At 46.1% G+C, this 71,558-nt stretch overlaps 2 protein-coding genes across 2 annotated transcripts; one reads left to right on the top strand and one right to left on the bottom strand.

Moving 5' to 3' along the window:
• Positions 1–29,276: 29,276 nt before the first annotated feature.
• IL2RA (interleukin 2 receptor subunit alpha) lies at positions 29,277–52,806 on the top strand. Its single transcript, XM_077935609.1, has 6 exons — positions 29,277–29,331; positions 41,376–41,570; positions 44,614–44,706; positions 46,522–46,752; positions 48,370–48,436; positions 51,989–52,806. The coding sequence occupies exons 1-6, from the start codon at positions 29,277–29,279 to the stop codon at positions 52,008–52,010; spliced, it is 663 nt and encodes a 220-aa protein (XP_077791735.1). The 3' UTR covers positions 52,011–52,806.
• Positions 52,807–55,063: 2,257 nt separating this feature from the next.
• Positions 55,064–62,727, bottom strand: LOC114605294 (endonuclease domain-containing 1 protein-like). Its single transcript, XM_028746352.2, has 3 exons — positions 62,590–62,727; positions 59,300–59,610; positions 55,064–56,005 (listed from the first exon to the last, which is right to left on the bottom strand). Exons 2-3 carry the CDS (start codon positions 59,582–59,584, stop codon positions 55,460–55,462), a joined length of 831 nt encoding a protein of 276 aa, XP_028602185.2. The 5' UTR covers positions 59,585–59,610; positions 62,590–62,727; the 3' UTR covers positions 55,064–55,459.
• Between the last annotated feature and the right edge of the window lie 8,831 nt (positions 62,728–71,558).

Genomic DNA, 71,558 nt, shown 5'->3' with positions numbered 1-71,558 from the left:
GCCCACCAAACTCTTTTGGAAAAGGGGTCCGCCCCTGTTCAAGGTCCTACTCCTAGTAGATCGAGTGGCCAAGCTCAACAGTCAGATGACCTTGTAAATCCCACTCAGCCTTTACGAGAGGTTTTTCATCAGAGGAAGATAACTGATTTCTTTATTGGCTCCCCTCTTCCCGTATTAAAGTTGAGCCAATTTTCCGAATGACAGTCAATTGGAGGTACGGGGGAACCCCAGCCTTCAATATTAAGTTGGAACATTGCTGGATGGAAAAGTAAAAAATTAGATCCAGAATTCCAAAAATATATTAATTCCTTTCTTATTATACTATTACAAGAAACTTGGGTGGAGGAGGAAATTGAGTTAAATGGCTTTGAGTTTATATGTCTGCCTGCTAGCCCGTCAATGAACGGTGGCCGCCCTAAAGGTGGCCTTACAATTGGTATCTCCCTTAAACTTCGGGCTAAACTTTCACTAGTGCATGCATTTCCGCCTTATGCTATCACCGGACTGATCTCTGGTGGTAACTTCTCTTTATTGGTTACAAATGTCTATTTCCCTCCGGGAGGGTTAGCAGCGGATCTTACTTCTAGATGGGAATCCCTAGAGGATTTTTTACTTTCTTGCTTTCTTAAATATCCCAATGTCCCCTCCATTACTGGAGGCGATTTTAACGCTCGGATAGCCTCAAATTGGGAGGCTCTTAAAAAGTCTAAGTGGTGGACTGACCCTGGCGCTCAAACTTACGATCTAGCATACACCCCCACTAGAATATCAAAGGATGTAAAAGTCAACAAGGCGGGAGTGATGCTTTATCAGATGACTCTACGCCTCAATTTAATAATATTAAACGGCAGGTGTCCTCCAGACATACCAGGAGAGTTCACCCACCTGGGGTTAAAATCCAACAGTGTTCTCGACTATGTTTTGGTTTCCCGGGATCTATTTTTGAATGTCACCTCCTTTAAAATTGATAATGCCCAATTTAGTGACCATCTTCCCCTGACAACCAAGTTATGTGTTGACTGGCAGTTGCTCGACCGCTTCCACCCAATCCCGGTGACTGTGGAGTCATCCACTAAAGTAAAGGGGACTAGATGGTCCCCTGCCCTCGCTCATAGATATATGGATTTTATCAGAGAAAAGTTTTCTGGTGATCAGCCGGACGTAGGAATAGTCCCACGTGATCCTATTACCTGTTTGAACTCTTTTTCTTGCCTGATAGAAGTTTTAACTCGCTTTTTTACTTCTCCTACCTATGGACTTAAAAAAGACTATTTTAAATTTGGCGCCCCTTGGTTCAACTCGGCTTGCAAACTAGCCAGACTCCATCTTCACACAATATACAATGACTATAAACTTTCCGGTGCTCCGGCTTTACCTCCATCTTATTCCCTGGCTAAAAAAGCATACAAACAGGCCCAGAAATCGGCCAAACGGGAATGGCATTCAAATCGTTGGCAGACTATAATTTCTGCCTCGAAATCTCATAACTCCCGGAAATTTTGGTCCTTAATAAAGGGAAGAAACACGAAATATCCCTTAACGGTGATCCCGGCCCCAACATGGGAGCAGTTCCTGAGAAAATATTTCTCAGTGGCAGAAGCTCCGGCCACTCATTGGAGACCTTCTAATCCCCTTCCCGTCTGGCCCAATACCGACCCTGCTGAAATCCTAGAATTGATAGCTGAGCTGAAAACTGGTAAGGCCCCTGGGCCAGATTTGGTCCCAGTTGAGGCCATAAAGCTTCATTCTGCATGGTGGGCAGGGATCTTAGCTAAAACGTTTGACGCAATAAATGCCACGGGCTTAATACCAGGAACGTGGAAGGAGGCCATTATAATTCCTATCTACAAAAAAGGCCCTCCCGGTGACCCAGGGAATTATCGGAATATCAGTCTGCTATCGTCCATTGGGAAAATATATGCCCGTTTCTTGCTGAAAAGGCTGATGAAGTGGTCAGTTGAGGCTGACCTGATTGGACATGAGCAAGCTGGATTTAGATCAAACCGATCCACAACAGACCAGGCAATTATTCTTTATCACTTAGCCCGGAAATACTCGACACCTCGACGGGGCCAACTTTGCGCAGCTTTCATAGATTTGAAAGCTGCATTTGATAGTATTCCGAGGAAATTGCTATGGGATAAACTTGCCTGCTGGGGAATAGATAGAAGGCTCCTGTGGCTTATCTCCCAACTTCATGCCGGGTCCGTGGCCAGGGTGAGATTATCCCCTGCTGGAGACCTGACTAACCCAGTGCCAGTAAATAAGGGTGTACGCCAGGGTTGTATTTTAGCGCCGCTTCTTTTAACTAAACCAATCTATCAACAACTCGCTTCCGTGAAAATAGAGGGGATTTGCTCTGCTACGTCACTCACTAGCGTGGGTGAAGGAAAGGTACTTAAACAATATTTCCTTACCTATTATCCCAAACATCCCCACACGTTAAGTGAAGAACTCAGTGACACAAAGCCTCAAGCAATAACCAAATCCAACCCCCAGATAGCTACATTGTACAGTGACACCAAGATCAGAGAAAGTCAGTGAGCAGGCAGGCTTCCATCTCTTGGAGAGGCATCAAGGGTCCTCGCAGGCAGTTATCCCACCCTGACAGGAGCCCCATTCTTGTGTTTGGCCTACATCTGTTCCTGCCTTGCTCAGAGAATAGCCCAGCCTTGGCACAGCAACAGGAAGCAAAACAAAATGGCTGGCAGGAAGAATGGTTAAGAGCTTGGTTTTCTTTCTCTTTTCCCCTTTGACTTTTGGAAGTTGTGTTCTTTGGAGCAAATATTTAAAAACCACACAAATTTATTGGGAAGGACATCTCCCACCCCAGCTACTGTGTTATGGGTGGGAACAGAGAAGCGCCCCCCCCCATCAGACGTGTGGATTCGTGGGCTGCATACAGGCTCAATGCTCAGGGAGCAGGGCTAGCAGGCAGGAGACCCTTTCCTCCAAGTAAGGACCGATGGGCCTGAAGGAACCAGCACCACCTGAACTGATGAGAGGCCCATTAGACTGCAGAAGCCCACACTTGGAAGCAGAGAGCAGGGGGGCACCTCTGATGCAATGGAGGAACTAAAAGGACATGTTTTCAGAAGCCCCAACCATCAAGACAATGCAATGCATGTTGAAGTAATGTGCTGATTGTCCAATCAAAACGACCGGGAGGAAAAGGATCTAGTGGACAGAAGCACCCAAGCTTTGCTGGCACAGGGATTAAGGTTCAACAACATGGGTTGGAATTGCAGGTGGAAAAGCTCCAGAATAAAAATGCTACTGGTTTTGCACAGGATCTGAGGGACCAAGTACGCAAGAAAGCAAAAGCCAGCACCAAGCCCTTATCTGGCAAAATCATGCAGAAGGCAAGGTTCTATGAAACAGGGAAACCAAGTCAAGAGATAGATACGCCTTATACCAAAAAGGTGAAGGAGTTCACAGCCCTGCTAAAGAGGAGCAACCAGGACAAACATGCCCAAAGCTGAACTGGACTGCTGGAACAAGGAAGGAGCGCTTCTTTTAAACTCTCTAGTGCCCCCGCGGCACCGGGCAAAGTGAGCCAAGGCCATGGCACAGAGCAGGCACTGGGAGCGCCGTACAGATTCCATAGAAGATAATGTAAAAGGCCAATAAATGGCCGGGAGACTGCTTAGGAAAGAGATTTGGCGGCCAGCAGCATCAAGACCTTGCTGACACACGCATCAAGATACAACAACATGGGTACGAATTGCAGGTGGAAGATCTGGATGAATCCACAATTAAAACTCTTCGAGATTTGCAGAGGAGCTGGGGGAACCAAGTACGCAAGAAAGCAAAGGCCAGCGCCAAGCCCTATTGCTGAAGCTCTACTCCTACCACACCTGCACTTGCAACTGAATCTGCCTCAACGTCTGATACTCCCCCGGAAGTGACAATTCATGAAGATGTAGTGGATAGTCCTTCTTTGTGACCTCCAATAGTTCCAGAGAAGATTGTTTTTAATAGATCACGGGCCACTTCAAATGAAAAAAATCAGCTTATCCTACAACTGGTAGTAATAGGGCATTTTCAGATACTCATTAGACAAGAAAGTTACAAAACAACGAAACTATTAAGAGACTGGCTCTTGTACTCCAAATCAAGCGATTCAGTATTCTGGAAGCAGAGAGCAGGGGGGCACCTCTGATGAAACGGAGGAACTAAAAGGACACGTTTTCAGAAGCCCCAACCATCAAGACAATGCAATGCATGTTGAAGTAATGTGCTGATTGTCCAATCAAAACGACCGGGAGGAAAAGGATCTAGTGGACAGAAGCATCCAAGCTTTGCTGGCACAGGGATTAAGGTTCAACAACATGGGTAGGAATTGCAGGTGGAAGACCTGAAGGAATCCAGAATAAAAATGCTACTGGATTTGCAAAGGATCTGAGGGACCAAGTACGCAAGAAAGCAAAAGCCAGAACCAAGGCCTTATTTGGTAAAATCATGCAGAAGGCAAGGTTCTATGAAAGAAGGAAACCAAGTCAAGAGATAGATACGCCTTAACAAGTCGCATACCAAAAAGGTGAAGGGGTTCACAGCCCTACTAAAGTGGAGCAACCAGGACAAACATGCCCAAGGCCATGGCACAGAGCAGGCACTGGGAGCGCCATAGATTCCATATAAGATAATGCAAAAGGCCAATAAATGGCCAGGAGACTGTTTAGGAAAGAGATTTGGCGGCCAGCAGTATCAAGACCTTGCTGACACATGAATTAAGATACAACATGGATACGAATTGCAGGTGGAAGATCTGGATGAATCCACAATTAAAACTCTTCGAGATTTGCAGAGGAGCTGGGGGAACCAAGTACGCAAGAAAGCAAAGGCCAGCGCCAAGCCCTATTGCAGAAACTCTACTCCTACCACACCTGCACTTGCAACTGAATCTGCCTCAACGTCTGATACTCCCCCGGAAGCGACAATTCATGAAGATGTAGTGGATAGTCCTTCTTTGTGGCCTCAAATAGTTCCAGAGAAGTTAAGATTGTTTTTACTAGATCACGGGCAACTTCAAATTAAAAAAAATCAGCATATCCTACAAATGGTAATAATAGGACATTTTCAGATACTCATTACACAAAAAAGTTACAAAACAACGTAACTATTAAGAGACTGGCTCTTGTACTCCAAATGAAGCGATTCAGTATTCTGCTTTTATTGTAAACTTTTTGACGATAATGTCACTGCTTTTAATGACAAGACAGGTTTCAAAGACTGGAGGCATTTATCTAGTAAGTTTAATTTTTTTTATTCAAAGTTATAACAAGACATATTATCCAAAAACATATCTTTATTCCCCCCCTCCCCACTTTTCCTCCCTCCCCCCTCCCCTCCCACATGAAGATACTCTTCATGTATGTAAAGGAGATACCCTCAGGAAATTCCCATTTGTATCTGATGTCGGCTCTCCTAAGAGCCGTTGTCAAAAACCGGTATTTTGTTCTTCTTAATCTCAGTTTCAGAGGAATTTCTCTAAAAATGTCTACTTTCTATCCAGCGACCATGAGATCGTTTTCAAAGCTATTCTGAAAGATTGCGTCCTTCACTTTTTTTGTCACTAATGTTAACAAAATGTCTCCTGGACGGTTCTGTTCTCTGCTCTGAAACGATTTAATTCTAAAGCAGCTTTCAACTGAACCATCCAGCCAGTCTGTACTTTCCCCCATCCACTCCAAAATTATCTGTGTCACGTATGTCTCTAGGTCTGGCTCAGAGTCAGGTACACCTCTGATTCTGATCATAATATCCCGTTCTTGTAGCTGCAGAAGTAAAACCTGATCTTCTAAATCACTGTTTCTCTTGAACCCCTTGTAGCAATCCTAACATCCCTTTTTGTTCCTCCCTTATTTATTTAGAAAGTTTAGAAAGACATGAAGAGAATACAGGTCATCTATTGTCTATAAAAAAAAGCCTAGATCTTAAAAATGACATACTGAAAGGGAAAACTGTAGATTGAGCTAATTAAATTTTTGGCAGGTCAAAATTTAGCATTGGGAGGAAATAACTCCCAATAACAGATAATGGAAATTTTTTGAAGATAGTCGAAAGTATTTCTAGTTTTGGTAATATATTAGCAGAACATATTAATCGTATTCAAAATGCTCAACACTGCACGCCTCATCTAGGAGTCTTGGTTGACCACAAACTTGACATGAGCCAACAGTGTGACGCGGCAGCTAAAAAAGCCAAAGCAATTCTGGGCTGCATCAATAGGAGTATAGCATCTAGATCAAGGGAAGTAATAGTGCCACTGTATTCTGCTCTGGTCAGACCTCACCTGGAGTACTGTGTCCAGTTCTGGGCACCACAGTTCAAGAAGGACACTGACAAACTGGAACGTGTCCAGAGGAGGGCAACCAAAATGGTCAAAGGCCTGGAAACGATGCCTTATGAGGAACGGCTAAGGGAGCTGGGCATGTTTAGCCTGGAGAAGAGGAGGTTAAAGGGCGATATGATAGCCATGTTCAAATATATAAAAGGATGTCATATAGAGGGAGAAAGGTTGTTTTCTGCTGCTCCAGAGAAGCGGACACGGAGCAATGGATCCAAACTACAAGAAAGAAGGGAAACCCAGCCAGATGGGCGGGGTACAAATAATAAATTATTATTATTATTATTATTATTATTATTAGGAAGAACTTCCTGACAGTAAGAGCTGTTCGACAGTGGAATTTGCTGCCAAGGAGTGTGGTGGAGTCTCCTTCTTTGGAGGTCTTTAATCAGAGGCTTGACAACCATATGTCAGGAGTGCTCTGATGGTGTTTCCTGCTTGGCAGGGGGTTGGACTCGATGGCCCTTGTGGTCTCTTCCAACTCTATGATTCACCTGGGCCCTAACAATCAAAACGAATTTATCCACCTAATAGCTGAAGAAGAAAAAATGGACTATTGTTTATCTTTTGAAGCAATCCAAATACTATTCTGTTATTTTAGATTGCACTCCTGATGTCTCATACAAGGAAAAACTTACTGTTGTTAGGTTTGTACACATTAACTCATTATCAAAGACATTTTAAAGGCTTTTTTCCAGTTACTGGCACGACTCTACAAGAACAAGTGTTGTTTTGTTGGATTTATTCAAATATCGAACTAGACAACATGCAAGGTCAAGGATATGTTAACGGCGCAAATATGAGAGGCAAAAATACAGGCCTCAAAAAAATAAATAAATACTGGCTATAAATCCACGTGCTTTCTACATTCTTCATGTGGCTCACAGCCTCAACTTAGTAGTGAATGATGTCACTAAAAGCTCACTGAAAATGACTTTTTCCCTGTTCTTCAAGAAATGCATGTATTCTTTTCCGGGTCAACGTCACGTCACCAAATCCTCATGAACCAGGTGCCCACTTTCACCTTAAGACCATTATCAAACACGCAATGGGAAAGCAGAGGCGTTGAAAGCACTTGTTTTAATATGGAAAAGGTTTACAACACCTTATATTCTATTTATTCAGATAACAAGAGGTAGTGACACAAGGAACATAGCAAGTTCGTTGATGTTGAAATTGAAGTCTTTCAAATTCATTTGTTCTTTAGTGACGCGGTATAACTTTTTATTGAACATTATTGTTAGTAAAACCTTACAAAAGTCTGTTGTTCTTCCGGAAGCAGTTAAAATGAAAGAGCAGGCCAAAAATGACTTGGCTGACAGTACTGGAAGACTTTTCACTGCCTGCAGCCACCCAGTCTTAAACAACTCCTCACCCACAATAATACAGCACCCAGACTTAACATGGACACTGGTACCAGAACCTGCAATAAACCCAGATGCCAACTTTGCTGCCACATCCACCCAGACAACACCATCACTGGACCCAACATCCAACACACCATCTCAGGGCTGTTTAATTGCTCATCTTCGAACATTGTGTATGCCATCGAATGCGAGCAGTGCCCTTCAGCTCTCTGTATTGGACAAACAGGCCAAACCCTACGCCAAAGGATAAATGGGCATAAATCTGACATCAGGAATCACAAGACACGAACAGCCAGGAGAACACTTCAATCTCCCAGGACATTCAATACAGGATCTCAAAGCAGCCGTCTTAATACAAAAGAATTACAGAAATAGACTTGAAAGCGAAGTTGCTGAATTACAACTTATTACTAAACTGAAAACTATGGAGAGACCTGGTCTGAATAGAAATATTGGATTCTTGTCTCATTACGCATGCTAAAGCTGTTTTTGGTCATCTGCATACTATCCCCTGCTTCTTCCTGTAGGACTAATTGCAGTCAACAGGTTCACAAAATTAAATGAAAGATTTGAACTACTAAGTGAACACAATAACCATTTTTCATTTTTACAAAATATAGACAAATGGAAGAAATTTAGAGACATGCCAGAAAAGAGCAGTGTTTCAATTTGCAACAGAATTTGACTGCCGAAAGGGGGGCTGATATAGACGGAAAAGATTTATTTCACAAACTAGAACTATTAGCAATTGTTTTCAATAGAGACACAAATCCAGTGGATGTTTTCAATTATATATATTCAAATAATTTGACATCAATATTTTCTAACTTGTCCATATCACTACCGGTGACGGTAGCTGAAGGTGAAAGATCATTTTCGAAATTGAAATTAACAAAAATTATTCAAGGTCAACTATATGACTCAAGGATCTGTTCAAGAAAATTGGAGATATGAAAGGAACATTTTGTACAAAGATTACCATAATAAAGGACAAAAGTAGTAAGGACCTAACAGAAGCAGAAGACATCAAGAAGGGGTGGCAAGAATACAGAGGAATTATACCAGAAAGATATGGATGGCTCGTACACCCCAGGTAGGGTGGTTGCTGACCTTGAGCCAGACATCCTGGAGAGTGAAGTCAAATGGGCCTTAGAAAGCACTGCAAATAACAAGGCCAGTGGAAGTGATGGTATTCCAGCTGAACTACTTAAAATTTTAAAAGATGATGCTGTTAAAGTGCTACACTCAATATGCCAGCAAGTTTGGAAAACTCAGCAGTGGCCAGAGGACTGGAGAAGATCAGTCTACATCCCAATCCCAAAGAAGGGCAGTGCCAAAGAATGCTCCAACTACCGCACAATTGCACTCATTTCACACGCTAGCAAGGTTATGCTTAAAATTCTGCAAGGCAGGCTTAAGCAGTATGTGGACCAAGAACTCCCAGAAGTGCAAGCTGGATTTAGAAGAGGGAGAGGAACCAAAGACCAAATTGCAAACATGCGCTGGATTACGGAGAAAGCTAGAGAGTTCCAGAAAAACATCTACTTCTGCTTCATTGACTACGCAAAAGCATTTGACGGGGTCGACCACAGCAAACTATGGCAAGTTCTTAAAGTAATGGGAGTGCCTGATCACCTCATCTGTCTCCTGAGAAATCTCTATGTGGGACAAGAAGCTACAGTTAGAACTGGATATGGAACAACTGATTGGTTCAAAACTGGGAAAGGAGTACGACAAGGCTGTATATATTGTCCCCCTGCTTATTTAACTTGCATGCAGAATTCATCACGCAAAAGGCTTTCACCAATTGGGTAGTTAGTTGGAATTCGTTACTGTTACAAGTTATTGAGCATTATATAAGACAGCCAGCTTCACTATTTTTCAGAGACAGTGCTAACTGCTGTTAATGAAGAGCGATTTCTTAAAAGAGATGTCTTGTCACCCATCTTTCCCACTATACAACACTTACAACATCTGCAGGCACTTTCATTTTGTTTTAGTCTGGTCTGTCACCGTTCTCTACTCTCCACGTCTTAGATCACGGCTGTAAATTATTTAGAAATGGTTTTTCAGAATAAAAATTAAAAAATGGAAGCCCCTTTGAGGTTCTCTCTGCGAACAAGCAGTGTCTCAACCTTAGGAGACCCACTGGAAGGGAAAGATGATTTTGACACTGTATACTTGGGGCGTGGATTTGTGTGAAGTGACTAGTTCCTTGGTGACATCTTTCCAAACATTCATATGGTTTCTCCCCTGTATGGAATCTCTCATGTGGTTGGCTAGGAGGGATTCCCCCCCCCCCATTCACAAGTTAACACATGCTCCTGGGGGCCATCACAAGCAAGGCATGGCAATTCTCTTCAGCCTACGTTTCAGCCCAAAACTAACTCTTTCCAAGCATGGTGAGGAAAGAAGGAATTATCCATTCTACCTTCTTACTTTCAACAAGTATCTGCCTGCTGTGAATCCCTCATGCCCCAGCTCCCAAGAGGATGAGATCAATTCTCCAAGGTTATTTGTTGGGGAGATCGCGAATAGCCCCCATCCACTTTAAACAGTGCCGAAAATGTGGAGTTTACAGCCCTGTAAAAGCAGCAAGCAATCAGAGAAACACACCCAAGGCCAAAGTGCAGAATTAAGCAGCACTTCTTTGAAAATATCCAGTGCTCCCCCCCCCCTTGGCACCAGGTGGAGCCCACAGGACAGAATAGTCACTGGGTGCGTCGTAGAAATTAAGAAAATATTGTTTGTATGCAATGTCAATAAAAGGTTTAATGATGTTGATGAATTGAGAAAATAAAGTTGTAATATGTGGGGGTCCAGATTGCTGAGCAAGCAATGGTTGGAATGTGGAAATATGAGGGAGGGGAGTCTTACAAACAGATTGGAAACTTGGTGGCACAGGAAGTCAAAAGCCAGTGCTGGCGGAGAAAGAAGCCGAGACAAAGATTCTGCATTGCCTTAGAGGCAATAACATTCCTCTATTTTACTCAAAAGCACCAATAAAACTCATAGTACAAAAAAAAAACACCCCACAATTCTGCAACGTTAGCAATCATTCCACCTGCAATTTCCCCTCCCTAGTTCCCTTAAAATTTCAATTGATGCTGTATATTATAGTTTACCTTATACCGGGGTCCTCAAACTATGTGTCCGCGGGCCAGGTCCCTAACCCGGCCCGCCTGGCAATTCCCGAACCCGCCACTGTCTAACAGGTAAAAGGAAGTACGATGTCCCATGCGTGGCCTCTGCATCCAGCATCCGTTACTGCTGTGAGTGGTTAGTTGGTTGCGGGGAGGGCGAACGGTGTGTGCACAAGAGGGACGGACGATGCGATCCTGCGCACTCGCAGCAGGCGGGCTGGTCCTTTTGTGTTCTGTCTCTATATATGGTCCATGGCTGAGAGTTCCTTTGACTGCGCTGCACAAGGTGAGCAACTTGGGTGAGGCAGCCCCGGCAGAGGCCCTGCCTCAGGACTGAGACAGGCAGCTGCTGAGCAATCTCTCCTCCAGCCTCCTTGGTGGGGGTCAGCCATGACCAGGTTTCAAAATAGGCTCCCCCATATTTCATGTGCATCATCACTATTAAGTCACTGTTGCTGTTATATTGTTTTTGTAGTGTTGCAGAATTTATCCTCGTCAATAAAGACAGACAAGGGTCCTTTTTCCAAGGAAGGTCTGGTTTATTGTTTTAAGCTGCGTAGCAGCACCAACGAGATCATTCCTAAGGGCTGAGCCCCAGGTTCCTATTTCAGGGACCCTTTTATAATGACTGACAAAGCGTGTTCTCCCCAACAGAGAGCACGTGTTGCGGTTGGGGGAACAAGCCACCCTGCAGTGACTAGGCAAATTTGGTAGGGAACACAAGCCTTTAAGTGGTTAAATTTGGGTTGCTGGGGAGTTTTGATTGTTGCCAATTTGGAGGAGGGGTCAGAGTCTTTAAATACAGGGGCCAGACGTTGGACGTCCTCTTGGCTGTTTTGCATTGTCTTCTCATTGTCTGGTTACATTTCTTTATTTCCTCTTTCTTTTTAATCCTCTCTAGTCCCTTAAATAATTTAATTCCCCCCTTTTCCTGTTCGATTTCCCACCCCACCCCTTACCCTGCCCTGTGGGAAGATTCTCCCTGTATCTGTGGCTTGCCTTTCCCAATAGGGAGAGAGCCCCCATTAGAGGCTTTCTTTCGCAAAAAGGTTTCCCACATTTCTCTTGTTGAAATTGTGGGGCTAGTCAGGGCTGTTCCCAGATTAGCTGGTATCACTTTCGTTTATAGTATCCCCGAAGATTGGCTTTATTTTGAGTGTGTGCAGCGCTGTTGGCCAAATTTTAAGCTAGCCTTGGGTGGGAGCACTAATTTGAGTTCCTTTAATATTGCTATGACACTCTCGCTATAGGAATGTATCTGCTTGCAGGCCCAGTTGCTGCTAATGTATATCTGAGGCAGACAGAGGGCCCCAGAGGCTCCCTGTGCCTCCAAGGACTATGAGCACTCTGTATATGCTCTTGAACGATGCTGTTTCTGAACAAGTTTATTTTCTTTAAGTTTGTTTTGCCCCGATAGTGGCGACTGCCATTTTAGAGATGAGCCATTGTGGCTTAGTGGCTAAAGTGTAGGACTAGGACCTGGGAGACAGGGTTCATATCCCCCTCTTAGCCATTGTTATAACAAAACAAAGTAAACTGCTCCTTTTGGGCTATTCTGTTGCTGGGTAGTTTGGCCCATTTGTGATAAAAGAACTCTGGGTTTCTTGAAGGGGTGCTTCCCTCTAAAAGGGCAAGCAGGGGTACCTGGACAAGCTGTGGGCTACCTCAACTCTGCTATTTCACGGAAACATTTATGCGTGGCCTAGCAGGTGATCCTAGGGTTTTGCCCTAGAATTCGAGGGCCTGGAAGCATTTCCAGCCTGAATAGTGTCCCCATGTGGTCCATGAAGCTTTGGTTTCACTGGGTCAGCGCATAGTGCCGGTAATGCCTAGGTTGCAGGATTGGTCCCTGTATGGGACAGCTGCATGCTCCCCCATTGCTCTACCTGGACACTTAGGTCCTTTTGGTGGTTACCTCACTGCGAGGGATGTAACGGGCACCACGTTTGCAATATGCAACTGGGCGAAAGCACCTTTGCATGCCCGCATTGCAGTTTGCTCTGTGCGTTGCAGAGCACGGCGCTGCACGGGCTGCAATTGCATTGCCTTGCGTGAGATTTGCAGTTGCATTTCACGAAGGGTGTGCGCATTGCACGGAGGGTGTGTGTGCATTGCACGGAGTGTGTAGTTGCATTGCACAGTGTGTTGTTGTATTGCACAAAGTGTGTTGCTGCATTGCACGAAGTGTTGCTGCATTGCACGAAGTGGGTTGTTGCATTGTACGGAAGGTGTGGTTGCATTGTACGGAGGGTGTGGTTGCATTGTACGGAGGGTGTGTGCATTGCACGGAGGGTGTAGTTGCATTGCAGTGTTTTTTGCATTGAACGGAGGGTGTGTGCAATGCACGGAATGTGTAGTTGCATTGCATGGAATGTAGTTGCATTGCATGTATTGTGTTTTGCATTGCAGGGAGTGTGTAGTTGCATTGCAGGGAGTGTGTAGTTGCATTGCACGGAGGGTTTGTGCGTGCATTGCACAGAGCGTGTTTTTTGCATTGCACGGAGTGTGTAGTTGCATTGCATGGAGAGTGTGTGCACTGCACGGAGTGTGTTTTTGCATTGCACAGTGTGTGTCTGAAAAGGAAGCTGGCTCGGCGGCAGCTTTGTCGGGACTTCTTTAGGGGTTCTGGCCAGTGTCGGCCCTGTAAATTTACATATCATGATGGCAGCACAAGATGCCCCCTGCCCAAGCGGGGGCTGGAAGCTGGCAAGCAAATACCTTTTGCCCATATTCCCATTTTATTTAGGGATCCAGTTGGATATCGTTGCTAAAACATACCACTTGCCTATGGAGAAGCTGTCTGCCTTGAAGGAAGTTATTTTGTAATACTTCCTCTGTAGCAAGTGATGCTTCATCAGATACGATCTTGCTGGGTCACTTAATTAATCTTCCCACTAGGCCAGGCTTCCTGCGGCCTGAGGTCCCCTTACCTTTGTGTACGCCTACCAAGTATGGTGAAGGCAGATATCAGGCGATGGTAGCAATTCCTGAATGTATGCAATAGTAGTTCGCCATGGCAGGATACCTTGAACCCGCACAGGGATTTTCAGGTTCATGCTGGTGCTGCTGGATCTTTGCCCTTTGGTTTTTATTTCAAGGGCTGCTGGTGTGCAAAGCTATGGCCTCAAGCCCGGTGTGGTGAGGCAATCATGTGACCTAACTTTTGAGTTTTCCCCATTGTAGTAGCAGTTCACATGTGGCCCGAGGAGTTCAGTGACCATCGGATCTGCTTTCGGTCTGATAACCAGGTAGTGGTGAGCGTCTTGGCTAAACAGTCCTCACGCTCCAGCAGAGTCTCCGCCCCTCCGCTCTCGCTTTTGAGCTGCGCCGCTTAAGGTTTAATATTGTGCTTTCTGCTCTCCTGATTACGGGATCCTCTAATGATGTCACTGACACTCTATCCCATTTTCAGATGGAGCGCTTCGGATCCTGGGCTCCAGACACTCAGCTACTGCCAGACTTTTCCAGACCTGTGGCATTTTGACAACAATTAGTAATTACAGAGAGCAGCAGCTTCCATTTCCCCTCCTGCTTTTAGCTCTTATGGGAAGGCCTGGATGGATTTCTTAGCCTTAAGCTGGCAGTCCTTGGCCATTCAGTTGAACTGGCCCCCATCCTCTGAGCAGATCCTGCAGTATTTGGTCCACCTGCTGCAGATTGGGCATGCGGTTATAACTATCAGAATTCAGTCCGCTGCAATGTCTGTTACACTGAAGCTTTATTTTTCAGAGACCCTTGTGTAGACATGTTATTCTTATGTGCCAGTATAGTAAAACACTGGCTCTTTTTCCTCTTGCATTCTGGGAATTATTTCTAGCATCTTTCGCTTCTATACGGACTTAAAAGTCTGTTTATAATCAAACACGCTTCTCTCCCCTTCACGCACGGCGAAAGCCTGTCCCTGGCACACAGATCCCTACATTCCATTCCTTGCATACCACACCTTTTTCTATTTTAGTTCACTCAAGTTCACCTCAAGTTTACAAGATCTGCTATTCCTCAATGTATAATTAATTAGGTGACTTTATATTATGATCATAACATTAGTAATTGCTTTAGTCATATTATAATCAATCTTAGTTATAAGTGGATTAAGAGCTTATATACCTGTCTAAGTGCAGCTCTTGCATATTTTCTTTCATGTGCCAAAGATCTATGAAGCTGTGTAAGCCCGCCTTACATACAAATGAGCCAATAAGATTTCAGTTTCTTTGTCTTGTATTAAGCCATCAGCCACTAGCACCTCCGTGGCCATGTTTTGTAACTTTGAATAAAAGGAGATGCTGTGGGGCTAGAGAGACACGCTGACACTCTGACTCTCTCTCACTCTCACCACACGCAAGCTCTCTGAAACAAACATCTCTTTGTCTGTCGTTATTTATCAACGCAACACCCTTGTATAAAGTTTGTAGTGCGCAGGGCCTTGGAAGGTTGGAATAGGCTCCAACCTCATAGGACAGTGGGCAGGAAGTCGGTCAATTTTTACCTATGCAGTATCTGCAACAAGTAAAAACTTGTCTGCTGGTTAAAGATCAATGCAAGACTCCTTTCAGTAGTCCATTGCATTTTCGCACTGAGGGTTGGGAAAATGGTTGTTGGAGCCAGCACGGGGCTGAGAGTCTGGAGGCTTATTGCTTCAGGACTTTTCCTTATCCTTTGGAGCTTGTCATTAGAGTTGGGAACTCTAAAACAGACTTAGTGGGCAGGAGTGCCACAATCAGGCTTCCCGCCACAGGTGAGGAGGGCCCTTGCCCGGTTATGGATAACAGAATGTTTGGCTTTTTATTCCCTGGGGGCTGGCCCGCTCCTAGTGCATGAAAATGGGTTCCCGTTAGCCAGGCATCAATGTGCTTACGTCGTGCACCAGTTATTACGGCCTGCGGCTTGCTTACCGCTGAACACGCCTCATTCCTTACGATTAGGTGCTGCTGCAAAGGCTGCACACTGGGGGCCTGTCAGTAGACAGGATTGTGAATACGGGTCATTGGAAGTCTGACACTGACTAGGGTTATATCAGGAAGTGTCACAATGATGTCTGTGCTGATGCTTGTCTGTTATTTCCTTTTTTCATAGGAGCAGCTGTGCACATTTGGGCCACAGCATTGTACACTAGGCTGGCAAGCATGTTGACGAGTTTGGACTGGGGCGCCTATCTCAGTCTTCCTGCCCATGTGAACATATACTGGATGTCCAGATGGGGAATGCTTTGGGAGGAGATCCTTCCTTTGGTGTGGTCGAGTGTGACCTGTGCAGGTCCTCCCACAGTGCTGGTGGTACAGCTGGGCAAGAATGTTTGCTGTCTTCCTCCAGCATAAGTTTGCATTCCTGCATGCAAGAGGGCTTGAAAATAATTTAAGGCATTGGTTCAAGGTGGTCTGGAGGGGGGGTTGGAGCACCTGTCCCCTCCAATGTCCCCCATTAAGGGAATCCAAGGATTCGCCATGCTTTTGTCGACCCCTTTCGAGGGGTAGGGCCACGCAAGAGTCCCTGGGAGCATTTGGGGGGTGAGCTTGAGTCTGATCCTGGTTCATTGCTCCCCCACGCTGTTTATTTGTACTGACGATATGGTGGGGCCCAGTCATCAGTGCTGCCCTACTGAGGTCAGGTGCAGCTAGTTGGGAACCAATGCCTAGACAAACTACCACCGAGCAGGCCGGAAACAGTGTTAATAAGGCAGTGGAAATAAAATACAGGTCGTTGGAAATCGAATGCATTCAAAGGTTATGTTCGTTAACATTATTGGTGTCTGACAATTTTTGCTTGTTTTATCTTGGATCAAGGAGGGTAAGGGAGCCCTCATTCGTCTCCCTGCTACGGGGGATGCAGGCCCTTGCCCTGTAAAAGATGTCAGCAAGTACTTGGCGGTGCGCACCCCAGGGGATGGGCCTCTACTCAGGCATGAAAATGGGTCGCCCCTAGCAAGACACCAATTTGCAAAAGTGATGCGTAAAGCGATTCTGGCCTGTGGTGGCACGGCCGATGGTTTTGCCCCCCATTCCTTTAGGATAGGGGCTGCAACGACGGCAGCTCACTGGGGCTTGTCAGCTGCTAGAATAAAGGATTTGGGTCGCTGGAAATCAAATGCATTTAGAGGTTATGTCCCCTAACAATTTTGGTTTCTTACATTGTTTTGCTTTGTTTACCTCAGGTTTAGCGGCTGTACGTATCTGGATGGTGGGGCACAGCATCATCCATTGGGCTGGTGTCGCAGCGCAACAGTCCGGATTGGGCCCAGGTCTCGGCCTTCCTCCACATGTGCAGTTGTCGTGGCTGTCCAGACGGGGAATGTGCTGGTCAGAGCTCCTGCCGCGGATCCGGAGGCAGTTGCTACTGGAAGGGCCGCCCACGGCTATTGTGGTGCAGCTGGGTGAGAACGACCTGGTCTCTATGGACTGTTTTTCACTTCGTGCTACAATTTTGGGTGACCTGGAGACGCTGCAGGCAATGGTGCCAACAGCAAAAAAAATTTGATCTATGCTTTTGCAACGCCGCATTTGGAGGGGCAGTCATTGCCCAGCTGCCACAGAAAGGGCCAGAAAACGCATCAACTCTGCTGTGTCTAAAAGGATTTTGGAGCTGGGTGGTGATGTGATTTCCCATCCTGCGATTCTTTTTCAGGCTGCATCCTTTTTTAGAGCTGATGGCGTGCATCTTTCTGCCTCAGGGAATGAGGCCTGGCTGGGTGCAGTGGTGGCCAAGCTGAGGTCTTGGCTGGGTCTGTGAGTGGTTTGGCGGGGAGCTGTGGGCTCCATGGCGGTCAGGCATTGGTTAAATTGGTTCTTGGAGGGGTAAGTACCTATCCCTCCAAATGATGCGGAAAGGGAATTCCGTTAAAGGAATCCAGGGGCTTGCCATTCTTTTCGTCCTTGTCCGTGGCGTCGGACTTGGGCCGTGCAAGCCCCACAGGAACATGAGGGTGAGAAGTGAGGGACTGATGCCCAGCTTCATTTCTCACCCAATACTTGTTTCCCACGCTGGCTTCCGCTGGTGTCCAGAAGGGCCAGCTCTGTCCTTGAGGGCAAGGACAGATAGTCATAACCAATGCCCAAGCAACCACTCACATTTTTTGTATTTTGAATAAAGTTGTGGCCAAAATTATGCCAAAAACCTTAAACAAAAATTGATGTGTGAAGTGTGAATTTTTTGGGGGGTGGCATTGTGGGACTCAACACGCAAACGCATGTGCAGAGATTACAGTACATTATTTTGCAAATTAGCAGATTATAAAAGGAACAGTCTCCCTTATGCAGACATTATTACCCAAATTCTAAACCTCTACTTCCTCATTTCTTCCCAGACACACATTGCTAGCACAAGATTTCAAGACCCTTCCACTTCCCCAACTGCCGATTCCTGCACTATTTCCTCAGTCAGACATTTTCTGGTCATGTTTGGGGCAGGGGCTGCTGGGGGGGGGGGGGTGTTCATAAATTCTATTTCATCTATCAGTAGCTCTGCATTTATTGGGTTTTTACTAATAGATTGCTATGTCCAAAAAAAGAAAAGAAAAATTGACTAAAGAGTGCAGGGTATTCAAAGAACAGTGGACCTACGATTACTTTTCCATGCGGTACAAAGAAAGCGGTTTCTTCTGTACCCGTTTGAGTTTGTGAGACAGTTTCAAGAGCGAAGTACAATAGTCAAGCCAGGAGGTGACCATCGTATGGATCACTGTGGCCAGGTCGGGGCGGGAAAGGTAAGGGACCAACTGCTTGATGCGCGAAGGTGGAAAAATGTCACCTTGGCTGTTGCTGCAACCTGCGCCTCCATGGAAAGGGAGGCATCAAGGATTACACCCAAACTCTCTCACCTTCTTCTCTACTTCCCTTTACCTTCTCCAGCTCAGACTACTTCAACACCTTCTGCATAACATTTGGGACACAATTGTTCATCCCTTCTACAAATAAAAATACGTATTTCAAAAATATCAGAAGGTAGTGCAAAAATCAATTTTGGTATTCAATAGTGTGCTAATCCTTATTCTAAACTGAGCTGGGATTTATAATAAAATCCAACTTGCACACCCCTTTAAGTTTTAAAAGGTACAAATTATAATTAAAGCACATGTCTCGTGTTTCACGGGGGTCTTTGGAAACAGATTCATCATACAATCACAGTTAGCATGATGCAATCTTGAAAAGACTCGTGAAGCACGCAAACAGGTCTGCAAATATTGCAAATTCCCTTTGCTGCTACCTGCAAGGTGTGAAAGTATGTCAAATTTACAGGACCACCTCTATGATAACAGAAAGAGGTCATATGTTTAATGATACAGGTACTCTTGCTCCCGCTTACTCCTGTTTTAAGTGCAGGTAAAAATTAAAGCCTTCCATTTTTTACCTCAAAGCACAAGAGGGTAGGGATTATATATGCACAAGACTAATCTGTTTATTATGTATTCATCTTAATTTGTCTGCAGGGCGATTAAAAGGACACTGCCTGTTTAAAGAGCACTCATTCTGATTTCTTTTCATGGAAGTGGCACGTCAAAAGGTATCGTTATCCCCCTCTCCAGTGCATTTTCCTGGCATGTTCTCAGTTGGGGGGAAGTCTTATTTTGGGGGGACGTTAGGTGTGCTGTGCTAAACATCCCAGTCATAGCACAATGTAAATTTAGCATAACTGCATGTAATTGAATCCTACCTGAAAATAGCAACAATCTGGAAGCACGGTTAGTCTATTGACTACAAATATGCTGTGCCGCTCCTCTCCCAACATCAGTGCAGGAAAAGGGAGGCAATTGAGGCAGAATTGTGCAAAAGGACCGCACAGGCTGTTGGTGCATCCACACAACCCCAAATTTGCCCCTGCTGTGTTAGGTGGTGATGCAGCACCTCATCACACCAACAACTGGTTTTCAAATAAAAAAAACCATCTAAATACAGCAGAACTATCATGGAGAGGAACAAAAAAATCCCGACTGCCAACAAAACTGAAAATTCAGATTTAAAGTTCATTTTAACATGTATCCAACAATATCCTACAGTATTAGAGCCCAGAACAAATGCCACTGTTTTATCGAGGTTTACACAAAAGGGAGTTGGTCTTGGTTTCAGTGGGGTTATTGGGAGATTCAAGTGTGCACAGGATGCGATGCTTAAAAGTAACATTTGAACCTGTCCTGGGCCTCTAATTAACAACTGCCATGGATGTTCAGCCTGCAAGCCCCAGGTAAAGGCACCTGTATTGCTTCTCTCCTGTATGGCATCTGCCATGCAGACTGAAATTAACACCCTCCAAATGAATGTTTTCTAAAGGTCACAGAATGGATTAGAAAACCTTTGGGCTTGCTATTGAAAAGGCAGGGGGAACAACTTTGTGGGAGTTAAAAGAAAGCAAAGGGCCAAGCTTATTACAGCAAGCATGCATTGTTCTTGGCATTTTTTAAAGTAGTTTCATAATTAAACAAAATCACATTAAAACTAAATAAAAAAATGTAAGCACAAAATATGTGAATACAGATTGAAATCTTTTATTAAATCCACATTTTGGGATTACTCAAATCCCTCCACTTCTCTCCAACTCCCTCCCCTGGTTCCTTTATTTGATTTATGCATGTCAAACAACTTTTATCTTTTGATTTTCTCCAAATTTAAACATTGAGCCTACCAAGTGGCAATGGTGACTATAAAGAGGACCTCATTCGTCAACTTCTGCATCAGCAGAGGACAGGAAACCCTTTCAGGAGGTTTGTAGTCTAACAGAACCATCTTCGCCATTGGGGTCCAATAAAGACTCCCAAGATCTCCCGGTTTAGGGAGGCTTTTAATGTTTAATAGGTTATATTGTATTGTGTTTTGTTGGAAGCCGCCCAGAGTGGCTGGGGAAACCCAGGCAGATGGACGGGGCTATAAACAATGAATTATTATGATTACTGTAATGATTTTGTAAAGATTCGGGAAAAAGTAGACTAGACCGTGGGGGGCCAGGGCGGGAGAGTGCCGGAGCGCTGTCTAGTCAAGTTGCGATTCTCTCCCCGATGCTTTTTAACATGTTTATGCGCCCCCTCGCCCAGCTTGTCCGGAGTTTTGGGCTGGGTTGCCATCAGTATGCTGATGACACCCAACTCTATCTGTTGATGGATGGCCATCCTGACTCGGCCCCAGACACACTGACCAGATGTCTGGAAGCTGTGGCTGGATATCCTGCGAAGACAGAGGTCCTCTGGCTGGGGCGGGACGATATGGGATCGAGGGGGCAACTCCCATCTCTTGCGGGGGTGCAATTGGTGCCAGCACCGTCCGTTAAGAGTCTGGGTGTAATCTTCGATACCTCCCTCTCTATGGAGGCGCAGATTACAGCTATAACTAAGGCGGCATTTTTTCATCTCCGCCAAGCTAAGCAGTTGGCCCCTTATCTCTCTCGCCCTGACCTAGCCACTGTGATCCATGCGACGGTCACCTCCAGACTGGATTATTGTAACTCGCTCTACGTGGGGCTGCCCTTGAGACTGACCCAGAAACTCCAGCGGGTACAGAATGCCGCAGCGAGACTCCTTACGGGGTCCTCGCTGCGAGATCACATTCACCCGGTGCTATACCACCAGCACTGGCTCCCGGTGGAGTATAGGATCAGGTTTAAGGTGCTGGTTTTAACCTTTAAAGCCCTATACGGCCTAGGACCCTCGTACCTACGGGACCGCCTCTCCTGGTATGCCCCACAGAGAAACCTACGATCTGTAAATAAAAACATCCTTAAGGTCCCAGGCCTCAGAGAGGTTAGGCTGGCCTCAACTAGAGCCAGGGCCTTCTCGGCTGCGGCTCCAATCTGGTGGAATGCTCTGTCACAAGAGACTAGGGCCCTGCGGGACCTGACATCTTTCCGCAGGGCCTGCAAGACAGAGTTGTTCCACCAGGCCTTTGGTCAGGGGGCAGCCTGACTCCCTCCTCTGGCAACCTGCACAGTATTTTGGTTGCCATCAATTTGATTTTAATTAATTTTTATAATGAAATATTTTAGAATGTGTGATTATTCAACTATTTGGTTATTTGATTGTTGTTAGCCGCCCTGAGCCCAGCTTCGGCTGGGGAGGGCGGGATATAAATAAAATTTATTATTATTATTATTATTATATATAACATAAATTTTCCCCATTCTTTTTGATATGTTTCATCCCCCTGATGTCAAATTTTTACTGTTAATTTGGCTATTTCTGCATATTCCATAACCTTGTACTGCCATTCTTCTATTGTAGGCAATTTTTGCTGTTTCCATACCTGAGCCAGCAATAACCTTGCCACCGTTGTTGTGTATAAGAACAGTTTCTGGTCATTCTTGTCTTCTGGGATCCTTTTCAATTGGGTTTCAGGTCCTACCATGGAACTGAACCCACCTCCTCCTTCACTCATCAATTTTCCCTTGGAAAATACTTTCACTATGCTTTATCATTTGGGTGAGGGTATCACCCCTTAATTCCCTGAGGCAGAAGCTACGGGTCCCACTCAGAAAAAGCAACTCAGTAAGAATCCAAAATCTGTTACAAAAATGTAGTCTGCCACAATAATGTTAGACTCATTTAAGACAGAAAAGGAAGCGATAGGTTAGATAAAGAGCAAGATAGATAATAAAGTTTTGACAACATTCAAAAAGTTCAATTTTATCATTCTTTTTCCACACAAAAAAGGGGGGCATAAAAAATCTGTAGGCCTTTTCTCCAACAGATTAAATCTTCTGCCATTTGGGGGCAGTAGATAACAGGTACAAATTGGTTGGGAAACTGCTATGGAATGAAGAATGTAAACCACTAAGAACTGCCATGTTCTTCGATAGCAATGCACACAAAAAATACCAAGCCTCGTTTCTTCTAGCTCAACAACCTACTGATCAAGTAGCATATCTTGTAAGGATTTTTACCCGCATGTAATATATAATACTTCATTATGTGCTTTAGCTGCAACTGCAAAGCATAGTTTGTTTAACAGTTAACATCTCAAAGTCCTAGAGTGTACACATTTCAGTTCTAGATTAATTGCTGTTTATATATATTATGTTGTCACATTGTTGTACTTGTTCTATTAACTTGATTTCCTTTATTCAGCTGGCACATTAGCAAAACTGAATACAATTCTGATCTTAATGGAAATATACAATTGTGATCCAACTCTGCTCATTTCACAAAAAGTAGTGACCGTTAAGAAATATTAACCTTGCAACAAAGCCTTCTTAGTTGTGCTTTTTAAAAAAGGTCAAGTGGTACTTTACCATGGGTGGTAGGTCTTTAAAAAAAGTCTAACTACACTTGATAAAAGCAGACAGGCACAATTTTCCTGTCCTACACCTGCTTCTTGAGGTGAAACAAAGACCTAACACCATTTTTTTAAAAACCACGTCTGAAAAATGCAATTTGTTTTGTATTTTGATTAATAACCAAATTTAGCCAAAAACACCTGTGAAGCACGTTTTTAAAACTGTAAATCTGTCATATAAACACTTCTTTCTGTTCCGCATTTCCTTCTTAGGCATTAAAAACTTGGTTAGCTTTCTTAAGTCTACCAAAATTATGTATAGGAATTCCTAAGAGACTTGATCACACCAAGGTCCCAGAACAGCTGAATGCACATTAACAGCAGCTGAGACTTTCTACTGTTTTCTTAGCTAGGTATTTTAATTATTTTTCATTGTTTTGAATGGCTTTTCTTTTGTTTCCTTGTTGTACTACTCCCTGATATTTCACGATGACGACAATACTATACACAAAAAACATTTCTTCATCCCAATTCCTCCCCCTGAAAACCCAATGAATTCAGGTAATTGTGCAATAAAGGTGCAAAATGGTTCCAGCTGGAGGGCTGCCTACTTTGTAGGAGCATTTCAGAAGTACATAGTCCTTTAACATTGGGGAGTGGTCCACTCAAACACTTATGTTTAGTCAGATTTCTCAAAGCTATGCAGTGCTCTGTAGATTCTGACTTAATAGATGCATTTCTGATGCAAAAAGCTAATCTATTAAATGTGTTGCAAACTTTTAGTCAATTGCAAAGTTAAATTCTTGAGTGTTTTAAATAGCTTTCACTGTTAATGCCATTATTTGAGTCTTTGCAAACCCACTGAGCTTGTTTGCTTTTAAGGCTGTGTATGAATTTTATGCAAAAGTTTTACACCAAGGCCTAACCCTATACATGGCCAGGTTTAAGTAGTTTGAGGACCCCTGCCTTAAAGACTAGCAGAATTATGGTATATATGGGTAAGGTTCAGCAGATGCACCAAGTGATATCCCTTGTTGAAGGCACATAAGTTGGTTTTGAGCCCATTTCTGCAGTAATTTAAGCAATCTTGTGTGCTCAGAGACCTTTCCTGTAGCTTTTTAGCTTGTTTTGCGAATCTCCACACCATCAGTCTTTCTCCTGGCTCTCAACCACCTGCCCAGAGATTCCCCCGAGTCAGGAGCTGCTGTTTAATTGAATAGCATTTTGCAGCTGCAAAATTTCCACCTCTGGTTACAAAAAACCCCTCACTTCGGTGCCTTTCGTGCTTGGTAGTCCCATGGAATGCCTCCACCCCAATTCCTGGGGCCTTCTTGGCAAACTTGCAACTAGCACTTAGACGGGCTAACTGGGCAAGATATTAAACATAGAACCAGTGGATCAAACCTTCCCCAAATCATCCTAACTTTTAATTCAAATTGCATTTTTTTGCTGGTTTTTGTTTCACTTTGTTTTTACCAGTAATTCTACTTTTATAATTGGAAGTTATTTTAAAGCTACTTTTATTGTTTTTAATGCTCTAAGACCTCAGGAAGGACAGGTGAGAAATTATCCCTATTAATCACTAACAGCCAACACCTGCATTAACCACCAGGTGGAACATCTAGCTAAGAACCAATGAAGGGGGGGGGGGGGAAATCCCAGCGTTTTCCTTTAGAAAAAAACTGATAAATCCTGAGGCACACAACAGAATTCCTCTGGAGTGCAAAAGCAGGACTATTAGGATAGCAACTGCCCCATAGTTTGCATTTCACACACTTCCTAACCATTCACTTCCTAACCATTGCAGTTGCATTTAACCATAGCTAATAACTGCAACCAAGCTATAGTACTTGTTTCTGGAGCAAACAGCAGCTGAGTCTTTTTTTAAAAAAAAAGAAAAAAGCAGGATTCGCAAAGCTTTCAGGCTTGTCTTTTTTAATTTAAACGCAACCCTTTGCAACAGCATTTCTCACTGCAATGAAATAACCAATTCCGTTTTGAAGTAAAATTTACATTGGGTGGTTTATATCGACAGCAGTTCTGTAAAAATGACCTTTCTACAAACACACACCCGTTTTTTGGGGAACTGCCAGTAGTTAAGTGTGAAATAAGCAGAGCTAGCTCTTTGTTTTTTAAAAAATAAAGCTTTTGCATGTTGCATGTCAGCTTCACACAGGAGCAGAGGGGCAGACTAGCTTTCCTGGCCCTTAAAAGCTAAATATGAAGTATATGGCTTATTTAAAAAGAGAGAAGTCTGCCGAAATAATCACTGCACAAAAACACGCAAATCCTTTAAAAAGCAGCATTTTAAGAAAACTCAACTGTGCTTTTCCCCCCTCCACTCCCCCTAAAGCTCAATTTGAAATGGAAAATAAGCTTTCCTGAGCAAATACACTACTTTAATTTAAAATAGAATTGCTCGAAGCCAGCAAAAGGTTTTGATAAACAAGCCCTAACTCTCCCCACGACCTCCCTACTCCGCTAACGCCCCGCGCTCATCTGAAGACTCAGCTCAGCTTGCAGAACAGATAAGGGGAGAGAAGCGATGGGTCGTACCAACTCAAGAACGACAAGAGGGGAGAGCTCTTCCCGATCGCCTCTCCAGAACACCCCAGCTCAAACTTCCTGCCCTGGTTGCACACATCACCACAAACACTTTTTATGTACTACCCTTGGTATCTGTCAAGCTCACATTGGGTTTCCCTTGCAGCGTCTCCACCTAAAAATACTCTTGCATGCACCCCCCCCCGTTCATCTGTTTGGAACAACCCTTCCGAAAGGCTTGCAAAAGCTCCGGGACGCTCAAGCGTATGGGGTTTCCCTAGTGCTCTGAAGGGGCTGGAGTGAAGTTGTTAACCCTTTCTTCCCCTCCCAGCGTTGTGCACCATATGGTTTTGCAGGAACCAGTCGATTCCCAAAATAGGCGTCGCACTGGTTAGCATAGCAGCCAACTCCTAGGGTTCGAGGGCTCTTCAGATCCACCCCCCCCATAAAATATTTGAAGTGCCCGCCCCCCAAGTTGATGGGTATTGCCATTCAAATGGTGTGCCTGCGCCACGTCCTGTGATCAATTCTGTGGAGGGTCTCCATGGATTTTTCTGCCTGGTGCAGAAATTTGTTGTTGTTTAGTCGTTTAGTCGTGTCCGACTCTTTGTGACCCCTGGACCAGAGCACGCCAGGCACTCCTGTCTTCCACTGCCTCCCGCAGTTTGGTCAAACTCATGCTGGTAGCTTTGAGAACACTGTCCAACCATCTCATCCTCTGCCGTCCCCTTCTCCTTGTGCCCTCCATCTTTCCCAACATCAGGGTCTTTTCCAGGGAGTCTTCTCTTCTCATGAGGTGGCCAAAGTATTGGAGCCTCAGCTTCAGGATCTGTCCTTCCAGTGAGCACTCAGGGCTGATTTCCTTCAGAATGGAGAGGTTTGATCTTCTTGCAGTCCATGGGACTCTCAAGAGTCTCCTCCAGCACCAGAATTCAAAAGCATCCATTCTTCGGCGATCAGCCTTCTTTATGGTCCAGCTGTCACTTCCATACATGGTGCAGCAATAAATACACTCATACCTCGTGTTGCGTCCGCTTCATGTTGCGGCTTTTTGCATTACATCCCGTGGCGACCCAGAAGTACTGGAATGGGTTACTTCTGGGTTTCGCCGCTCACACATGCGCAGAAGCGCTAAATCATGCTTTGCTCCTGTGCAGAAGCACCAAATTGCGCTGCACGCCTGCGCAGACGTGGCACTTCAAGTTGCGGGCATTTCAAGTTACGGACGGGCCTCCAGAACAGATCCCATCCGTAACACAATATACCACTGTATTGGAATCCTGTGGCATTGAAACTGTAACGCAATAAAAGACCATCTTTCTTTAGAAATAAAAGAAGCAATAAAAATCCAATTAAAGATCAATAGGTGTACTTAACACGGCAGATATGCAATCTCTCTTACTGAGCCGCCTATCCACAGACACGCCAGGCCTAGATCCACACCATATATTTTTGTAAGAATAAAAAAAAGCACGCCATACATTTAACACACATAACTTTCCTTTCCCTCAAAGATTCTTGGGAACTGTAGTTTGTTAAGGATGCTGGGAACGGTAGCTCTGTGAGGGGGAGACACATTTTCTTGTTTTTATTGTTTTATCTTTTCGTAAACTGCTTTGAGGTTGTTGGGTTTTTTTTACAATCAAGCAGCGTATACATCTTATGAAAATAAATAAATAAATGGGCACTGTGTTTTAAATGTGCATTGAATGGGGTTGAAATACATGGTGTCGATTGTTACCGGAAAAATCTGAGGGCTCCCTTGGACAAAAAGTAAAGACACCAACCAGAGTAAATTGAAGCAAATCAGCAGCCTGTAGGCTTGGTCTTTATTGAAGAAAGACTGTCACGACAGGGTGCTCCCCTCACTTGCAGGTGAGAGGAAAGACCCAGAAAAATAGTGTGCAAGGTCTTATAAAAACTTTTGAAATTCCCCTCCTCTAGGTCAAGCCCACCCCCAGAAACATCATGCATATATTACAGAAAGGAGGGGTTGAGGGAGGAGTTGGTGGTAACCTGAGTGTCTTGTCACCTGGCTGGTTCCTCCTTTCCCCCCTCCCCTTGAGTCACTTCCAGGAGACAAAGGGGAGTTGGCCGTTTCCTGCCCCCTGAGGGAAGATCTGATCATTGTCCTTTGTTTCAGTCCATGCTAAATCCACTCCCATATGCAAGTTCTTTGTGATCTTGATTGTCTTCTGTCTGGGATCATCTGGGCAGGGCTCCTGCAGATGTGCTGAGACAGTGAAGGGATTATGGCTGACCAGGGCCAAGCCACCCCCCTTTGTTAGTTCTTGTCATATGGAGTAAAATAAAAATGGAACAGTGCAAATCCGATGTATGGTTGATTTTCTATGAATTTATAACAGAAATGTGGCGTATGTAGTGTGTGAGTGTGTGTGTGTGTGTGAACTTTGTACAAACAGAATGATTGGGGTGGGGGGGTTCCTGCTACACGATTCACCCGGTGTCTGGCAGTAGGAGCCATTGTGATAGGACAGAGCTACAGAGACCCTTTTTCCCACAGGAAACCTTTTTTTTGATGGTGCAAATTGCACAACTTTAAAAGGAAGAAGTTTCATATCTCATGTCCTTGATACGGCGCATGGTTGGAAAGAAGCGATAAGCCTTAAAATCAGATAAAGAATTAAGTAAAACCAACTGTCTGATACGGCCCTCCAAACCCCCCTGTGGGTAGCTGGAGGGCATGAATTCTTAAGAGAAGTGTTTACGAAGGTTAGGAACGGAAACCGTACCCTGTCAAATTGATAAGGTGCTGTTTGGCCCCTTGTATCTCAACATCTCAGAGCCCGCCTGAGACTGTCCCAGAGCCCAGTAAGCAAGTCTGGGAGCTTAAAAGTCTTTTCCAGGAAAACCCAGCACAGAGAAAGGTTTTACGTTCTCCACTTTGCATGCATTTAATTTGTGTGATGTCAGCTGACCTGCTGGCAAGTAGGCAATCGATCACGAAAATTAAATGCGCACAAGATACGAGTTGACTGTACAGTGGTATCTCGGGTTACATATGCTTCAGGTTACAGACGCTTCAGGTTACAGACTCCGCTAACCCAGAAATAGTACCTCGGGTTAAGAACTTTGCTTCAGGATGAGAACAGAAATCGTGCGGCGGCAGCGGGAGGCCCCATTAGCTAAAGTGGTGCTTCAGGTTAAGAACAGTTTCAGGTTAAGAACAGATTTCTGGAATGAATTAAGTTCTTAACCTGAATTCTTAACCTGAGATACCACTATAGTTCTAATTATAAATATTCCAAAACCTCCTGAAGGACGCAGGGTTCTCTGTCCTCCTCTGATCTACCGGATTACAGTGGTACCTCAGGTTGCGGACAGGATCCGTTTCGGTGGTCCGGCCGTATCCCGGAGGCACTGCTTCTGCGCACGCACGTGGCGCAAAAAAGCACTTCTGCGCATGAGCATAGAGCGCTTCTGAGCAAGCGGCAAAAACCAGAAATATACTTCCGGGTTTGCCACTTTCGCAACCCGAAGTTTACGTTACCCGAAGGTTAATTAATGTGGAGTGATTGAGCAGGAGTCTTCTCCCAATCCCGCCTGGGGTCAAGGAACATATAAACATTTGAGTTTAGGGATACATAAACTTTGCCCCTTTTATTAGTGTTTCAGACATCTGAGCGAATTAGGAATATGGCAAATTAAGCTGTTGGAGTGCGCCAAAATGGCCAAACTGACCGGAAAGCTCAAGAACCAAGAAGACAACAACCTTAAGAAAAGTATGGGGAAAACTTACAACTTACTTAGGAGACCACTGTAAGCAGATAAAAATGTTAGCAGGATTTTAATAACACTTGTGATGTAACAAATGCTATGGATAATATGGAGAGGTACAATACATGAATTATGAAATAACGTGCAGTTGATGATGTTGACAGTTAGACCCATGGAAGGGAGGTGGGAAGTCGGGAGATTCAGAGAAACCTCAATATATGATTATGTATTTGGTATTGTTTTAACTTTTTGTTTGTAAAAACACATAAAAATTATTTTCAGAAAAGATGACTATGTCAGCAACTGCAGAAACCTGGTTACAGGTAGGTAGCTGTGTTGGTTTGCCATAGTCGAAACAAAACAAAACACAAAACAAAACAAAACAAAACAAAAAACAAATAAAATTCCTTCCAGTAGCACCTTAGAGACCAACTAAGTTAGTTATTGGTATGAGCTTTTGTGTGCATGGACACTTCTTCAGATACGTGTGCATGCACATGAAAGCTCATACCAATAACTAACTTAAAAGGTAAAGGTCCTTAAAAGGACCCCTGACCCTTAGGTCCAGTCACGGGTGACTCTGGGGTTGCAGCACTCATCTCGCTTTACTGGCCAAGGGAGCCGGCGTTTGGCCAGCATGTGGCCAGCATGACTAAACCGCTTCTGGCGAACCAGAGCAGTGCACGGAAACGCCATTGGCCTTCCCGCTGGAGCGGTACCTATTCATCTACTTGCACTTTGATGTGCTTTCAAACTGCTAGGTTGGCAGAACTGGGACCAAACAATTGGAGCTCACCCCGTCGCGGGGATTCAAACCACCGACCTTCTGATCGGCAAGCCCTAGGCTCTGCGGTTTAGACCACAGCACCACCCGCGTCGCCATAATAACTAACTTAGTTGGTCTCTAAGGTGCTACTGGAAGGATTTATTTTATTTTATTTTATTTATTTTATTTAGCAGAATCCTGGTGAATCCCATTGATTAGCTGGACAGACACCCTTCTTGGCATCCCTTCTCCCAGCTGTCATGGGACTCCCCTTCACCCAAATGCACAGAATAGGAAGACTCGCACCAAATTACAGAAGGCATCACCAATTTAGCTCATGGGGGAAATCAATGCCTCTCTCCAACCCCCACCCCTAACACTAGGCAGAAAGGGGCTTTGGAAGGAGGTGGGTTTTTTGCTCCTGGGGACCCCTCCCCACCTACCCTGGCTATGGTCCTTCCATATACCAGCCAGGTAAGGGTGGTTGTGGAAGGCTCACCCATTAGCCTGTGGCTGTGTTGCTTACCCAACCCCAATTCACAGCCATTGCCTAGACAAGGAGTTGGCAATTATCTTGCAATTGTCCAGATAGCAAGAGAATCACCAGCTTTTAACCCCTGACTGGGTACAAGACTCCGACAACCAGAAGGGGCTGAGGGCACCATGTAGACTGAAACCAACTCACAACAATAAAGGTAAAGGTACCCCTGCCCGTACGGGCCAGTCTTGCCAGACTCTAGGGTTGTGCGCTCATCTCACTCTATAGGCCGGGAGCCAGCGCTGTCCGAAGACACTTCCGGGTCACGTGGCCAGCGTGACATCACTGCTCTGGCGAGCCAGAGCCGCACACGGAAACGCCGTTTACCTTCCCGCTAGTAAGCGGTCCCTATTTATCTACTTGCACCCGGGGGTGCTTTTGAACTGCTAGGTTGGCAGGCGCTGGGACCGAACGACGGGAGCGCACCCCGCCGCGGGGATTCGAACCGCCGACCTTTCGATCGGCAAGCCCTAGGCGCTGAGGCTTTTACCCACAGCGCCACCCGCGTCCCACTACTCACAACAATACATTTGCTAAAATGAATTTCTGGCGAAATGGCTCTATTGACAAATAAACTAAGGGGTAATACAAAACAACCATTCATTCAAAAATAGGATACCTTCAATAGATATTGACAACAATGTAACAGTGATATGTCATCTATGGCAGCGTTCGAATGACTCTTGTGTAAAGTAGATATTAAGAAATAAGGAAAAATGGTACGACGTTGTAAGAAAGTATATTAAGAGTAAGGTAGTAATTATAAGTACATTCAGTATTGTTGTTGTTTAGTCATTTAGTCGTGTCCGACTCTTCATGACCCCATGGACCAGAGCACGCCAGGCACTCCTGTCTTCCACTGCCTCCCGCAGTTTGGTCATTCAGTATTACAAACATCAATTACATTGGGAAATGATGGGAAGTCTACTTTATTTTACTTTACTTTACTTTATTTTACTTTATCTTATTTTATCTTAGCTTATTTAGAAAATAAGTGGAAGGAGTAATTTAATATTTAACTGTAAATTTATGTAAGGTTTTTCTTTTCTTTGTATGTGTGGATTTAAGATATTGTATTATATCCATGAATTTCAATAAAGGATTAACCCGAGGTACTATTTCTGGGTTAGCGGAGTCTGTAACCTGAAGCATATGTAACCTGAAGCATATGTAACCCGAGGTACCACTGTAGTTGTTTATCTGTTTGACATCTGATGGGAGGGCGTTCCACAGGGCGGGTGCCACTACCGAGAAGGCCCTCTGCCTGGTTCCCTGTAGCTTAGCTTCTCGCAATGAGGGAACCGCCAGAAGGCCCTCAGCGCTGGACCTCAGCGTCCAGGCAGAACGATGTGGGTGGAGACGCTCCTTCAGGTATACTGGGCCGAGGCCGTTAAAGATGGTGCTTTAATTCTCCTTTTCCTTGCCACACTTCAGTCCATCCTAGACCAGAGACGAGCAACCGTCCGCTGGGTTGTGGGTCACTATAATAATGGCCACACAAGGAGTTTGGGTAGAGCTGTCCATTCTCTGCCAAGCTCATCCGCAGAGCGTTAGCCAGCTGTGAAAACCACTTCCTCCTCCTCCACAGAAAGAGCAAAGCTGTGTCACACCTTGAGAAGAAAATGTGGCTTCCTGGATGAGTAGTCCTCACACCTGAGAAGGCCAGTTTCGCCTATTCTTAGACAAGGAGGGGGGTGGATGGGGGAGAGTCAGAGAGAAGCGCTGATCAGACTTGAGACAACGTGCATATAAATATGTTATCAAGTCCCTTTCCTCCGGCTCTGCACTAGAGAGGCGTGTCGGCTCGCAGTCAGTCAGTGGAAAACCTCCTGCCACCTTCAGAACCAGCTTAGGGCTGGAGAAGACATGGGTGGCTTTTACACTGGATTGGGGCTACTTCTCATATGGGGGATTTTCCAACCCACCACTTTAGCTGCCACTGATGGTAAGTAGCAAACCGCTGCAGCTGTCCTCTGGCTGTCCTAACTGTATGGGTTCGACCTGATGAATTAAACCACAATCCTTACCAGTTTTAGGTAAAGGTAAAGGGACCCCTGACCCCTGGCTCTGGGGTTGCGGTGCTCATCTTGCTTTACAGGCCGAGGGAGCCGGTGTACAGCTTCCGGGTCATGTGGCTGGCATGACTAAGCCGCTTCTGGCGAACCAGAACAGCGCACGGAAACGCCGTTTACCTTCCCACCTGAGCGGTACCTATTTATCTACTTGCGCTGGTGTGCTTTCGAACTGCTAGGTTAGCAAGAGCAGGGACCGAGCAACAGGAGCTCACCCCGTCACGGGGATTCGAACCGCCGACCTTCTGATCGGCAAGCCCTAGGCTCTATGGTTTAGACCACAGCGCCACCTGCGTTCCTGTTACCAGTTTTACTTGGAAGTAAATAAGGAAATAAATAAGTTTGTAATAGGACTTACCAGTTTTACTCGGAAGTAAATAAGTCCTATTACAGACCTTCCAAGTGTCCCTATTTTCCAGGGACAGTCCCAGATTTACAGAAGTCGTTCCGGTTTCTGATTTGATCCTAGAATGTTCTGCTTTTCCTTAGGCCATTCCAACTGGAGAAATGTTGGAGGGTTTGGAGTTATGTGACACCCCGAGCCAAGGAGATAACTAGCTGTAACAACCTTTTGAAGGCAGCCCTGTATAGGGAAGTTTTTTTTAATGTTTTATCATGTTTTTAGATGTGCCTGTTGCAAGCTGCCCAGAGTGGCTGAGACAACCCAGTCAGATGGGTGGCATACAAATAATAAAATTATTTTTAATTTTATAAAAATAGGGGGTATAAATAATAAAATTGTTCTTGTAGTTATTGTTGTTGTTGTGGAATAGGGTGTCCCTATTTTCACTGGGGAAACGTTGAAGGGTATGCTATTAATTAAGTGGGACTTTCTCCCAAGTAAGTGGGCTTAGGACATGGGTAGGCAAACTAAGGCCCGGGGGCCAAATCCGGCCCAATCGCCTTCTAAATCCGGCTCGCGGACAGTCCAGGAATCAGCATGTTTTTTACATGAGTAGAATGTGTCCTTTTATTTAAAATGCATCTCTGGGGTATTTGTGGGGCATAGGAATTCGTTCATCCCCTGCCCCAAAAAATATAGTCCGGCCCCCCACTAGGTCTGAGGGACAGTGGACCGGCCCCCTGCTGAAAAAGTTTGCTGACCCCTGGCTTAGGAGGTCAGCCTTGATGGATTAAATGTGGACATAAGTAAAAACAGTTTTTGAGAAACATAGAAATTTGCCTTCATCGGTTGCCGGTAACACAAGGAAGCTAGCTCAGATCTTTGTTCCCTCTAGGATAGCATTGTCTACAGTGACTCTCATGGGATTCAGGCATGAGGCAGTCCTAGCCCTTCTTGCAGGTGCCAGCGATTGAATCTGAGACCTTCTGCCTGCAGTGCACATGTTGTGCCACTGAGCTACAGGCTCTTCCCAAATAATGCGCTCCAGAATGGGCATGCACACCAGGAAAGGGCCACCTAACGCAATGGCTGATCATCTGGCTTGCTCTGAGGTTAAATCACTGGCTTCTCTAGCTGGGGCAACGAGAGACCCAATGAGTATGGACAACACTGAGCAAGATGGACCAATGATCTGACTCCATATAACACAGTTTATTTTTAAGGGACGTCATCCATTAAAAGCTGGAAGAAAGTGAAACACATAGGATATGTTTTCCAGAACAGAAGGAAAGCTTCCCTTAAGTGTTGCTGAAGTATATCCATGATAGATAGATAGATGATAGATAGATGATAGATAGATAGATAGATAGATAGATAGATAGATAGATGATAGATAGATAGATGAAAGATAGATGAAAGATAGATGATAGATAGATAGATGATAGATAGATAGATGATAGATAGATTAGATAGATAGATAGATGATAGATAGATAGATAGATAGATAGATGATAGATAGATTAGATAGATAGATAGATAGATAGATAGATAGATAGATGATAGATAGATAGATGATAGATAGATAGATAGATAGATAGATAGAGTGGTGCCTCGCAAGACGAAAATAATCCGTTCCGCGAGTCTCTTCGTCTAGCGGTTTTTTCGTCTTGCGAAGCAACCCTATTAGCGGCTTAGCGGCTTAGCGCTATTAGCGGCTTAGCGGCTATTAAAGGCTTAGCGGCTTAGCGGCTAAAAGGCTATTAGCGGCTTAGTGGCTTAGAAAAAGGGGGGGCGAAAAAAATCGCAAGACGTTTCGCAAGCCCATAGGGAAAATCGTCTTGTGAAGCGCATCGAAAAACGGAAAAACCTTTCGTCTAGCGGGTTTTTTGTCTTGCGAGGCATTCGTCTTGCGGGGCACCACTGTAGGTAGGTAGGTAGGTAGGTAGATAGATAGATAGATAGATAGATAGATAGATAGATAGATAGACAGACAGGCAGACAGGCAGACAGACAGACATGTGTATACATGCGTATACACAGAGGTGTGTGTTTTGGCTCTTGGATGGCTGATACAACAAAGTCCTGTACACAGACAGAGTTTGTATTAGTGGTCAACCTGAGGTGGAAGACATCATAGCCTGCCCCTTATATACTCAAGAAATTGCTTTCAGAAACCTCTGTTCACACAAGCAAGCAGCTACACCCAAGTAGAAATGGTCCGCATTCTTTTGAGTGACAATAATAGCTTCGTAACACAGAGAGTGGACCTCTATTCCGCTGGCTTCAAGGGGGGGGGGGGAATCAGGAAAAAGGAGTTAGGTAAAATCGCTGGAAATCATTGTGGTGAGTTGGCGGTTTAATTTGAAATCAAGCTGGATTTCAGTTTGTTGGTGTCTCTGGTAACCTCCCTTACATTGCAGATGTTGGCTCAAATTATGGGTGTATGATCTCAATTACTTCATTGGTACTGCTGCTGCAGGTTTGTCATAGACATTGGCTAGAACAATAAACTTATATCGAATTTAATATATTCTGCCTCGGTCAGACCACACCTGGAATACTGTGTCCAGTTCTGGGCACCACAATTTAAGAAGGATGTTGACAATCTGGAATGTGTGCAGAGGAGGGTGACCAAGATGATCAAGGGTCTGGAAACCATGCCTTATGAGGAACAGTTGAGGGAGCTGGGCATGTTTCGCCTGGAAAAGAGGAGACTGAGAGGAGATATGATGGCCATCTTCAAATGTCTTAAGGGATGTCACATGGAAGAGGGAACAACAAGCTTGTTTTCTCCTGCTCTGGAGGGTAGGACTCGAACCCATGGCTTCAAGTTACAAAAAAGGAGGTTCCGACTAAAAATTGGGGAAAACATTCTGACAGTAAGAGCTGTTCGACAGTGGAATGGACTTCGTCAGGAGGTTGCAGACTCTCCTTCCTTGGAGGTTTTTAAGCAGAGGTTGGGTGGCCATCTGTCATGGATGCTTTAGCTGAGATTCCTGCATCGCAGGGGGTTGGTCTAGATGGCCCTCAGGAATCCCTTCCAACTCTACAATTCCGTGATTCTGTCAGGGCCGGCTCTATGATGAGGCAAAGTGAGGCAACTGCCTCAGGCTTGGGCCCGCCCTGTATCCCCTAAGCTAGAATCCAGTGGAAGACATTGCTTCCAAATCCAGTGGAAGGCATTGTCCTTTGAAATATACTCGGAGTCGAGAGTGGATTTCATGCTCTTTATTCAGCTCATAGTGGTGAGGAGGAATGAAGGTTCCCCCAGAATGTCTGCTTTGTATACATTATTTACACAATGGGCCCCACGTGATTGGCTAATTCCGGGATTCTCCTGTAGGCCAATCAGGTTGCGGATTCACTTCCACCTGGAGCAGGACTGGGTGGCTTCTGTGGACCAATCAGACTGCTGCATTCTGGATCCTATTGTTCTAGGACCAATCAGACTGCTGCATTCTGAATCCTATTGTTCTAGGGCCAATCAGACTGCTGCATTTTGGATCCTATTCAACTCAGTACACAACATCCTTTCACCCATATTGGAGTAAGATTCAACTACCAGTCCAACTGGCTTCTGTATATACCTTGGGGGAGGGTGCCATCTTGTCCTTCGCCTCAGGCTGCAAAAAGTCTTGAGCCGTCCCCGAGTCCTATGGTTAAAATGACTAATAGGCGCCCTGAACCTATTTGCTGGTCCTCAGCCAAAACAAGATGTCTGTGCATGTGCTTTGCGTGTGTATAAGATGGTTTTAAGGTCACTCCCCTCCCCTTCTCTAACCTAGTAGCAGGCTGTGGCTCTCCTGCAGGACTGCTGATCGGAAGAGAGAGAGAGAGAGATTAACCGCACACCTCAGCCACATATTCTGAAACGAAAGCAGGCTTATCAAATAAAAAAGTCTCCGCAAGCTACTTCCTCATAAAGGGGTGACACATTTCTGCTAAGGCTTCAAACGGTTCTTTGAAAGCAGCGGGCAGCCTGGGATTTCCATTTTTCATCTGTTTTTGACGCTTATCTTTCGTTCGTTCCCCCCGTTGCCCCAAAACTGCCTATTCTAAAGGGCACTCTTGATTAAATGAGTCACAAGAGAGTCATAGCGTAGTTGCAGGGTGAAGCTCAAAGCCATCTCTAAAGGGCATTTACAGGAAAATCCTAATACGTGTCTACTAACACCGTTTGTGTTGAGAGAATTGCATTGTAAGGGGTTGGGCTAGAAGTTTGGGACTACAATTCCCATCATCCCTGACCACTGGTCCTGCTAGCTAGGGATCATGGGAGTTGTAGGCCAAAAACATCTGGAGGGCTGAGGTTGAGGAATCTTGTTCTAAAGCCACAGTCACTACACCATATATGTGAATAACTATGACACTACTTCAAATAGCCATAACTTCCCCCAGAGAATTCTGGGAGCTGTAGTTCGTTAAGGGTGCTGAGAGTTGTTAGTCCCCTGCCAGAACTACAATTCCCAGAGTTCTCTGGGACGAGGGATTGTTAAACCACTCTGGGAATTGTAATTCTGTGAGGGGGGTGGGGGTCTCCTGATAACTCAGGCATAGGCAAACTCCGGCCCTCCAGATGTTTGGGACTACAATTCCCATCATCCCTAGCTAACAGGACCAGTGGTCAGAGATGATGGGAATTGTAGTCCCAAACTTCTGGAGGGCCAGAGTTTGCCTATGTCTGTGATAACTTAACAAACTACAGCTCCCATAATTGTTTGGTGGGGAAAGCCATAACTGTTTAAAGCGGTATCGTAGTGCTTTGTTATGCATGGCGTGAATGTGGCCTCAGTTTCTCATCCTTCCAATCTTCAGTTCAATTCCTCATAATTCCACACCCGTTTACAATTTATTAATTTTTAAGTCCTCATGAAAACATGTCAGCAGCTTAATGCAAATTTCCCCAGATGTACACATTTGCGTGTGCAGTTTTGCCCGTTATACACATTTTTTCCAAAGCAATTTCACCCAATATAATGTCTTTTCATACACTGTTTTCATCAATGAGTGCGCACTTACCCCAATGTTATACGTTAACTGGCTGGAGGACTGCACTGTGCAACTTGGAGAAGTGTGAATTTCGAAGGATAGCTGTGTTTCGATTTGCATGTTGGTTTAGAAAGTGTGAATTGGGTAATTTCCCCTTTAAATGCAACTGAGTTGAATCTCTCTTCCATCCCTCAAGTTGTGATTTGTGGACTTAAACCCCAGTAATATTTGCTACGGGAGCAGCAAAAGCGGGAGGAGCGATGGATGTACAGTGGTACCTCGGGTTACATATGCTTCAGGTTACATACACTTCAGGTTACAGACTCCACTAACCCAGAAATAGTGCTTCAGTTTAAGAACTTTACTTCAGGATGAGAACAGAAATCATGCAGCAGCGGCACAGCGGCAGCAGGAGGCCTCATTAGCTAAAGTGGTGCTTCAGGTTAAGAACAGTTTCAGGTGAAGAACGGACCTCCGGAACGAATTAAGTACTTAACCCGAGGTACCACTGTATATGTATTATTGTCACACACACACAGAGGCAAGCAAGAGCATTTTCAGAGTTCAGGCCAGATTCTGGCTAGACTCACGAGCCTGAGGAGGCTGTGGAACAGGACTGGTGAGGGCTGTGGCGTGGGGAAAGTCTTGGGGACTGACCAGAGAGGCTTGGAAGGCTGCGTTTGTCCCCCAGACCTTGGAAATGCAACAACAAGGATCATCCAGTTTGCAACTAAAGGGTTAACTCTGTTAAATTAAATTATTATTATTATTTAAAAGACATCTGAAGGCAGCCCTGTTTAGGGAAGTTTTTAATGCTGTATTGTTTTTAACACTCGATTGGGAGCCGCCTAGAGTGGCTGGGGAAACTCAGCCAGATGGGCGTGGTATAAATAATAAATTATTATAAATTATTATTATAAACGAGAGAGGGACTGGTAGAGACATTACTTAGCAACCAGGCAGTGTGTTTACTGAGGTAGCATGTGATTGGCTGTTCTGTTCTGAGGGAGTTTCCCCCCTCTGTATGACTGGTTGACTGTCTTCCCGCTATGAACCAGGTCTGAAGTAAGAAAGGCTTCTCTGTGCCTTTCCTCTCAAATTATACACTGTTTCGTTCAGTGAAGTGTTGTCAGGATTTATTTTCCTCCTGGACTCTGCTTGCATTATTACAAATTTTGTATCTGTGGGCTGCTAGTACTTTAGATCTGAAAACTGATTACTTTTATCAGGCTGCCGCCCCAAGCATGCGCACGAGGCTTGCGGACATCTGCCCGAAGCACAGGGCGTGCTCCGCAGCGCGCCCCATGCTTCGGGCTGCAGGCTGCCGCCCCAAGCCTTGCGCGCCCGGTGGGACCTCTCACCGGGCGCGTGAGGCTTGCGGATAGCTTCCTGAAGCCTGCAGAGCGAAAGGGGTCGGTGCGCACCGACGCCTCTCGCTCTCCAGGCTTCAGCGAAAGCCTGCATTCGCCCCATAGGACGCACACACATTTCCCCTTCATTTTTGGAGGGGGAAAAGTGCGTCCTATAGGGCAAAAAATATGGTGCATATGGTATGTGCAGTTGTTTATGGTTTTTTATATTATTTTTGCTGTAAAAATGAGTGAGATTACGAAATTGTATTTACCAGTACTTGCATTACCTAGAGCCTGTTCTTCTGATGAAGCCTAGGATGGCGAAAAAAGGCTAATATTCCGGAAATCCTTGTCTTAGACTCTGTGAAAGGATTCTGTGGAACTGTAACAACCCTTTATGTAGATTATTGGACTCTATGAACAGACAGGTGGAATTGTTTGTTGTTTAATCGTGTCCGACTCTTTGTGACCCCATGGACCAGAGCACGCCAGGCACTCCTGTCTTCCACCGCCTCCTGCAGTTTGGTCAGGCTCATGTTTGTAGCTTCGAGAACACTATCCAACCATCTCGTCCTCCTTCATCCCCTTCTCCTTGTGCCCTCCATCTTTCCCAACATCAGGGTCTTTTCCAGGGAGTCTTCTCTTCTCATGAGGTGGCCAAAGTATTGGAGCCTCAACTTCACGATCTGTCCTTCCAGGTCTGATTTCCTTAAGAATGGATGCGTTTGATCTTCTTGCAGTCCATGGGACTCTCAAGAGTCTCCTCCAGCACCATAATTCAAAAGCATCAATTCTTCGGCGATCAGCCTTCTTTATGGTCCAGCTCTCACTTCCATACATCACTACTGGGAAAACCATAGCTTTAACTATACGGACCTTTGTTGGTAAGGTGATGTCTCTACTTTTTAAGATGTTGTCTAGATTTGCCATCGCCTTTCTCCCAAGGAGCAGGCGTCTTTTAATTTCGTGACTGCTGTCATCATCTGCAGTGATCATGGAGCCCAAGAAAATAAAATCTCTCACTGCCTCCATTTCTTCCCCTTCTATTTGCCAGGAGGTGATGGGACCAGTGGCCATGATCTTCGTTTTTTTGATGTTGAGCTTCAGACCATATTTTGCGCTCTCCTCTTTCACCCTCATTAAAAGGTTCTTTAATTCCACCTCACTTTCTGCCATCAAGGTTGTGTCATCTGCATATCTGAGGTTGTTGATATTTCTTCCAGCGATCTTAATTCTGGCTTGGGATTCATCTAGCCCAGCCTTTCGCATGATGAATTCTGCATATAAGTTAAATAAGCAGGGGGACAATATACAGCCTTGTCGTACTCCTTTCCCAATTTTGAACCAATCAGTTGTTCCATATCCAGTTCTAACTGTAGCTTCTTGTCCCACATAGAGATTTCTCAGGAGACAGATGAGGTGATCAGGCACTCCCATTTCTTTAAGAACTTGCCATAGTTTGCTGTGGTCGACACAGTCAAAGGCTTTTGCATAGTCAATGAAGCAGAAGTAGATGTCTTTCTGGAACTCTCTAGCTTTCTCCATAATCCAGCGCATGTTTGCAATTTGGTCTCTGGTTCCTCTGCCTCTTCTAAATCCAGCTTGCACTTCTGGGAGTTCTCGGTCCACATACTGCTTGAGCCTGCCTTGTAGAATTTTAAGCATAACCTTGCTAGCATGTGAAATGAGTGCAATTGTGCGGTAGTTGGAGCATTCTTTGGCACTTCCCTTCTTTGGGATTGGGATGTAGACTGATCTTCTCCAATCTTCTGGCCACTGCTGAGTTTTCCAAACTGGCATATTGAGTGGAATAGACACTTATATATATGGATCTTATGCATGAACTGACTAGAGAATGAACTGATCCACTGGGTCTTCTGCTTTATGAAACTTCCGTTGAAATCTACGTCTTATTATGCATTATTTGAATGGCTTTGCTAACATCCCATATCCCTGGTTCACACATGCACACTTCCTTTCTCTTTGCAGAAGAGTGCCCCGTTCCACAGAAAATCAAGTTTGCGAAATATACTGCTCCTGAAGGGTATGTCGTGGGCACACCTGCCCGTTACAGTTGTCATAAAGGGTACCAGAGAAAACCAAGGAAAAGCAATCTTCTGACATGCAGGAACGTGGGCGGTACAGCTAAGTGGAACAGAACTTCTTCGCTCCCGATTTGTGTAGGTAAGAAGTTGCGTTTCTGGGAGACAGAATGAATTTCTATACCTTGTCTTCCTCTTTGAAGTCAGCTGGAAGATCTGAGAAATGAAGAGATGCATCTGCAGGTAAAAACGTCTGTTTTTGCATGTAACGCTGCTTTGCAAAAAAGAAGAATGGCAGCCGATCGCGGCCATACTCGGCTCGACCTCCTGGAACCAGTGATGGTGGTGAAGGTCCTTTGTGGGTGTCTGGAAGCAGTTGGAGGGTGGTTAATGGATTGAAATTGAATCCCAACAAAATGCGGAGACAGGGGGCAGGGAAGTGTGAGGGACTCGCTGGTCCTGAATGGAGTAATTGTGCCCCTAAAGGACCAGGTGTGGAGTCTGGGGGTCATTTTGGACTCACAGCTGCCCATGGAGGTGCAGGTCAACTATGTTTCCAGAGCAGCTGTCTACCTGTTTCACCTGTTGCGACAGCTGAGACCCTACCTGCCTGTGCACTGTCTCGCCAGAGTGCTCCATGCACTGGTTACCGTATTTTTCGCCTATAGGACGCACTTTTTCCCCTCCAAAAATGAAGGGGAAATCTGTGTGTGTCCTATGGGGCGAATGCAGGCTTTTGCTGAAGCCTGGAGAGCGAGAGGGGTCGGTGCGCACTGACCCCTCTCGCTCTCCAGGCTTCAGGAAGCTATCTGCAAGCCTTGGGAGCTCCGCGGGCATTCCCGTCGGGTTCCCAAGGCTTGCGGATAGCAGCCTCCAAACCTGACCTGGTTTGGAGGCTGGCGGTGGGGAAAGCAGCGCTTCTCCCCACCGCCAGCCCCACAAGCTCGGGGAACAGCGGAGAGGCGGAGCGCGCCTTCCCGCTGTTCCCTGACCTGGTTTGGAGGCTGGCGGTGGGAGCTGCCTGCATCCCGAAGCCTGGGGCGCACTGAGCCATGCGCCGCAGGCTTCGGGAAGATATCCGCAAGCCTGGGGAGACTGGCGCGACTTCCCGCCGGGCTCCCTAGGCTTGCGGATAGCAGCTTGTTCTGGGGGCTGGGGTCGGGGGAAGCTCGGGCTTCCCCTGCCCCAGCCCCAGGCCCAGCCCTGCGCCTGGGGGGGGGGAATAATTTTTTTTCTTTATTACCCCCCCCAAAAAAAACCTAGATGAGCCCTATGGGGCGAAAAATACGGTATCTCCCGCTTGGACTACTGCAATGTGCTCTACCTTTGAAAAGACCCCAGAAACTATCACTCATCCCAAATGCAGCTGCTAGACTGGGAGCAGCCATGGGGCCACATAACAACGATGCTAAAAAATCTACGTTGGCTCCCAGGATGTTTCCAAGCACAATTCTAAGTCTTGGTGCTGATCTTTAAGCCCTAAATGGCCTCTGTGCTGTCAAACTGAAGGAGCGTCTCCACCCCCATTGTTCAGCCCAGACTTTGAGGTCCAGGACTTTCTGCCGGCTTGTCCTGTTGATTTATTGCTTCTCCGTCCAGTTACGCTCCGCTGTGAGCGTCTGCCGGCTTCTGTTTTCAGCGTGACCGCGATCGGTCGCTGCACTGAGGATGTAAGGAGTCAGAGAAAATGCAGCTGGACACTGATGGTTTTTGATGGATTGTAAATATGCTGTTTTACTGTACAATAAAGCTTCTAGGATAGAAGAAGCTGTCTCTACTGATTTACTGTCCTTCTCACATTTCGCTGTGCATTCTGCTACGTTTGCTTTCTCCCGTGATCGCGCTGAAAACAGAAGCCTGCTGGCATGGACATGTTGGGGCCCCCGCCCGGTGCATTCTGATGTTGCGCGGCGGGGAGGGACGGCCCATTAGCGGCCGCTGGGACGGGGGCTCCCAACATGGCTCCCTCACTGGTATAAGTGAGGTTACAGGGAACCAGGCAGAGGGCCTTCTCAGTAGTGGCACCTGCTCTGTTGAATGCCCTCCCATCAGATGTCAAGGAGATAGGTTAATAATAATAATTATTTGTACTCCGCCCATCTGACTGGGTTGCCCCAGCCATTACGAGCAGCTTCCAACATATATAAAAACATAACAAACATTAAACCGTGAAAAGCTTCCCAAAACAAGGCTGCCTTCAGATGTCTATGAGAAATTATACAGAAGACATCCGAAGGCTGTCCTGTTTGGGGAAGCTTTCAGGGTTAGATGTTGTTGTGGCTTTCCTGTGTTTCTGTTGGAAGCTTCCCAGAGTGGTGGTAGAAACCCAGACAGATGGGTGGAGTATAAAATATTACTACTACTACTACTACTACTAGTACTACTACTGCTACAGTGGTAGGTACCCCTGCCCGTACGGGCCAGTCTTGACAGACTCTAGGGTTGTGCGCCCATCTCACTTAAGAGGCCGAGGGCCAGCGCTGTCCGCAGACACTTCCGGGTCACGTGGCCAGCGTGACAAAGCTGCATCTGGCGAGCCAGCGCAGCTCACGGAAACACCGTTTACCTTCCCGCCAGTAAGCGGTCCCTATGTATCTACTTGCACCCGGGGGTGCTTTCGAACTGCTAGGTTGGCAGGCGCTGGGACCAAGCAACGGGAGCACACCCCGCCGCGGGGATTCGAACCACCGACCTTTCGATCGGCAAGTCCTAGGCGCTGAGGCTTTTACCCACAGCGCCACCCGCGTCCCTTACTACAGTGGTACCTCGGGTTAAGTACTTAATTTGTTCCGGAGGTCCGTTCTTAACCTGAAACTGTTCTTAACCTGAAGCACCACTTTAGCTAATGGGGCCTCCCGCTGCCACCGCACCACCGGAGCACGATTTCTGTTCTCATCCTGAAGCAAAGTTCTTAACCTGAAGCACTATTTCTGGGTTAGCAGAGTCTGTAACCTGAAGCGTATGTAACCCGAGGTACCACTGTATTACTACTACTCTGCCCGCTTTTGCTTCTGGCTCCACCCACCATGGTTATGTGGCTCCTGCCAGGCTCACCACAAGGGAAAATGGACCCTGGACTGAAAACAGACGCTTCTACTTTGCGGTTCAACGCATGCTGCGCCTAAAAAGCCAGCACTTCTGTATTGTTTGGAGTACCTTATTTTCTTCCTCTTTCTTCTACACAGCTGACCTGCGGCAGACTCTTCCTCCTACAGTACATTCTACAGCAGGAAACTGGAGCATAGCTTCCACCAGCCCCCAACCTACAAATCGGGCAGGTAAGACAGACGCTTCCATCTTCATATCCTATAGTCTAAAGGTGAAGTTACAGATAGGTAGCCGTGTTGGTCTGCCATAGTCAAAACAAAAAAAAATTCCTTCCAGTAGCACCTTAAAGACCAACTAAGTTAGTTCTTGGTATGAGCTTTCGTGTGCATGCGCACTTCTTCAGATACACTGAAACAGAAGTTGCCAGATCCTTCTATATAGTTGAAGTCACTCTGCAAGTGGGAATTTAGCCGCACAGGAAACAAATAAAGGCAAAGAGTAAACTGGTGCCCTGTGTGCCGCTGCAGTTAGGGGCATTGTCCTTCCAAATACCATTGCTTTTCAGTTTTATTTGTTTTATTTCTATGACCTCTTTTCACTTACATGAGTCACAAAGCGGCTTGGATACAATAAGCAATCGCGCAGAGCATCACCATTGCATCATAAATTACTGTATTTTCCCGTGTATAAGACTATATTTCCCCCCCCCCAAAAAAATGTTTAAGTTTAAAATCGGGGGGCATCATACATGGAATGTTTAAGATTTCTTAATTTGGGGCTCATAAATAGGGGTCATCTTATACATGGGGGCATCTTATACATGGAAAAATACGGTATATAAAATGATTAACAAATCACCAATGAAACAGCCACCTTGCATACAACATTAACAAAACAACTAAAAAAATAAATAGATCAAACAGCACAACCACAAGAAAAGTCGTATTATAAAATTCACAGAGCACTGCAGCACTCGTAATCCACAAAACAATTCACAATACCTGTTGCTGGCAACCACGAGAGGGAAGAGGGCTCTTCTGCTTGAATCCTGCCTGTTTTCCATGGGTATCCAGTTGGCCACTGTGAGAACAAGATGCTGGGACTTGATGAGCCATTGGCCTGATCCACCAGGCTCCTCTTCTATGCCAGCAGGGTTGGAGAAATTTTGGGATGTTCAGAAGTAGCAGAACATCTCAGGGTGGGTAGGTGGGAATCCTAAGGCATGGGGTGCTATTAATCCTGTACGTGTCCCTGATCATGCATTTAACACAAATGTAACCATGGAAAGAGGGACGCAGGTGGCGCTGTGAGTTAAACCACAGAGCCTAGGACTTGCTGATCAGAAGGTCAGTGGTTCGAATCCCCGCGACGGGGTGCTCAGTCCCTGCTCCTGCCAACCTAGCAGTTCAAAAGCATGTCAAAGTGCAAGTAGATAAATAGGTAACGCTCCGGCAGGAATGTAAACGGCGTTTCCGTGCGCTGCTCTAGTTCGCCAGAAGCGGCTTAGTCATGCTGGCCACGTGACCCGGAAGTTGTACACCGGCTCCCTCGGCCAATAAAGCGAGATGAGTGCCGCAACCCCAGAGTGGGCCACAACTGGACCTAATGGTCAGGGGTCCCTTTACCTTTACTTTAACCCTGCAAAAGTGATATCTTTGAGATCTTGGACCCAGGATTGTGGTGACAGTCCGGCCCTATCATTAGGTAAAGTTAGGCAACCACCTCAGGTGGCATATACAGGAGAACCCCCTTGCTGTACCTCTCTGTTGGGTTGTTGCACCCCTATAGTAGACCTGCTGCATTGGGTGCCGTAGAAGGTGCCAAACAGCTTTTGAATCTCTGTCCTTGATGATCTCATGTACCCGCTTCTCATTTTCTCCTGCCTTGGTTTTTGTACTACCTGTAAAACAACGACGAAAAGAATGAGTTCACGAAATTGAAAATAAAAATATATGGCCCTTAAAAACAAACAAAAACAGCCCCTGCTTGTTCCTGGCTTCATCACTGACTGTCAGACTTCTTCGTTTTCTTCTTCCGCCCTGTAGGCTTCTGCGGAGAACCAGAACCCCTCAGCAATGCCGACGTTAAAGTGACAATGTACCACGTGGGGCAGAAACTGCGCTATGAATGCCTGGAAGTCTATCGAGGAACCGTCCCCTTCTCTGAAGTCAGCACCTGTGAGGCTTCTGGTGGAAAAAACGTTTGGTCTAAGTTAAATCTCCGTTGTAGCACACAACAAGGACACAACAGGGACACACCACGGGGTTCTGGTGCAGGTAAGATGAGGTTTAAGAGTAAACGTTGCATAGTAACAGGGCACTTTCCCCCTTACAGAATATCCTAGGTTCAAACTAATAACGACGATGGCCGCCATATTTGTTGTCCACCTGTCTCCACCAACCTTCTCCAACTTGGTGGCCTACAGATGATTTCTGCTACATCTCTCATCATACTTGACTACTGGCTGTGACAGTTGGGTCTGTTGTGTCAGGAGTCTCTGCCTGTTGGCTTCCCTCCTCCCCTACTTCAGCTTCTGTCGCTGATTCTAGACTTCTTTCATCGTCATTGTTATGTGTGCCGGCATGGTTGCTCGAGAGCGAATAAGCAAGACCCCCAATGGTCTTTTCAAGGCTTTATTATCGGTACAAAAACATTCACAGTTCAGAACGTCTCAATTCCATGTCTTGCTCAGTCACTAGCAGAATCTGGGAGTGGGCGGTCCTTAAACTTGCCCCAGCAGAGCAGTCTTTTGACCCCATCCTACGCCTCCCCTCTCTCGCAAACTGACTGCGCAGAGAGGGCATGGGCAAAGGGGGACCTGCCTCCCCCCCCCCCCGCTTTTCTCAGGCTCAGTGTTGTGGCTGTCCCTTGCAACCTCCGAGCCCTGCATCCCTTCCCCACTGGAGGTGGCTCCCTGTAACCCAACTGCCCTTCCACCTCTCGCCTCTGAGCTGATGGCAGTTCCCTGACAATCATGATTCCTTTATATGCCACCCATCCGACAGGGCTGCCCCAGCCACTCTGGGCGGCTTCCAACAAATTATGAAAAACACGAAAAACCTCCAGATAAAGGGCCTAATTCAGATGTCTTCGGAAAGTTGTGTTAATTGTTTATTTCTTCGGCATCTGGCAGGAGGGCGTTCCACAGGGTGGGCGCTTTCCAGGCACAGCACAGGCAGAAGTGTGGACCAAAGTTAAATAATGAAACTCTCTCCCCTAGGAGACAGTGGTGTTCCCAACTTGGATGGCTTTAGTCATGATGCCTAAGCTCTGCCTAGAGATGGCAATGCTTCTTCTTCTTCTTCTTCTTCTTCTTCTTCTTCTTCTTCTTCTTCTTCTTCTTCTTCTTCTTCTTCTTCTTCTCCTCCTCCTTCTCCTTCTCCTTCTCTTTCTTCTCCAGCGATCACTAGTAGCCGAGTAAGATTGTCTTCCATAAACCGGGTTTTAACAGTGAGTCCATAAGTGACTATAGAGGCCAATTCTGGATCCACACGTCCTTCAACAGTGGAGACTTAGGCTTCCAGGCAGGAGTTGATCATTGTGAGGGTTTGCCAAGCGCGCCTTCCTCTTAGCACGTTTCTCCCTTTTGTCCTGAGTTTGAGCGTCTTCAAAGCCCATGACACCTTTGGTGAAGGCTGTTCTCCAATTGGAGCGCTCACAGGCCAACACAAAGAACAGTGGCAATTTGTTGTTGACAAAGGACAGCTGGACATATAAAGGGCCCCATTCCCTTCAGGAGCTTAGGGCCTCATCAAACCTAAATCCGGCCCTGATCCCACCCAATACCTGTGACTCCTATAATGAGTCCTCCTTGCAAGTAAAATGCTCTCTCCTAACTCTGATAGTATAAGCCAGCCATTTCCTCACTATGTGGTTTCCTTTTTGTTTTAAAGCTGCTCTCAGCCTTGCTGCAATGGCCAAGTTCATCATCGTAGAAGGAATCCTCGCAGGAACTGTGGGGTAAGTGGCCTTATAAAGTGCCCTTTGCACCGGAAAAGCTGTAACCTAAAACTGTAGTTTCTGTCAGGGACTGGGCAGAGGAGGAATGGTGGAGGCCATCTCCCCAGCCTGACCCTTCCAGAGAAGAAGAAGACAGTTCAGAATTACAGCAGGGGTTTGAGGGAGGTCACGGCTCAGAGGCAGATGAGGGGTGTGGTAGGAATTTTGGGGTCTTAAAGGTAAAGGTAAAGGTACCCCTGCCCGTACGGGCCAGTCTTGACAGACTCTAGGGTTGTGCGCCCATCTCACTCAAGAGGCTGGGGGCCAGCGCTGTCCGGAGACACTTCCGGGTCATGTGGCCAGTGTGACAACCTGCATCTGGCGAGTCAGCGCAGCACACAGAACGCCGTTTACCTTCCCGCTAGTAAGCAGTCCCTATTTATCTACTTACACCCGGGGGTGCTTTCGAACTGCTAGGTTGGCAGGCGCTGGGACCGAGCGACGGGAGCGCACCCCACTGCGGGGATGCGAACCGCCGACCTTTCGATCGGCAAGTCCTAGGCGCTGAGGCTTTTACCCACAGCGCCACCCGCGTCCCCTTACTGTACCCCTTTCAGGTCTTAAAGGTAAAGGTACCCCTGCCCGTACGGGCCAGTCTTGCCAGACTCTAGGGTTGTGCGCTCATCTCACTCTATAGGCCGGGAGCCAGCGCTGTCCGCAGACACTTCCGGGTCACGTGGCCAGCGTGACAAGCTGCATCTGGCGAGCCAGCGCAGCACACGGAAACGCCGTTTACCTTCCCACTAGTAAGCGGTCCCTATTTATCTACTTGCACCCGGGGGTGCTTTCGAACTGCTTGGTTGGCAGGCGCTGGGACCGAGCGACAGGAGCGCACCCCACCGCAGGGATTCGAACCGCCGACCTTTTGATCGGCAAGTCCTAGGCGCTGAGGCTTTTACCCACAGCGCCACCCGCGACCCCCCTTTGAGGTCTTAGATATATGTTAAATGTTCATAAGTGTACCAACCAAGCACATACATAGATCAGCACAGGAAAACCATTTTTGGTTCCCAAACTGACCAGGTGTTTTCTCTGCAAGGAGGGAGGGGGTCAGGGAGCCTTCCCATTGTCTCAGGAATTGAGTAATCGGCATTTTAATGGGTGACAGACTATCAGGAAAGGCAACCAGATAACCTGGCAGACAGGGAAAAAAAACGACAACACCTTTTCTGTGATGTAGATATGATGTTTGTGGGGGGTGGTCTTGGGTTACACCCCTTCTGTGATGTATGTATGATGTATGGAAGGGTGGTCTTGAGCTCCAGGGCAGGGAATTTAAAATGTCTATACAGTGGTACCTCTAGATGCAAACGGGATTAGTTCTGGAGCCCTGTTCGCCTCCTGAAGCGAACACAACCCCGGATGTTTAATGGTCTATTGATCCCTGTGCCACCACTGTGCTCGCTTCCCCACTGCCACCAACCAGTTACTCTCTGGTAAAACACTGAGTCCAGACAGTTGTTAAAAGTGAACCAAAAAAACCATTTATTTTACAAGCATTAAGAAGTTTATGGTTTCTCAGATAATATTCCTCTTAACTTTAGTATCTTTATCTTCCTAATACCTTCTGACTGATTATCTCAACTGTTTGACCAACTCCTCTTAACAGATTCTCTCTCTCACACAAACACCAGACTAGCCCAACCCACAGACTTATCTTCTCTGTCTCTTCTCACTCCAGACTGTCTTCTCTACAACTCTAACCCCCTAAAATACCTCTGTGCTTAAACCTTATACACAGTTAAATCTGCCCCCTGGGTCCCCATTGGTTAGTCATTTTACAATGAGTTAACCCTTTCCCTATGAACTCAGTATGATGTCGCACACATAGGAGGGCAAACACCACACCCAGTGGCACTCAGCACAGGACCTGCAGCGCACCTGAGCCAAGCATCTCTCCTGGGAGTAACGCAGTGGCTTCTTGAGCACTCGCAGGCTCCGCGCTGCCCCAAATGGTCCACCCGCCGCCTGCCCCTCAGCTGTAGGGTGGCTGAGTGGGAGGAGGCAGGCAGACTCCTTGGAGGCCCCGCGGGCGGCTGGGGTGGCTGGCCCCGCCCCCTGCACAGGGTGTGCACGCCGCCCCAGGCACCCGATTGGCTTGCTCCGCTGCTGGACTCATGAGGAAGTGGGAGAGATGGAGCGGGCAGAGATTCACTTGGGGCAATGCCATTACAGTGGTACCTCGCAAGACGAATGCCTCGCAAGACGGAAAACTCGCAAGACGAAAGGGTTTTTGGTTTTTTGAGTTGCTTCGCAAGACGATTTTCCCTATGGGCTTGCTTCGCAAGACGGAAACGTCTTGCAAGTTTGTTTCCTTTTTCTTAACACCGTTAATACAGTTGCGACTTGACTTCGAGGAGCAACTCATAGCACACGGTGTGGTAGCCTTTTTTGAGGTTTTTGAAGACTTTGGTGATTTTTGAAGCTTTTCCAAAACTTTTCCGAAACCGTGCTTCGCAAGACGAAAAAAAACGCAAGACGAAAAAACTCGCGGAACGAATTAATTTCGTCTTGCGAGGCACCACTGTACAGTGGTACCTCGGGTTAAGTACTTAATTCATTCTGGAGGTCCGTTCTTAACCTGAAACTGTTCTTAACCTGAAGCACCACTTTAGCTAATGGGGCCTCCCGCTGCTGCCACCGCTGCAGCAGGATTTCTGTTCTCATTCTGAAGCAAAGTTCTTAACCCGAGGTACTATTTCTGGGTTAGCGGAGTCTGTAACCTGAAGCGTATGTAACCCGAGGTACCACTGTATTCCAAGTGGCTGCATTCCCAAGCCTCTCTCTGTGAATATTGAAGAAAAGCAGATGGAAAGGACTTTTCCTTGTCCTGTCCGTTCCTGGCAACCAGCTGTGGGGGCTGGTTCCTCTGCTGCCTGATAGTTACGTTCTTAACCTAGCACCCTGAACCTACCTTAATTTGATCATGAAGGCTTTCAAAAGCAACAGGACTTGAGTTAGCTTGGCGGGACTATCTTTAGCTTGGGTTGGAGGTCATGGATGCAGCTTGCACAGGGGCCAGCAAACTTTTTCAGCGGGGGCCGGTCCACTGTCCCTCAGACCTTGGGGGGGGGCAGACTATATTTTGGAGGGGGGAAATGAGCGAATCCCTATGCCCCACAAATAACCCAGAGATGCATTTTAAATAAAAGGGCACATTCTACTCATGTAAAAACACGCTGATTCCCGGACCATCCGTGGACCGGATTGAGAAGGCGATTGGGCTGGATCCGGCCCCTGGGCCTTAGTTTGCCTACCCACTGTCTTGCAACTTGACCGCAAGTGTCGGTTCAGTCGCTTATCATGCTCTATCTGTTAACCTGGCTGCCACTTAGTAACTGCGGAACAAGTCTTAGTTGTGAGCAAAGGTGGAATTAGAAGAACCAATCAAACTTGGGAAGAGAGTTCTGGGATGTTGGGAAGCAGAGAAAAGTTTGCAATTTCTTCTGTGGTCAACATCTTAGCTTCACCTTTGTGCGTGTGCAATAACTTACCTTTTCTTTTCTTTTTTAGATTCTATTCTTGCTGCTTGTGATAAGCATTTTTCTACAGTTTATGCCTGGACTAATTTTCCATCTGGATTTTCCTGGATTGTATATCCTGGCAGCCCAACTGGTCTCTAGTAATGTGAATCTAAAACCACGGAAGTTTATGCCTCCCGGGATTTCACTTTGGGTTGGTTGTTGGTCTTCTTCTAAAGGACTGTGTAGTTAGGACAGTGTTGCTAATGTAGTAAACTTTTGACTAGAGACATTCTGGGCTTTAGGTGCCCCAACACATTAACAGCATTTAGCCGCTGTTAATTTGTAGTTAATTTAATCTTGCCTATTGTTCTGCATAGAGTTAAGTTTAAAGGTTCCATCTTCATATTCTGTTTTCCATGTAAACAACATTTGCCCAAGATTCATTCATGCATAATATGATGCTGATTTCCCTATTATTCTGATGCTCCTATCGTTCATGACCTGTTAATTCATTTGCTGGACTGCTGCTGGTGTATTTTTGAAAAAATAAATTCCATACAGATTTTAGCCTCTTGCAATAACACCCCCCCCCCTTGCACATTGGGGAAAATTAAGAAATATAAATTATCTTGCCCCCACCATATGCAAGCCAGTGTGACTTGGTGGTTAGAGTGCTGGACCCAGGAGGTAAAGGTAAAGGTAAAGGTACCCCTGCCCGTACAGGCCAGTCTTGACAGACTCTAGGGTTGTGCGCTCATCTCACTCTATAAGCCGAGGGCCAGCGCTGTCCGCAGACACTTCCGGGTCACGTGGCCAGTGTGACAAAGCTGCTCTGGCGAACCGGCACCAGAGCAGCACACGGAAACACCGTTTACCTTCCCGCTATAAAGCGGTACCTATTTATCTACTTGCACTTAAGGGTGCTTTCAAACTGCTAGTTTGGCAGGCGCTGGGACCAAACGATGGGAGTTCACCCCGCTGCGGGGATTTGAACTGCTGACCATGCGATCGGCAAGTCCTACGCGCTGAGGTTTTACCCACAGCGCCACCCGCGTCCCTAACGCAGCATTTAGCAGCTGTTAATTTGTAGTTAATTTAATCTTGCCCATTGTTCTGCATAGAGTTAAGTTTAAAAGTTCCATCTTCATATTCTGTTTTGTTTTCCATGTAAACAACATTTGCCCAAGATCCATTCATGCATAATATGATGTTGATTTCATTATTATTATTATTATTATTATTATTATTATTATTATTATTATTATGTCGCTCATATCGTTCATGCATTTGCTGGACTCCTGCTGGGGTATTTTTGAAAAAATAAATTCCATACAGATTTTAGCCTCCTGCAATAACACCCCCCTCTTGCACACTGGGGAAAATTAAGAAATATAAATTATCTTGCCCCCACCATATGAAAGCCAGTGTGACTTGGTGGTTAGAGTGCTGGACCGGGACCCAGGAGACTAGGGTTCAAATTCCTGCTTGGCCACAAAGCTCACCTTGGGCACAGTCTCTCAGCTTGGCCTATCTCACAGGGTTGTTGTGTGGGTAAGATAGGAAGGAGAGAACTGTGTATATATCACCGTGAGCTTCTTGGAAGAAAGGCAGGATATAAATGTAACAATACATAAATCTGCAGTGACAGTGGGGCCTTTCTCGTTGTGGCCCCAAAGCTGTAGAACTCCTCCCCAAGGGAAGTCCACCTTACTCATTCCTTATTGGCTGTTAGATGACAGGCAGCAGGGACGCGGGTGGCGTTGTGGGTTAAACCACAGAGCCTAGGACTTGCCGATCAGAAGGTCGGCGGTTCGAATCCCCGCGACGGGGTGAGCTCCCATTGCTCGGTCCCTGCTCCTGTGAACCTAGCAGTTCGAAAGCACCTCAAAGTGCAAGTAGATAAATAGGTATGCTCCGGTGGGAAGGTAAATGGCGTTTCCGTGCACTGCTCTGGTTCACCAGAAGCGGCTTAGTCATGCTGGCCACATGAACCGGAAGCTGTACGCCGGCTCCCTCGGCCAGTAAAGTGAGATGAGCGCTGCAACCCCAGAGTTGGCCACGACTTGACCTAATGATCACGGGTCCCTTTACCTTTACGCCAGGCAGCTATCCTCCCAAGGGCTTTTGCCTTGCCCTGATCCATCACCCACCAACGTTTCTATTGCCCTGTGTTCCTAAAGGGAGAAGGGAGCCTATTCATCAAGGAGTTCAGTTACTGTGGGGCCACCCCTGCAAAGGACCGGTCCTTCTCACCAACCACATTTTCAGCCGAGATGAGCTAGAAAGCAAAACTGGGACATATTCATAGGGGGGAAGCCAGGCCCCGTGGGCTAGTACTAGTGGTGGGGAGGCCTTCGCCCCAAATGTGCCCTTTCAGGCTTTCCTATCCAGCCCCTAGGACTCTCCCCAGACTATGAGCCCTCCTTCCCAGGTCACACCTCTCACTGTCCCCCACCTCAGGTACTTTTGTCTGGCTGAAATGTAACATTGAACTCTGCAGACACCTCTCAGTTGCCTGGATGGACCAACAGGGTGTGTGCATGTCTGTACACACCTCCAGTGTTGGTATGGCTGGTCTGTAGCTACTGCACTTGTTTGCTCTGCCCCAAGGTCCCCCCCATCATTTTATTTTCTCTTTCTTTCTCTCCCCCCTCTTTTCTCATTGTATCAACAAAGCATCAATAAAAAAAATTGTGCAAAAAATTAATATGTGCTGCTTGTGCATTGGAGCTTCAGTGTGTACAAAAAAATTCCTGAATTGAGAGGCAGATGGAACCATGGCAGGATCCGGATTGGAAACACAGTGGGGGCAAATGTTTAAAGCTCCCCTCCCCTCTCTATACCAGCTTCCTGATATGGATCAGTGGCACCAGGCTGACAGGCGAACTAATGGAAGAAGCGAAGATCACTAGTGTCGAAGCAATGATTCTTCAACATCAGCTGCGTTGGACTGGTCATGTTGTGCGGATGCCTGATTATCATCTTCTGAAACAACTACTCTATTCCGAACTTAAAAATGGAAAGTGTAATGCTGGTGGTTGACAAAAGAGGTTTAAAGACTCTTTCAAGGCAAATGTAAAAAAATGTAGTATAAACACCAACAACTGGGAAACATTGGCCTGCAAGCGCTCCAATCGGAGAACAGCCTTTACCGAAGGTGTTATGGACTTTGAAGACACTCGAACTCAGGACGCAAGGAAGAAATGTGCTAAGAGGAAGGCACGCTTGGCAAACCCTCACCGTGGGAAACCTAAGTCCTCACTTTGGAAGGACGTGTGGATCCAGAATTGGCCTCCACAGTCACTTACAGACTCACTGTTAAAACTGCGTTTATGGAAGACAATCTTACTCAGCTATGAGTGATTGCCAAAGAAAAAAACCAGGCTGACTACATACAGAATAATAATAATAAAAAACCTTGTACTTAAGGTCAAACCTTGTGACTAACATAACATGTGACTAACATAACATATACTTTGAAATCGCTAGATTCGTGCAGGATGTCTCTGTGGACAAGGCTTTATTCCCGGGGACAATCGCTATGAAACAGAGAGATGTGACTCTGGTTATACAACTCTGCCAGCTTCTCCTCCAACTCCCCCAGAGTGAGAGTCTGCACTGCGTTTTCGTCATTGCGGGCAATTATGGCCCAAGATCTCAGGTGATTGTTGTCTATGACACAGCAGGCTGCAGACCATACATGACTGGGCTTGTTGACCCTCCCTTTGGCGATGAAGCTATCCCCTGGCACTGCGCCCACCACGGCAAAGGTTTCCTGGCATCCCTCGGTCTTGCTTGCCATCGTCGACTGCTCATAGTGGTTCCAGGCCCCGCCGTTCAGCTTGATGTATTGCGGCACAATGTTGGTCAACGTGAAAGTGGAAGACTTGGCGTCCCGGTCGGGCTGGTGGCCATTGGGGTTCAGGTGACCCCTGTTGAAATCGGTCAGGTTCTTGTAATCTAGCAAAACGGCCTGGCTGCCTTTAAGTGCTTCCTGCATGTCATCGCCTTCCTGCAGGAGGGATCCTTCCGTTTCCATTTCGGGCGGCAGTGCTAAATCCAAGAGCTTTAGAAAAAAGAGAGACAGGGGTGCAAGCAAGGAAGAAGAAGAAGAAGAAGAAGAAGAGGAGGAGGAGTTTGGATTTGATATCCTGCTTTATCACTACCTGAAGGAGTCTCAAAGCGGCTAACATTCTCCTTTCCCTTCCTCCCCCACAACAAACACTCTGTGAGGTGAGTGAGGCTGAGAGACTTCAGAAAAGTGTGACTAGCCCAAGGTCACCCAGCAGCTGCATGTGGAGGAGCGGGGAAGCGAACCTGGTTCACCAGATTACGAGTCCACCGCTCTTAACCACTACACCACACTGGCTCCCCATTCTGCATCTAGCCCATCTCCCCATCTTTACTTGGAATGTTTACTTGGAAGCAAGCCCCACCAATGAATCCAAAATTCCTGTTTGGGATTTGATCCCATACCAGTAAATTGAGATTGCCCAATTACTTTGGATTTGGTGCTCTATGCAAGAAACACGCTTCCACCCTCTCCAAGAACATTTTTTGTGGTAAGGAAAGTGCTCTGGAAAGTGAGGGAGAACAATTGTTTGATGGAAAGAGAACATATTCTATCAGAAGCTCAAGCTGGTTTTAGAGCAAAGCGTTCAACTATAGACCAGGCCCTTATCCTTCAACACCTGGCAGACAAATACTCTAGAAAAGGGGGGTCTTTATATGCAGCTTTTGTGGATTTTAAATTGGCTTTTGATCTAATACCAAGGGACAGACTCTGGGAAAAGCTTGGCGCTACAAACATAGATAAACGCTTATTACGCCTTATCCGTGGTCTATACGAAAACACCAGGGTGAGGGTAAGATGCGATCGGTCAGGCCATCTAACTAAAGAAATTCAAACGCACTATGGGGTTAAACAAGGATGTGTCCTCGCGCCAATGCTATTTAATTTCTATATCAACTCTCTAGCTGTAAATATGGCGAAAGAAAATGCCCACCCTCCCAAACTGGCAGGTATGCCCCTCCTGGTGCTTCTGTATGCGGACGACACAGTCCTACTCTCCTTTTCCTGCGTTGGCTTGAGGAAGCTTTTGAGATCACTTGCTGACTATTGTCAAGCGGAACAACTATCAATAAATTACAGCAAATCTAAAATTATGGTGTTTTCAAAAAAAAGAAGGAAACACAAATGGAGAATTAATGGGCAACCTATTGACCAGGTAGCAACTTTCAGATACCTGGGAATAACTTTTCAGGAAAGGGTCTCGTGGCACCAACAGATGAAAAACGCCATTGCCAACGCAGGAAGGGCCAATAAAGCCCTTACAAGATTTTTTCACGGGAAAGGGGGTAAATACGTTCCGGCGGCCTCCCAGGTTTTTGCTGCAAAAATACTCCCACAACTCACTTATGGATCCCAGGTTTGCAGTTTTAAAAATTTTGCGCCTATGGAGGCATTTCAAACAAAATTCTATCGGTGTTTATTGGGGATCCCCCCCTGTGTATCTAATATAGCTTTCCGCTTAGAAGTTGGACAACCACCCGTTAACGCGCGGTTGTGGATTCTAAAGATACACTACTGGTTAAAACTTATTTTCCCCCCGGCCGGTTTGGCTCCTTTAACACTCTTAGACACCTTTCATTCTACCTGGAAAGCTTCCCTGTTTGAAAAGATAAGAAGCTTGGGATTCTCCCCGCAGATCTTGATAGCGGCAGGATATGAGAGAGCCAGAAGTCAAGTGCTCCAACGCATTAGGGACAGAGTTGCAATGTCATATGGGCAAAATGGATAAACATGCCACAATTAGAGACTTTGGGAGAGGGTTCTCACCCGCAAATTATCTGGCTGATTTACAAATACCTAACTCCTTTACCCTGGCCAGATTTAACGTTCTGCCCTCTGCCCTGCTGCTAGGCAGATATGAGGGCAAACCATATGAGTCACGTGTTTGCCCATGTGGCTCATCGGAAGTGGAAACAAGTCTGCATGTATTGCTGCACTGTAGTTACTACGAGGATCTACGCCTGACCTTTATTGCCCCAGTTCTACAAAAGCTTAAAAATGAACCAGAACTCCAACGTATGAGAGCCTTGGTAGAAGATAAGGTTCCTGAAATTACGATCAATGTTGCCAAATTCTGTGTAGCCGCTATTAGGCGCAGGAAACAAGAGCTTTCCAATGTCAATATGCAGGCGAAGGCAAATACTTAATTTTATTTATGCTGTCTAATTCTAAATTGCTGTTATGGCCTAATCTGTATTGAAATTGTCCTTTGTTCTTTCCGGTGTTATGCTTCGCTGACTAGCTGTACGAGTTAATCTGGTCTGTGACCGTTTAATAAAATTTGATTTGATTTGATGTGAGTCTATCACTCTTAACCACTACACCACACTGAGAAGACAAAGGGAGTAAATGAGAAGACAAACCTGCCCCCCCCCCTGCCAAACACTGCCTTCAACCACCTCGCTAGGCTCTCCCCACTTTCAGCAGTAAGATGTGTTGGGGTGCAATGCCTCCCTAGATCAGGGTTTCCTCCAGAACTTAGGCATTTTGCAATGTCTGAATTCCCTCCCATATAGGCAGGCTGAATAATACTAATACTATTACTACTACTACTACTACTACTAATAATAATAATAAATATATTTATACCCCACCCATCTAGCTGGGTTTCCCAGTCACTCTGGGCACCGCACCCCCCAACAGAATATTAAAAGCACAATAAAATATTAAACATTAGAAACTTCCCTAAGCAGGGCTGCCTTCAGATGTCTTCTAAAAGTCAGGTACAGTTACAGACGCTTCAGATTACAGACTCTGCTCACCCAGAAATAGTACCTCGGGTTAAGAACTTTGCTTCAGGATGAGAACAGAAATCGCACGGCGGCAGCAGGAGGCCCCATTAGCTAAAGTGGTACTTCAAGTTAAGAACAGTTTCAGGTGAAGAACAGACCTCCAGAACGAACTAAGTTCTTAACCCAAGGTACCACTGTAGTTGTTTATTTCCTTGGCATCTGGTGGGAGGGCGTTCCACAGGGCGGGTGCCACCACCGAGAAGGCCCTCTGCCTGGTTCCCTGTAACCTCACTTCTCGCAGGGAGGGAACCGCCAGAAGGCCCTTGGTGCTAGACCTCAGTGTCCGGGCTGAACAATGGGGGTGGAGACGCTCCTTCAGGTATACTGGGCCGAAGCTTTGAAGGTCAGCACCAACACTTTGAATTACGAGTCCACCGCTCTTAACCACTACACCACAGCTGGTTCCCCAGCTGTGAATTGTGCTGAGAAACATACTTGAACGCAGGTGGGGACACTGAGTTTAAAGCAGCGGCTCTTGTCTGCTCAGACCTCTTACCTGGGGTTCAATTCTCCATGTGTTCGGCCTCTTCGCCTGCCCAGGGTTGTAGATGTACGCAGAGAACACGGGGATGCGGTTGTCTCGGTCGTACAGAGTGGCAAAACGATATTGGTTTTTGTACCGCTGGCAAATCCGAGCCGGGTGCGGGGGAGCCAGCCCGATACTCGGAGGGGTTCCTCTGAAGAAAAACTGGGGGCAGACATCTTCAAAAGAGGTCACCACTTCGGCCCTCCCTGGCGAGTTCAGCTGGCACACCGCGACGAGGAGGAGAATCGGCAACATCGTGCAGGCTCCTCAAAACCGAGCGGCTGTTTGGAGAGACGCTTGTTTAAATGCATAGTTTCATTAGCTGGAAACAACCCCTTAGGAGTCTAACACACTAACCTAGGTTTGGGGAACACTTGGCACTCCAGATATCGCTGAACTACAACTCCCATTAGCACCAACAAGCGCAGCCAATGGCCAGGGCTATCGGAAGTTGTCTTTTTCCCACATCTGCTCTAACCACTAGCCCGCAATGGATCTCATTTCTTCCCACCTAGGGAGGGAAGGATCCGATAACTTCAAGTCTCTCCATTTCTCCAATCTTAAAATTCAGGTCCCCACATTTTCTGCAGGAACTTTAGTGCCAATTTCTCCTAAATAAACACATTTTGAATACATTTCTTTAAGCGTGCATATTTTGCAAGCTGTTTCTTCTAATAGAACGCATTTTGTGTGTTGATATCTTCACTTTATGCCTTCAGTTTTTTAATGCAAACTTTCACATATGCAGTTTTGGGAACATTGCTTAGCTGGAGCATTGCAAAATCAGCACTAATGTGATTTATGAAGGAGAGCTGTGTTCTGGTTCCCATGGTGTTTTGGGAAGTGTGGTAGAACCAGCTCTAAATGCAAAGTGAGCTGGATTTCTCCCCCACCCTAATCTCCACTGCATATCCCTCTGCTTAAATAGTCAGGTGATTTATTTATTTCTTAAGAACAGACTGCTCCTCCAGCACTGCTATCACTCTTCTCAGAAACCATGCAAAATGCCTCATTTAAAGATCTAATCATCCACCTAGCAACAGCAGCGAGGCTGGAATTCGCCCAGCGTTGGAGAGCTCAATCTCACTTCATTCTCTAAAGGGATGCTGGAATAAGATAGGTCAGTTAGCATTTGCAGAAAGCTACAGCAGCCACGAAATTAAAAGACGCCTGCTTCTTGGGAGAAGGGCAATGACAGGCCAAGACAGCATCTTGAGAAGTAGAGACGTCACCTTGCCAACAAAGGTCCGTATACTTAAAGCCATGGTTTTCCCAGTAGTGATGTATGGAAGTGAGAGCTGGACCATAAAGAAGGCTGATCGCCGAAGAATGGATGCTTTTGAATTATGGTGCTGGAGGAGACTCTTGAGAGTCCCATGGACTGCAAGAAGATCAAACGCATCCATTCTTAAGGAAATCAGCCCTGAGTGCTCACTGGAAGGACAGATCATAAAGCTGAAGACTCATGAGAAGAGAAGACTCCCTGGAAAAGACCCTGATGTTGGGAAAGATGGAGGGCACAAGGAGAAGGGGACGGCAGAGGTTGAGATGGTTGGACAGTGTTCTCAAAGCTACCAGCATGAGTTTGACCAAACTGCGGGAGGCAGTGGAAGACAGGAGTGCCTGGTGTGCTCTGGTCCAGGGGGTCACGAAGAGTCGGACATGACTAAATGACTAAACAACAACAACGAAGCGCAAGAGACAACGTAGAAGGGTTAAATCTAAAAGATATTTTCAGTTGTTTGGTTTCCTTTGGTCAAACTCATTTTACAACAACAGGGAGCAGTCCTTCATTCAGCTCTCCACCTAGACATTTTTTGCCTTTAGCTTTAAATCTATAAATTACCGTAGCTTTGTTGGCCTTCTATATTGCTGCATCTGGATAGCTCAGTTGGTTAGAGCGTGGTGCTGATAAAACCAAGGTAACAGGTTTGATCCCCATACGGGACACTTGCGTGTTCCTACATCACAGGGGGCTGAACTATAAATAATCCTCCGGGTCCCTTCCAACTCTACAATTCCATTATAGTCGTACCTCGGAAGTCGAACGGAATCCGTTCCGGAAGTCCGTTCAACTTCCAAAACGTTCAGAAACTAAAGTGTGGCTTCTGTTTGGCTGCAGGAAACTCCTGCAGCCAATCAGAAGCTGCGGAAGCCACACTGGACATTCGGCTTCCAAAAATTGTTCGAAAACTGGAGCACTCACTTCCGGGTTTTGATTGTTCGGGAGCCAATTTGTTTGGGAGCCAAGGCGTTTGAGATCCAAAGTACAACTATATTCCATTCTATGATTCTATTATCTTCTCCATGACTGTTTGAGTGGCTGGGGAAGCCCAGCCAATGGGCGGGTTATAAATAATAAAATTATTGTTATTATTTGACTGTTTCATTCTTTCTGCTCATTTGCAAGCTGCACCAAGTTTAGAGTCAAGCCTGTGTCCCGTTCGTTTTTATGTGGGTTTTTTTATCGTAAAAAATTCAGTAAAAATCATCTTTAAAAAACGGGAGAGCAGAAGAAGGAAATTGTTTTAACAGAGAATAAAATTGCTTTGTGTATATAATTTTTATTAAATTTTCTGTTTTACAGTTTAAAGTACTCATTTTTACATCCTTAAAATATCAATGACTTCCCTTCTTCTCTTTCCATGGTTCATTTTACATTATCATAAACCCCTGCATATTTTACAGAAACTATACCTTTCAGTATTCCATTGTTACATCCATCATAACTTATTTACACTGTTGAATTTAACTTAATGCTGCCAGCATTTTCAGCTATACACAGTTCTTTCCCATATATTCAATAAATGTTTTCCAATCTTCTCTAAACGTACGTTCTTCTTGTTCTCTTATTCTATGTTAAGTCTGCAAGCTGCGCATATTCTGTCAACTTAAGTTGCCATTCTTCTTTGGTTGGGACCTCACTCGCTTTCCAGTTTTGGCTTAACAAAACACGGGCCGCAGTAGTGGCATACATAAATAACCTTTTTTGACACCTGCAAATTTCAGTCTGAATTTTCCCCAACAAAAAGGACTCTGGTTTTTTTTTGGGAGAGTACTTTTAAACATCTTTTTTTCAATTCATTATGGATCATTTCCCAATACTCTTTTACCCTTTTACAAGTCCACCACATATGAAAGAACGGTCCCTACACCTCTTTGCAACTCCAGCAATTATCTAATTCAGTCATGTACATCTTAGCAAGCCTATTTGGAGTTAAATGCCATCTGTAAATCATTTTCAAATAGTAATCCTTTACCTTCTGGAAGGCTGACACTTGTATTGGTTGACTTGTTCTCCTCCAGGAAGGGCACAAGAATATAAGCAACGTGCAACCCTGTGATTGGCTTCTTAAATACGGTTCCCAAAGGAAAACGATAGCAGGCTATCTAGCCCCTGATTAACTTCCTCCAACCCTTGTTTGAATACAGTTTCCAATCTATGTGGCTGCCCAAATTAGAATGTGCTTTTTCTTCTTCTGATGCAGGGATTTCTCAAGGTTAGGCAATGATCCTTTTACTGTAAAGGCGTTATCAAATTGCTTGTGGGATAAAACTCCCTGACCAGCTTCTGTTGCAGATTTTGTGAGAAAGTGCCCAGATGAGTTGAAAGCTGGTGACCAAATATTTATGGCCAGACTCCATTCTTCTCAAGTCTTCTGCCTTATCTTGACCCTGAACCGGGTAGGGTGACAAGCACAATCAGATACAGTATTTGTCATGGCCAGCTGCAAAAAGAGTGAGGATGCTGAGGGTTTTCTTATTGGTCAGGGCTTTCGGGCAGAGAACAGTGTGTTAGGAGTGGATGTGGGGAAACTCCCCTTCTAACACCTTTGCATATATAGCAGCACAACCCATTACCAGGAAAAGACAAAATTATTCTCAGCAGTGGCGTAGCGTGGGGGGTGCAGGGGGGGCCGGCCGCACCGGGCGCAACATCTGGGGTTAGGGCAAATCCACAGGTTAGGGGGCGCAAATCCACGGGTTAGGGGGCGCAAATCCACGGGTTAGGGGGCGCAAATTACTTGCCTTGCCCCGGGTGCTGACAACCCACGCTACGCCACTGATTCTCAGCGCTGTATTATTCCACAAAAGCAAACCAAAGCTTCGTAGAATCATAGAGTTGGAAGGGACACCCAGGGTCATCTAGTCCAACCCCCTGCAGTGCAGGAATCTCAGCTCAAGGATCCATGGCAGATGGCCATCCAACCTCTGCTGAAAAACATCCAAGGAAGGAGAGTCCTGTTAGGATATCGATGTTCCGTTCCACCTTAAGAACAGGTGTGTGGAGTTGTTGTATGTCACATGTCTGTTTACAGTCCAACACAGCTTGCTGGGAACTTCGGTTTGTGTATAGCTTTTGCTTTAGCTGCTTGCTTGGACACGAAAGGGGAGAGTCATGTTTTTCATTTGTCCTGAATAAACTGCTTGTAAATACGCTTTAAAGGTAAAGGGACCCCTGACCATTAGGTCCAGTCACGGACGACTCTGGGGTTGCGGCGCTCATCTCACTTTACTGGCCAAGGGAGCCGGCGTACAGCTTCTGGGTCATGTGGCCAGCATGACTAAGCCGCTTCTGGCGAACCAGAACAGCGCACGGAAACGCCGTTTACCTTCCCACAGGAGCGGTAACTATTTATCTACTTGCACTTTGAGGTGCTTTCGAACTGCTAGGTTGGCAGGAGCAGGGACCGAGCAACGGGAGCTCACCCCGTCGTGGGGATTCGAACCGCCAACCTTCTGATCGGCAAGTCCTAGGCTCTGTGGTTTAACCCACAGTGCCACCCGCAAATACACTTTACATATGCCTCTTTCTGCCCTTCCATTGCGAAGAGTTATTTACTCTGCTGATTAGAATGTGCTCCAGCTCCTGAAGAGTTCTGAAGCTGCAGGTCGCTGTTTCATGCTGTGTCAAGGACCGGAGATCGCCCAGCTACCGGCTGGTGGTCTGGAGCCACCTGGGGGCCTGCAAATTGCCCCCGTTTCCTTGGATGCATCCGAGACCGTTCCCCCGTCGAACAGCTCTTACTGTTAGAAGGTTCTTCCTGATGTTTTGTCGGAATCTCCTTTCTTGTAACTTGAAGCCATGGGTTCAAGTCCTACCTTCCAGAGCAGGAGAAAACAAGCTTGCTCCCTCTTCCATGTGAGAGCCCTTGAGATATTTGAAGATGGCTATCATATCTCCTCTCCGTCTCCTTTTTTACCCAGGCCAAACATACCCAGCTCCTTCAACCATTCCTCATAAGGCTTGGTTTCCATCTTGGTCGCCCTCCTCTGCACACGTTGCAGCTTGTCAATATCCTTCTTTATTTGTGGTGCCCAGCACTGGACACAGTATTCCAGGTGTGGTCTGACCAAGGCAGAATAGAGTGGGACTATTCCTTCCATCGATCAGGACACTTCACTTCTGTTGATGCAGCCCGCAAATCCTCAAGAGCTTTTTAAAAAAAATACAGCCTTTGTAGCTGTGGCTGCTGATTCGCGTGGCTTCGCCACCATGAACACACACGTCACTGGCAGGACTGCCAATTGATTAAAAAAAACAACAAGCAGGTGGTGCTTTTCATGGAACTGGGGAAAGCATCATTCTCTTCAGTTTGGTTTCCAGAAGAATCAAGCAAGAGTCAGACTCAGAAGTGGACAATAGTTGCCAACCTTAATCATAGGAAAATACAAAGCTACCTTTAATAAAAATAAATAATAATAATTTATTTATACCAGCCGAGTATTAAAAACACAATACAGCATCAAACATTAAAAACTTCCTTAAACAGGGCTGCCTTCAGATGTCTTTAAAAAGTAAGATAGTTGCTTATCGCCTTGACATCTGTTGGGAGGGCACTCCACAGGGTGGGCGCCACCACCGAGAAGGCCCTCTGCCTGGTTGGTTCCCTGAAACCTCACTTCTCACAGTGAGGGAACTGCCAGAAGGCCATCGGTGCTGGACCTCAGTGTCCGGGCTGAATGATGGGGGTGGAGATGCCCCTGCAGGTATACTGGGCTGAGGCCGTTTAGGGCTTTAAAGGTCAGCACCAACACTTTGAATTGTGCTAGGAAATGTACTGGGAACCAATGCAGGTCTCTCAGGACTGATGTTATATGGTCTTGGTGGCCGCTCCCAGTCACCAGTCTGGGTGCCGCATTCTGGATTAATTGCAGTTTCCAGGTCACCTTCAAAGGTAGCCCCACATAGAGCACATTGCAGTAGTCTAAGCGGGAGATAACCAGAGCATGTACCACTCTGGCAAGACGGTCTGCGGGCAGGGAGGGTCTCATCCTGTGCACCAGATGGAGCTGGCAAACAGCTGCCCTGGACACCGAATTGACCTGCACCTCCATGGACAGCTCTGAGTCCAAAATGACTCCCAGGCTGCGCACCTGGTCCTTCAGGGGCACAGTTGCCCCATTCAGGACCAGGGAATCCCCCACACCAGCCCGCCTCCTGTCCCCCCAAAACAGTACTTCTGTCCTTGTATTGTGTCTGACCATCTACCTCAGCAGTCTTGACACTGGCAGGCAGCACTTTCTCCAGGGTTTCCTGCAGGGCTGTCTCCTCCAAAGCCCTGCCATAGATGAGTGGAACTTGCCACTCAAGGATTTCTCATTTTGGCTGCAGTGCACCTGCCGACTGAACAGCACCTAATAAGGAAAGCAAAATTACATGCCTCTAGATCAGCAATAAATGTTCTGTGCCTGGACGCACCGAGGATTTGCCTGGCACAGTAAAATGTCACAAAACAAAAACGATTTCTCAGTTTCCTTTTCCCATACTTGATGAATGGGTTGTGTTGGTTTTTTTAATTTATCTTTTTTAAGTCATTTGCCTATAGTGAAGAGCATGCCAAGCAAAACTGCAGGAACTCTGGCTAATCTGAGTCAAAGGCTGCCGGCCTGCTAGTGACTTCTCAAAAACCCAAAGCTCAAAGTTTCCCACTCAGGTTCAGAAGTTTCCCCTTTTCAGTTTCCACAACTGGGTCATTTGTGGTGACTTATGCCAGGCAGAGTTTGAATGTGAAAAAATGAACTCTGTAACCAGAGCCTATGTGTTTATGAACATTACCATGTATCTAAGACCTCAAAATTCCTACCACAGGGAACACTCCACAAGAGAGGATGTTCAAAAAGGGGTTGAGGGGATGCCAGCTCTGCAGGCGAGGGGCGACGTAACTGGACTCCTGAGCCCCACAGGGGTGCTGCAGAAAGAAGGCAGTTGGTCAAGGGAGCCATGGACTCAAAAAGGCTGAAAACCTCTCATCCAGGAGAAAAGGAACCGGTAGGACAAGTTTTCTTTGGAACACAATGGCCTTAGCTGGCCACTGAAGTGAGCTCACCAGTACCTCAAACAATAAGCTAGCTTGTAATAGCCACAACTAAGAGATGGTGCTCTGGATAAAAAGTGGGGGCAGATATTTTCCCAGCCCTCCCTCCACTGGCTGGATGATCCTTCACAGAAGAACAATAGCCTGAGTTGTTGTGGGTGTGTTGCAGGAATTTTTGTATAGGTTGGGGGGGGGGTTGCCCCTCCAGCAGATAACATGCACATGCAGCCCACTAACAAAATCAGCACAATCACTTTGGGGGCTTTTGTGATTTGTCCCCACAGAACACTTCATCACAGTTTCTTCCTATCTATTCAAAGGGCCTTTCCTGCACGATACCAAATGTAACAATTCACTGATAAATGTATCTATCTACTGTACTGGTTCACAGGGAAAACTTCAGAAATTCATATAGACATGTGAGCTCAGCTACTCAGCAGCCCCTCTGCCTGAGGGATAATCCCTGGCATCCTGATACCTGAGTGCCAGACAGGTAGCCATTCCAGAAAGAACAAACCCAGAAGGGTGTGATTAACTTGGCTGGGAAATAGGGAAATGTAAATATCTCTTTTGTTACACTTGATGCCCGACTCTTCGTGACCCCCTGGACCAGAGCACACCAGGCACTCCTGTCTTCCACTGCCTCCCACAGTTTGGTCAGACTCATGTTTGTAGCTTCGAGAACACTGTCCAACCATTTCATCCTCTGCCGTCCCCTTCTCCTTGTGCCCTCCATCTTTCCCAACATCAGGGTCTTTTCCAGGGAGTCTTCTCTTCTCATGAGGGGGCCAAAGTCTTGGAGCCTCAGCTTCAGGATCTGTCCTTCCAGTGAGCACTCAGGGCTGATTTCCTTCAGAATGGATCGGTTTGATCTTCTTGCAGTCCATGGGACTCTCAAGAGTCTCCTCCAGCACTATAATTCAAAAGCATCAATTGCTTGGCGATCAGCTTTCTTTATGGTCCAGCTCTCACTTCCATACATCACTACTGGGAAAACCATGGCTTTAACTATACGGACCTTTGTTGGCAAGGTGATGTCTCTGCTTTTTAAGATGCTGTCTAGGTTTGTCATTGCTTTTCTCCCAAGAAGCAGGCGTCTTTTAATTCCGTGGCTGCTGTCACCATCTGCAGTGGTCATGGAGCCCAAGAAAGTAAAATCTCTCACTGCCTCCATTTCTTCCCCTTCTATCTGCCAGGAGGTGATGGGACCAGTGGCCATGATCTTCTTGAGGTCTTAGATATATGTTAAATGTTCGTAAGTGTACCAACCAAGCACGTACATAGATCAGCACGGGAAGACCAACCTGAAACCATTTTTTATTCCCAAACTGACCTCAATTTATTGTCTGCAAGATCAAAGTGGGAAACCTCCCCATTGTCTCTTTCCTCACAAATCCTGTCTTAAGGGCACATTTAAGACATGAATAGGGTGTGAGCCTGACCTGGCTCAGGAACTAAGTATTTATCACTACAAAAGACTGGCCAGGCTCCCCAGGCAATCCAATCAAGTGACCATTAAACAGGTAACCTGGCAGACAGGAGGTAAACAAAGCACTCAGATATCAAAGAGAAGAACTACCACCAGACTTTAAGAAGACATCAGAAGGCAGCCCTCTTTAGGGAAGCTTTTAATGTTTAACAGACCACTGTATTTTAATACTCTGTTGGAAGCCGCCCAGAGTGGCTGGGGAAACCCAGCCAGATGGGTGGGGTATAAATAATAAATAATAAATAATACATAATACATAATACATAATACATAATACATAATACATAATACATAATACATAATACATAATACATAATACATAATACATAATACATAATACATAATACATAATACATAATACATAATAAATACATTCTATTCTATTCTCAGATTTCTGCTGTGATGTATGTATGATGTTTCTGGGGCTGGTCTTGATCTTGTTGTTGTTGTTGTTGTTTAGTCGTTTAGTCGTGTCCGACTCTTCGTGACCCCATGGACCAGAGCACGCCAGGCACCTCTGTCCTCCACTACCTCCCGCAGTTTGGTCAAACTCACGCTGGTAACCTCGAAAACACTATCCAACCATCTCGTCCTCTGTCGCCCCCTTCTCCTTGTGCCCTCCATCTTTCCCAGCATCAGTGTCTTCTCCAGGAAGTCTTCTCTTCTCATGAGGTGGCCAAAGTACTGGAGCCTCAGCTTCAGGATCTGTCCTTCCAGTGAGCACTCAGGCCTATTTCCTTAAGAATGGATGCGTTTGATCTTCTTGCAGTCCATGGGACTCTCAAGAGTCTCCTCCAGCACCATAATTCAAAAGCATCAATTCTTCGGCGATCAGCCTTCTTTATGGTCCAGCTCTCACTTCCATACATCACTACTGGGAAAACCATGGCTTTAACTATACGGACCTTTGTTGGCAAGGTGACGTCTCTACTTCTCAAGATGCTGTCTAGGCCTGTCATTGCCCTTCTCCCAAGAAGCAGGCGTCTTTTAATTTCGTGGCTGCTGTCACCATCGGTCTTGATCTACAGGCTGGCACTTTCAAAAGTCTATATAAGGGCTTGCACACCATTGTACTGCGTTCCTCCTCCCTCCTGCATGTGGTGAGTGGGGACCCTGTTGCAACAGTTTAATAAAGATCAGGCTTACTAGCTGCTTTGCTTCTCAATATTCTCTGGTTGGCCTCTGTTATTTTCTACTACCAAAAGGGAACCTATGTAAGGACTCTATATGGGCTCTTGGAAAAAGCTTAGGGAAAAGGGCAATTTTTGTTTCCAACACCAGTACTTCTGGGTACGACTGTACAAAAACCAGCTGTCGTTTGAATCTGCCTCTGGCACTAACCAGTCTGTGGATGTTACTTTTTAAAAAAATTATTACATTTACACTCCATGTTTCCTCTAAGGATCTCAGGAAGGCATACCTAGGCACCCACCCTCTCATTCCCTCCCCCAACCACTCTGTGAGGTAGGCTACACTTACAGAGTGAAGTGGAAATGTCATTGTTGGAAGAAAGTCGCTGTCAGCTTAAAGAATCATAGGGCTGTAGAGTTGGAAGGGACCCTGAGGGTCATCTAGTCAAACCCCCTGCAATGGAGAAATCTCAGCTAAAGCATCCATGACAGATGGCCACCCAACCTCTGCTTAAAAACCCCTGACAAAGGAGAGTCTACCACCTTCAGGGGTGGAGAGGTTCTGTTCTACTGTCAAACAGCTCTTACTGTCAGAAAGTTTCTTCTGATGTTTAGTGAGAACCTCCCTTCTTGCAACTTGAAGCAGGAGAAAACAAGCTTGCTCCATCTTCCACGTGACAGCTCTTAAGATATTTGAAGGTGGCTCTCATGTCTCTTCGCTGTCTCATTTCTCTTTGACATCTGGTAGGAGGGTGTTCCACACGGCGGGGGCCACCACAGAGAAGGCCCTCTGCCTGGTTCCCTGTAACTTGGCTTCTCACAGTGAGGGAATTCCTTCAGATATACTGGACCGAGGCTGTTTATGGCTTTAAAGGTCAGCACCAACACTTTGAATTGTGCTCGGAAACGTACTGGGAGCCAATGCAGATCTCTCAGGACCGGTGTTATTTGGTCCCGGCGGCCGTTCCCAGTCACCAGTCTAGCTGCCACATTCTGAATTAGTTGTAGTTTCCGGGTCACCTTCAAAGGTAGCCCCACATAGAACGCTGTAAAAACATGCTGATTCCCAGATCATCTGCAGGCCGGATTGAGAAGGCGAATGGGCCGCATCCAGCCCCCGGGCCTTAGGTTGTCTACCCCCTGCCTTTGAGCATCTTTATCACCTTCCATTGCACACATTACAGCTTGTCAATATCCCTTTTTCAACTGTGGTGCCCAAAACAGCTCTTATCGTCAGAAGGTTTTAAGTAAATATGCTCAGGAGCTGATAATGCCGAGGTTGCAGGTTCGATCCCCGTACGGGACAGCTGCATGTTCATGCATTGCATGGAGTTGGACTAGATGATCCTCAGGTTCCCTTCAAACTTGATTCTATGTTTGTTTTAAGCTTATTATACTCAGTTAGTCTTCCAAGTAAGTGCACCTAGCAGTAGTAGCTAGGCATCTAGCTCCTATCCATGTTTATTCAGATTTTGTTGTTGTTTTGTCGTTTAGTCGTGTCCGACTCTTCATGACCCCATGGACCAGAGCACGCCACGCACTCCTGTCTTCCACTGCCTCCCGCAGTTTGGTCAGGCTCATGTTTGTAGCTTTGAGAACACTGTCCAACCATCTCGTCCTCTGTCGTCCCCTTCTCCTTGTGCCCTCCATCTTTCCCAAAATCAGGGTCTTTTCCAGGGAGTCTTCTCTTCTCATGAGGTGGCCAAAGTATTGGAGCATCAGCTTCAGGATCTGTCCTTCCAGTGAGCACTCAGGGCTGATTTCCTTCAGAATGGATGTGTTTGATCTTCTTGCAGTCCATGGGACTCTCAAGAGTCTCCTCCAGCACCATAATTCAAAAGCATCAATTCTTCAGCGATCAGCCTTCTTTATGGTCCAGCTCTCACTTCCATACATTACGACTGGGAAAACCATGGCTTTAACTATACGGACCTTTGTTGGTAAGGTGATGTCTCTACTTTTTAAGATGTTTTCAGATTAGAATCCAATTAAATCCATGGTGATTTAGCACAGAATCATAACTTTATCCTACATGTGTTAACTCAAGAGGAAGATTCCACTATGTTGAGTCTGGCTTACTCCCGAGTAACTTTGCATACTGTTGCACAGTGGGGCCCAAATCCTTGCATATATAGCTGTGATGAGGAGCGCTGGTTTAAACTAGTAAAGGTAAAGGGACCCCTGACCATTAGGTCCAGTCGTGGCCGACTCTGGGGTTGCGGCACTCATCTTGCTTTACTGGCCGAGGAAGCCAGCATACAGCTTCTGGGTCATGTGGCCAGCATGACTAA

This window comes from Podarcis muralis, chromosome 10 (genome assembly GCF_964188315.1).
Source record: "Podarcis muralis chromosome 10, rPodMur119.hap1.1, whole genome shotgun sequence".
Taxonomy (NCBI): Eukaryota; Metazoa; Chordata; class Lepidosauria; order Squamata; family Lacertidae; genus Podarcis; species Podarcis muralis.
This window is presented reverse-complemented; position numbering and strand designations above follow the sequence as displayed.

Excerpts from the sequence above, each read along its gene's own strand:
- IL2RA (XM_077935609.1), top strand. The coding sequence starts at position 29,277 with ATGGCCAAACTGACCGGAAAGCTCAAGAACCAAGAAGACAACAACCTT. Across the intron at positions 29,332-41,375 it reads AGACAACAACCTTAAGAAAA|AAGAGTGCCCCGTTCCACAG; the intron begins GTATGGGGAAAA and ends TTCTCTTTGCAG. Across the intron at positions 41,571-44,613 it reads TTCGCTCCCGATTTGTGTAG|CTGACCTGCGGCAGACTCTT; the intron begins GTAAGAAGTTGC and ends TCTTCTACACAG.
- LOC114605294 (XM_028746352.2), bottom strand. The coding sequence starts at position 59,584 with ATGTTGCCGATTCTCCTCCTCGTCGCGGTGTGCCAGCTGAACTCGCCA. Across the intron at positions 56,006-59,299 it reads CATGGAGAATTGAACCCCAG|CTCTTGGATTTAGCACTGCC; the intron begins GTAAGAGGTCTG and ends TTTTTTCTAAAG.